This window comes from Zea mays, chromosome 5 (assembly GCF_902167145.1).
Source record: "Zea mays cultivar B73 chromosome 5, Zm-B73-REFERENCE-NAM-5.0, whole genome shotgun sequence".
NCBI classification, from domain to species: Eukaryota; Viridiplantae; Streptophyta; class Magnoliopsida; order Poales; family Poaceae; genus Zea; species Zea mays.
In genome coordinates, this window is record NC_050100.1 from 186,217,591 (window position 1) to 186,282,517 (window position 64,927).

At 45.7% G+C, this 64,927-nt stretch overlaps 2 protein-coding genes across 3 annotated transcripts; one reads left to right on the plus strand and one right to left on the minus strand.

Moving 5' to 3' along the window:
* The first annotated feature begins 20,558 nt into the window (after nt 1-20,558).
* Nucleotides 20,559-21,666, plus strand: LOC100284387 (endochitinase PR4). Its single transcript, NM_001157282.1, has 2 exons — nt 20,559-21,004; nt 21,073-21,666. The coding sequence occupies exons 1-2, from the start codon at nt 20,602-20,604 to the stop codon at nt 21,483-21,485; spliced, it is 816 nt and encodes a 271-aa protein (NP_001150754.1). The 5' UTR covers nt 20,559-20,601; the 3' UTR covers nt 21,486-21,666.
* Nucleotides 21,667-36,307: 14,641 nt separating this feature from the next.
* Nucleotides 36,308-42,677, minus strand: LOC100273852 (LUC7 related protein). Of its 2 annotated transcripts, none has more exons than XM_008683270.3 (13): nt 42,240-42,677; nt 42,048-42,100; nt 41,053-41,221; nt 40,890-40,953; nt 38,741-38,820; nt 38,483-38,639; nt 38,280-38,341; nt 38,139-38,180; nt 37,821-37,879; nt 37,432-37,513; nt 37,241-37,290; nt 36,898-37,119; nt 36,308-36,739 (listed from the first exon to the last, which is right to left on the minus strand). In XM_008683270.3, the coding sequence occupies exons 1-13, from the start codon at nt 42,384-42,386 to the stop codon at nt 36,712-36,714; spliced, it is 1,215 nt and encodes a 404-aa protein (XP_008681492.1). In that variant the 5' UTR covers nt 42,387-42,677; the 3' UTR covers nt 36,308-36,711. The 2 variants fall into 2 exon arrangements, with proteins under 2 accessions (XP_008681492.1, NP_001141721.1); NM_001148249.1 differs by having other exon boundaries at nt 36,327-36,739; nt 38,139-38,198; nt 42,240-42,533.
* Between the last annotated feature and the right edge of the window lie 22,250 nt (nt 42,678-64,927).

Genomic DNA, 64,927 nt, shown 5'->3' on the forward strand with positions numbered 1-64,927 from the left:
GCATTGGAGTTAAACGGAATATGAGAATAATCAAAAGAAAAGTTTGAGTTAACCTGTTTCTTTTTCTCGTCGTCGTCGTCTCTTGGGGAAGAGGAAGACTCGTCGTTGTCGTAGTAGACGATCTTCTTGATGCGCCTCTTCTAATTCCCGTCTCTTTTCTTATGACTTGAGCTAGAGTCCGAGGGCTTATCATCTCTTGGCTCGTTGACTATGGACTCCTTTGTCTTATCATTGACCACCATCCCTTTCCCTTAGGATCCATCTCTTCGGGCGATTAGTCCCTTGCGTGAAGAGAACAACTCCGATACCAATTGAGAGCACCTAGAGGGGGGGGGGTGAATAGGTGATCCTGTAAAAATCAAATACTTGTAGCCACAAAACTTGGTTAAGTGTTAGCACAATGGAATCAAGTGGCTAAGGACCGAGCTCTTGTGAAACACAATAGTCACAAAGAAAACAAGCACAAGAGACACAGTGATTTATCCTGTGGTTCGGCCAAGTATAACACTTGCCTACTCCACGTTGTGGCGTCCCAATGGACGAGGGTTGCACTCAACCCCTCTCAAGTGATCCAATGATCGACTTGAATACCACGATATTTATCTTTCTTATACTCTCTCCCATTTGCAAGGAATCTCCACAACTTGGAGCCTCTCGCCCTTACAATTGATGATCACAAAGAAGCACAAAAGTAAGGGTGGGAAGAGCAACACACACAAGACTCAAAGCATGAGCACAATCACGCACACAAAGCCACAACTTGAGCTCACAACACAACTCGAGGAGTTCTCTACTCAAATGGTGCTCAAGTCACTATCTCAAAGAATCAAATGAGCAAGAATGGAGTCTTGGTGCTTAGAGATGATCAAAGAATGCTTGGATACCTCCTCCATGCGCCTAGGCGTCCCTTTTATAGCCCCAAGGCAGCTAGGAGCCGTTGGAGGCATTCCTGGAAGGCAATTCTTGCCTTGTGTCGGGTGGCGCACCGGACAGTCCGGTGCACCACCGGACATCCATTGTTCATGGTCCGGTGCAAATCTCCTTCCTAAAATAGCGCAGCCGACCGTTGTAGAATTGTAGCCGTTGGCGCACCTGACACTGTCCGGTGCACACCAGACAGTCCGGTGCCCCCTGCCGACCGTTAGAGCGGGCCACGCGTCGCCTGCGGATTTGGCGGCCGACCATTGCGCTGGCGGCCATTGGCTCACCGGACAGTCCGGTGCACCATCAGACAGTCTAGTGAATTATAGCCGTACGCCGCCGCCGAATTCCCGAGAGTGGCCAGTTCACCAGAGCCCAGCCTGGCGCACCGGACACTGTCCGGTGCACCACCGGACAGTCCGGTGTGCCAGACTGCGCTGAGTCTTGGCTGCTCCAGCCAACTCTTTTCCTTTTTCTCTTTTCTCTGATTCTATCACTTAGACAAATAGATTAGTACACAAAAACCAATGTACTAAGTCTAGAAACATACCTTCTTGTTGATTTGTACTTCATTCATCATTTGGCACATAATTACTCACTCAATATGTGTTGGGCACTTAATCACCAAAATATACTAGAAAATGGCCCAAGGGCACATTTCCCTTTCACCAATCAAGGAAGAGGTCTATGTTGAGCAACCTCCCAGCTTTGAAGATAGTGAGTACCCTAACCATGTGTATAAACTCTCAAAGGCACTTTATGGGCTCAAGCAAGCCCCAAGAGCATGGTATGAATGCCTAAGAGATTTCCTTATCACTAATGGCTTCAAAGTTGGCAAAGCCGATCCTACACTCTTTACTAAAACCTTTGCAAATGATTTATTTGTATGCCAAATTTATGTTGATGATATCATATTTGGGTCTACTAACAAATCTACTTGTGAAAAGTTTAGTAGGATAATGATTCAAAAATTCGAGATGTCTATGATGGGGGAGTTGAAGTATTTCTTAGGATTTCAAGTGAAGCAACTCCAAGAGGGCACCTTCATCAGCCAAACCAAGTTCATTCAAGATATACTTACCAAGTTTGGAATGAAGGATGCCAAGCCCATCAAGACACCCATGGGAACCAATGGGCATCTCGACCTCGACACAGGAGGTAAATCCGTAGATCAAAAGGTATATCGGTCGATGATAGGATCTTTACTCTATTTATGTGCGTCTCGATCGGATATTATGCTTTCCATATGCATGTGTGCAAGATTCCAAGCCGATCCTAAGGAAATTCACCTTAGGGCCGTGAAAAGAATCTTGAGATATTTAGTTCACACACCTAAGTTTGGTCTTTGGTACCCCAAGGGATCCACTTTTGATTTAATAGGTTGTGCCGATGCTGATTGAGCAGGGTGTAAAATTGATAGAAAGAGCACATCAGAGACTTGTCAGTTCTTAGGAAGATCCCTGGTGTCTTGGGCTTCAAAGAAACAAAATTCAGTAGCTCTTTCTACCGCCGAAACCGAGTACATTGTCGCAGGACATTGTTGCGCGCAATTGCTTTGGATGAGGCAAACCCTTAGGGACTACGACTAATGTGTTTTCAAGTGTATTCCTATGCTAAGTCGTAAATTGAAAGGGAAATGGAGTCTTCGGCGAAGACAAAGCTTCCACTCCACTCTATCGGTATTATTTATCCTTCGTCGTCACTCCGCACCGCTCTCCACTTTGGTATAATCTTCACTCTTATTCCTAGTACCAATGGGGAGAAAGTAAAAAAAAGGGCTCTAAAGACTCATTTTTGGCGATTAATGCCAAAGGGGGAGAGAGTATTAGCCCAAAGCAAACGGACCGCACACCACCACCAATTTCAAAGTTTAAAAATGATGTTTTCAAATTAGTATCTTATGATGAAATATTTAAAGGAGGATTTTTCAATTGATTAGTATTTTTCAAATTGGTATAGTTAATCTTCTTTCAATTGGTAAAACTCTCTTGAGCACTAAGAGGAGAATTTCAATTCAGGGGGAGTTTTGTTTAAAGTCAAAGGAAAAGCATTTGAAACAGGGGGAGAAAAATTTCAAATCTTGAAAATGCTTCTTGCAATCTTATTCATATATCTTTGACTATTTGCAAATGGACTTTGAAAAGATTTTCCAAAAGAATTTGCAAAAACAAAACAAGTGGTGCAGATGTGGTCCAAAATGTTAAAAGAAAGAAAGCAATCCATGCATATCTAATAAAAAGTATAAATTGGTTTAATTCCAAGCAACCTTTGCACTCACCTTATGCAAACTAGTTCAATTATGTATTTATATATTTGCTTTGGTTTGTGTTGGCATCAATCACCAAAAAGGGGGAGATTGAAAGGGAAAGTCAAACCTTTTCCTAAATGATTTTGGTGGTTGAAATGCCCAACACAAACAATTGGACTAACTAGTTTGCTCTAGATTATATGTTCTACAGGTGCCAAAGGTTCAGCACAAACCAATAAAAAGATTAAAGTTAGGGTTCAAAAGAAAGGAGCAAAAGAAACCGAAGTGAACCCTGGTCTGGCGCACCGGACTGTCCGGTGTGCCAGGGTGGATTGCCTTGAAACTCTTCACCTTCGGGTTTCTGAGGCCGCGCTCCGCTATAATTCACCGGACTGTACGGTGTGCCAGCGGAGCAATGGCTCCCAAGTGCAACGGTCGACTCCAACGGTTGCCTACAACGTGAACAGTGCGTGGACAGTTTGCGCAGAGTCAGAGCAGCGCCAGAAGGCGCACCAGACAGTGAACAGTGACTGTCCGGTGCTACACCGGACTGTCCGGTGGCCCAGGCTGTCAGAGCTCCAACGGTCGAAACCGTCAGAACCCTAACGGTTGGGTGACGTGGCTGGCGCACCGGACAATGTCCGGTGGCGCACCGGACTATCTGGTGCGCCCATCGATAGCAGCCCTCCCCAACGGCTGTTTTGGTGGTTGGGGCTATAAATACCCCCAACCACCTCTATTCAAGGCATCCAAGTTTCCAGCATATTGCATTCAATACAAGAGCTCTAGACTTCACTCCAAGACACAAACAAGAGATCAAATCCTCTCCAAAGTCCAAAACCACTCCAAACACTTAGTGACTTGTGAGAGATTTTCGTGTTTATTTGAGTTCTTGTCTCTTGGATCGCTTTCTTCTTCCCCATTCTTGTTCTTCAAGCACCTGTAATCAAAGCAAGAGACACCAAGTTGTGGTGGTCCTTGTGAGGGGTCTAAGTGACCCGTTGATTAAGGAGAAAGCTCACTCGGTCTAAGCGACCGTTTGAGAGAGGGAAAGGGTTTAAAGAGACCCGGTCTTTGTGACCACCTCAACGGGGAGTAGGTTTGCAAGAACCGAACCTCGGTAAAACAAATCACCGTGTCATCCACTTTATTTCTTTGGTTGATTTGTTTTCACCCTCTCTTTCGGACTCGGTTTTATTTCTAACGCTAACCCCGGCTTGTAGTTGTGCTTAAAGTTTGTAAATTTCATATTTGCCGATTCACCCCCCCTCTAGTCGACTTTCACTTATGCTCATTGTTGGGGCGAAGGCGAAGACGCTACCCTTCGCTCCAGCCTTCGTCTATCTCGCTGCACCAACGGAAACAGAACGACCGGCGAGGTCCACCCTTCGTCTTCTACACTACAAGACGAAGGCCTACGACGACGTCGCCCCGTCCCACGTCCTCACCCGACCTGGAGGCCCACGTGGGATTTGGCCCATTGTAACAGGCCCCGCACGGAGAAGTGTGTTACAGGCCCGATTTGTAATGGCTTTTCTGTAATGATAGTCTGTAACCCTCCTTTATAGGAATATTCCGGGGATAGTCCAGGTGCCTGAGGGTACATGCGTCCTTACATAGAGACGTTGGGCACTCAGGCACTTATAAATACCCCCGTACAGTGCCCTTGAGAGGCTGGAATAATAGAGCAATTGTCATCTCGTGTTGAAACCTTGTTTACGTTGCTTTCACTCCTCCGTTGGATCAATTTGCCTAGGAGAGCAAGTTCCAACATTTGGCGCCCACCGTTCGTGCTACGAAAAAACCACCCGCGATGGCACCCAAGAGAGCTAGCCCGAAGGCAGCCCCATCTGTTGACGAAGCAGCGAAGGCAGCGCTGCTGGCCGAGAAAAAGGGCAAGGCCCTTGCAGACACCACCCACCAAGAAGCCTGCGAAGACAACACACTCAGCAAGAGACAGCGCAATGATCAACCAACTCCCGAAGGCACCCTCCACACCTGTAGCTCCGGAGGACAACCGCAAGCACCCCCAGGCTTCGCTCCACTAGAGGGCGAGGATGCCACAGAGGATGGCGAAGTCATCGGTGTTTCAGCAGAGGAACAGCTACAGCTGCGGGCTTTGCGCATCAAGAACCGTAACCTCCAGAAGCAGAAAGAGATCCTCGAGGCCAAGCACCAACGTGTCTTTGCGTAGGCCAAGGTGCGCCAGATGATACGAGACGAGGAGTAGAGGGCTCAGGAGCTCGAGCAAGAGATTGTGCTCATGCAGCGCGAAAGCCAACATGATCTGCAGCACGGTCCGCCCCTCCAACAACGCACGCCAATCGGAGACCTATTCATTCCTCAGCACTGACCCGTCATCCCACACGTCGCAGCATTCCAAGGCGTCAACTACCTTGATGAGCGGAGTCCCCTAGCACCGCAACTGCAAGTGTCACCATGGCCCGCCAACTTCAGGGCAGGGGCCTACCCCAAGTACAACGGTAGCACCGACCCAGCACAGTATATCATGAGCTATCAAGTCGTTGTTGCATCGTCCGGAGGGGACGACGCCATGATGGCCAAGTCCTTCATCATCGCCCTCGAAGGTCTGGTTCTAACCTGGTACACCAGGTTGCCCCTGTTGTCTATCGACTCCTGGAGAAGTCTCCGGGACAAATTTCTGCTCAACTTCTAAGGGTACCGCCCAGACACCGATGCCTTGGCTGAACTATCACTCTACAAGCAATTGGAGAAAGAAACTCTGCGGGAGTAATACCGCAAGTTCCTGACTCTCAAGTCACAACTGCCTTCGGTCGACGACCAAATTGCCATTCACTACACCATCAGTGGCCTTCGGGCTGGCGTCCTCTACAGCCACTGCATCAGGGACCCACCAAAGAACCTCCAGGAGCTCTATCAACTGTTTGAAAAATATGCTAGATCCGAAGAGCTCCACCAGCGCAAGGTCGAGTCCCAGAGGAAACCCAAGGACCCTCCGCAGTCCAGCCGAACGTGGACAAGACCTTTGCAGTCAGACTCCAGTCGGGACAGCCACAGTCAGCAGCAGGTGCATAACATTGTCAACCAGCACCCCGCTGGTGAGGCCCCTCGCCGTCAAGATTATCCCCCCTAGGGTCGTGGCAATGGCACTCGTGATCAGGACCGAGGACGGGCGCAGCAGCCGTGCAGATTTTACTACCTGTTTCATGGCGAAGACTGCGCGCACCCAACGAGGGACTGCCCGGAGACGAAAGCCACCAGGGACAGGATGTCTCGGGTGCAACCAGCCGACAACCCAAGAGTTGTCGCGCACACATATCAACACCACCTCCCACAACCATACAACCACGGCCCTGCTCAGCATCCACCTAACCACGCATACCAACACCACCAGGAGGTACAAATCGTACCACCTCCACTCCCGCCTCCGCACCCAAATCAGCCAAACATCCACCACCCAAATCACCCCCAAGCACCAAAGCAAGAAGACTTCGCTGATCAGCCGTATCGCGGAGTCATTCACATGATCACTGGGGGGGGTCCAGCGTCGACTTCGACACGAAGCGACAGAAGAGGGACCACTACCGAAGCATCAACCACGTCGCCGTCATCGGCCCAGTCGTGCAAACGAAGTGGTCCCACGTGCCGCTGACCTTCGACGCCAGAGATGTTGACCTGCGCAGCGCACCCCACATGGATGCCATGGTAATCAACTGCAGTGTGGCAGGTTGGGACCTGCACAAAGTCTTAGTTGACAACGGCAGCTAGGCGGACATCATTTTCCTCCACGCCTTCGACCGCATGGGCATCAGCCACAGCTTACTGAAGCCTTCGGACAACCCCCTATATGGCTTCGGCGGCAAGGGCACCTTTCCTGTGGGCAAGATAGAGTTACCCCTGTCCTTCGGTGTAGCACCCAATGCACGAAGTGAGCAGGTCACCTTCGACATCGTCGACATGGTATACCCGTACAACGCCATAATGGGTCAGGGCTCCATCAACAAGTTTGAAGCAGCCATTCACAGACTTTACATGTGCATGAAAATCCCGGGTCCGCAAGGCGTGATCACAGTCTATGGCAACCAGCAGACTGCGCGCAACATCGAAAGAGACTTCGTTCCAGGGCAACAGAACGTGCACTACCTTACGACACAGCGTGAAGTCCCCAATGCTACCCGTCCAACCGCCAACGAGCAGGAAAAGGCACAGCTGCAGAGCAATGATGGAACGAAGACAGTTCCCCTTGACCAAGCAACGCCAAAGCAAACGGTCATCATAAGCGAAGACCTGACTTCGCAAGACGAGGAGAGACTCATCTCATGTCTTTCCAGAAATAAGGACGTCTTCGCCTGGTCTGCCCTCGACCTGGTCGGAGTCAGTCGCGCTATCATCGAGCACAGTCTGGGCATCGACCCTTCGGTGCGGCCGAAGAAGCAGAGGCTGCGCAAAATGTCTGATGAGAAAACAGAAGTTGCCAAAGCCGAGGTACACTGCTTGCTTGAGGCCAATTTCATCGAACCAGTCGCCTACCCTACATGGCTCGCTAACATAGTCATGGTGCAAAAGAAGAGTGGCAAGTGGCAGATGTGCATCGATTTCACTAGCCTCAACAAGGCCTGCCCCAAGGATAATTTCCCGCTGCCTCGGATCGACAAGATCGTTGATAGTGCGGCCGGATGCGAAGTCATGTCACTCCTTGACTGCTTTTCTGGCTATCACCAAATACATATGAAGAAGAAAGACAAGGCCAGTACCAGTTTCATCACACCCTTCGGCACGTATTGCTTCGTTCGAATGTCGGAGGGACTAAAGAACGCTGGGTCCACCTTCTCTCGCCTCACCAAGACAGTGCTCGAGAGCCAAGTCGGCCGGAACATATTTACGTATGTGGACGACATCATCATCGCCGGCAAAAACAAAGAGGACCATCTGGCCGACCTCGCAGAAACATTCGCGAACATGCGGGACGCACAACTTCGCCTAAACCTCGAGAAGTGTGTCTTTGGCATTCGCCAGGGAAGATACTGGGCTACCTAGTGACGCACCACGAGATCAAAGCCAACCCGACCAAGATCCAGGCCATCATCAACATGACACCTCCGCAGTCAGCTAGAGACGTCCAACGTCTGACAGGCAAATTGGTCGCCCTCAATAGATTCATTTCCAAGTCCGCAGAGCGAAGCCTACCTTTCCTCAAAACGCTACGCAGCGCAAAAGACTTTGCATGGGGACCAGAGCAAGCGGCGGCCTTCGCATCACTAAAGCAGCACCTGTCAGAGTTGGCAACCCTTATAAGCCCCAACCCCTCTCTACCTATGTTGCTCTACGTCGCAGCTTCGCCACACGCAGTCAGCGCAGCATTGGTCCAAGAGCAGGACAGAGAGGGCACAACTCGGCAGTGTCCAGTTTATTACGTCTCTGAAGTCCTCACGACCTCCAAATGCAACATGACAGAGTTGGAAAAATTGCCTATGCAGTCGTTATGGCATCGCGCAAGTTGCGCCACTATTTCGAAGAGTTCAAGGTGCGGGTCACCTCGGACAGGGGACTCGGCGAATTATTCAGAAGTCCGGAGGCGTCTGTCCGGATCACCAAATGGGCAACCGAGCTCTCCGGTTACCATATCACCTTCGAGCCTAGGACAACCATCAAGTCACAAGTACTGGCAGACTTCATCGTTGACTGGATGGGGCCAATAACGCAGCCGGACGTGCCTGCAGAGAAGGTGTGGACCATCCACTACGACGGCGCATGGTGCCATGCGAGGGCAGGCACAGCTGCAGTCATCACATCACCCACAGGGGTCAAACACAGATACGCAACACGCCTCAGCTTTGCTTTGGAGTCCGACAGATGCACCAACAATGTAGCAGAGTACGAAGTTGTCATCATCGACCTTCGCAAGCTACGGGCACTCGGTGTCTCTACCTGCATAATCAAAACAGACTCCAAAGTGGTTGCCGGTCAGGTCGAAAAAGATTATGCAGCAAAAGACCCCGCACTCATGCAGTATCTCACGGCTGTCCGCAGTCTTGAGAGACAATTTAAGGGCTTTACCTTGCAGCACGTGGACTGAGCCAAAAACGAGGAGGCCGACGCATTGGCCAAAGCAGCCACTACAGGCGAGGCCTTGCCCTTCGACGTGTTCTACCATGTCATCGGCACGCCAGCTGTCCGCAGCCCAGAGGGCCTACAAATAACCAACAACACCGAAGGCCACTGCATAGTCAACCTCATCATGACCGAAGACTGGCGTGCACCAATCACCCTATTCCTGTAGGGATATTACCATCCAAGAGACATCAACGAGGCCAAGTGCCTCAAGCACCGAAGCCGGGACTTTTCACTCGTTGAGGGCCAGCTTTACAAGAAGGGGGTCAGCCAACCCATGCTTAAATGCGTCACCGAGACCAAAGGCGTCCAAATCCTGCGCGAAGTCCACAGCAGAACTTGCGGCTCTCACGCGGGGCCTAGGGCCCTCGCTGCTAAGGTGATCCATCAAGGCTTCTACTGGCCTACTATGATCTGCACCACGAACCGAGTCACGAGGTCGTGCGAAGCCTGCCAGAAGTTTTCCCCCGTTCGGGCAACCCTTCGCAATTCACAAAGCTGATCGCCCACATGTGGCCCCTTCAGCGCTGGGGCCTGGACATCGTCGGGCCACTACCCACGGCCCAAGGGAACCTCAAGTTCACCTTCGTCGCCGTCGAGTATTTTACCAAGTGGATCGAGGCAAGGGCAGTATTCGCAATAACATCGAAGACTGTCCAGAATTTCTTCTGGCAAAACATTGTTTGCCGATTCGGAGTCCCGTCCGAGCTCACAGTTGACAACGGCAAACAGTTTGACAGCCAGGACTTCAGGGACTTCTGCTTCTCCATTGGCACCAAGCTTGCCTTCGCCTCAGTATATCACCCACAATCCAACAGCATCGTGGAGCGCGCCAACGGCAAAATTTTCACGGCCATCAAGAAAATGCTTCTCGACGACAAGAAGGGTAAATGGGTCGACCTGCTACCTAAAGCAGTCTGGGCGCTGAACACGACCGAGTGCCGGGCGACTGGATTCACTCCCTTCCGCCTGCTATATGGATCGGAGGCCATGACCCCGCAGGAAATAAAACATGTGTCACCGCGGACAAGCACTTTAGCCGTCCCCGACGTAGACGAACCAACTTCCAAGGACCTCATCGACGGAGACCATGTCTTCGCCCTGCAGGCCATCAACAAATACCAAGCTCAAACAAAGGCATGGCGCGACCACATAGTCGTCCCAAGAGAATTCAACGAAGGGGACCTCGTACTCGTCTGGACAACTCGGACAGAGTCATGGGGCAAGCTGGAGCCAAAGTGGGAGGGTCCCTTCATCGTCAAGACGAAGGCGTCCCCCAGCGCGTACAGGCTAACAACGCCATTCGGCGAGGACCTAGAGCATTCCTGGAATATCGATAATCTCCATAAATTTTTTGTTTGAATCCTCAGGGCTAATGCGCCCTTGTAATTCACCAAATAGTATCATTCCGGCCCGCACTCTTTTCCTCCCGGGGGTGAGGTTTTTAATGAGGCGGAGCCATGTAATATACCCGCCAAAAATCCCCCGCAAAAACTAAGACACAACATGTCGAAAAAGACCGCATCGACGATCTTCGGCATTCAACCACACCGAAGTCACCGCGAGGGGCAGCACTGGCCACCCTCGTGTGCGATACTCTGCACAAAGGTCGCCTAAGGGTGCAGCCGGACTAAGCATAATAAGTGCGCAAAATCGAAGTCTTTTCCAGAAAAGACTCTCCGTGTAAAAGTCGCCTCAGGGTGCAGCCAGACTAAGCACAATAAGTGCGCAAAATCGAAGTCTTTTCCAAAAAGACTCTCCGTGCAAAAGTCGCCTCAGGGTGCAGCCGGACTAAGCACAATAAGTGCGCAAAATCGAAGTCTTTTCCAAAAAGACTCTCCGTGCAAAAGTCGCCTAAGGGTGCAGCCGGACTAAGCACAATAAGTGCGCAAAATCGAAGTCTTTTCCAAAAGACTCTCCGTGCAAAAGTCGCCTAAGGGTGCAGCCGGAATAATAAGTGTGCAAAATCAAAGTCTTTCTCAAAAGACTCTCCGTGCAAAAGTCGCCTAAGGGTGCAGCCGGAATAATAGGCGCGCAAAATTGAAGCCTTTTCCAAAAGACTCTCCGTGCAGAAGTCGCCCACGGGCGCGGTCAGATCAACGAAGGCGCGCAACCTTATCATACAAATAGCGGTTACATACACACAGCGAGGGCTTCATATATTACATTGGCTCAACCTTCGAGATGATACCCATCTCCCTGTAGTTGAACAACATTATCCTCAGTTCCTCACCCTCAAACAGATTTTGCAGCTCCCCCTCACCTACACTCACCCTTATCGGCGAGGACAACAATTCTCGCTTACCAGTCCTGTCCACGCGAAGAAGACCTCTCTCCACCTCGCTACGATAACGCCTACCACTTCGCGACAATTCACTCACTCTCCGCTTCGCCACCGCCCTTCGCCTCCTATACCCAGTACTCGCGCCCAGGAGTTCCTCGGAACCCTCCGCGCGCGGTGAAGGCTCCGCTGCAGCCACATCCAACGCCGCAAAATAATCTAAGTCCTCATCTAAAGACTCCTCCGTCCATGCAATCGAACTCCCAGAATCATCAGACTCAAAACACTTAGACACAGAGCCAAACGAATCGTCATCAGCAGCCACGGTCGAAGCCGCCACAAAAATATCATTGTCAGTAGCGGTTGCGTGTGCAGGCCCAGACCCAAGAACCTGTGCAGCAACCGAGGTTCAGTATCACACAGACAAAATTTACAAACTCCTCAACACCTATTCAGCCACCTGCGAAGGCCCAACCACGACTGTAGGGTATTCGGCCGTCGGCTCGGCCACCACCTTCGGGGCGGCTTCGCCCGTCGGCGCAGGGGTTGGTGCAAGGTCTTCGCCGGCCGTAGCGGGCGCAGGGATCGCCGAGGTGCCTTCACCGGCATCCGACGGCGGCACCGGACCGACCTCCGCAGCCTCGGGCAGCGCGCCGTCCAGACCAACAAGGTCCTCGACGTCTTCGGCATGAGCCATCTGTAGCAACAGTACACTCATTTAGTGAAACCACACATACCCACACATACAACCACACAAAAACAGCCTTTACCTGCTCTATCGCCCGGTTGGACCGATCCCTGACCGTTTCTCGGCCGTGCGGACCCCACATCTTATCAAAAAGTGCCCCCGCCGACTGCTTCACCATAGGGTCTTCGACCTTGAAGATTTCACGTTCAAAGTTTTCGTCCGCTTGGTCGAAGACCTCGTAATGCCTGTACCCCTCGCGGGACAAAGCATTCATGGCCCCCTCGTAGGTGACGAGGGAGGCGAAGGACATGAAGCCTGTCACAATGGTTGGGAGCACCAGCAGCTTCTCCTGCAACCATTCAAGGAAGCGAAGGCCCGCTTCTTGGCCAGGCACTTCGAAGTCAGCAGTCCGCGCACCCAGCTCGCGGTACGTGTCTACAAACTGCGCGTGTGTCCGCTTGACCTCCGCGCGCGTCGAGGACTCGGCCTTGTCCATGCGGCTGTGCAGGGTGTTGAACCTCGCATCTAGCTCCTCGGCGCGTTGGCGAGCGAGACTGCCCTCTGCCTGTGCCACTTTGGCTTCGGCCTGCGCAGCCTGCGCATCAACGATGGCCTTGTTCGCCTCCCTCCTCTCCTCTGCCAGCTGGCGCCGGAGACCCGTCTTCTCGGCCTCCATGGCGGCCACCTTCTCTGACAGCCTGCGGTTCTTGCTTTCCGCAGCCGACTTCTCCCGCATAGCATCCGCATGCTGTGCCCGCAGACGCTCGACCTCGGCAGCAACGTCCGCAGTCAAGGCACCCGACGCGACGAGATCGGCGAAGTCGGCCGCCTGACAAATAAACCCATGAGACCCGAACCCTCATAAAAAAACAAATATCGAAGTCCAACACAACTTACTTGCTTCAGCTGCTATGACAGCTGCTGCGATGCTTCCCTCAGTCGCTGAGACATGGAGCCCGCCACGTCCTTAGCGGCAACGGCCGACAGAATCTCGCCGCTCGTGCAGAAAGTGGCCCACGGGTCCCACGTGGCACTCTTCGCCCCACCACCGCAGTTGGCGAAGTAGTCGCCACCGAAGGCGGGACAACAGTCAGTTGCCCCTCACCCGAACCTGCACCATGATACGAGTTAAAGAGTTCGTCGAAAAAAAGTTTTAACTTACCGACAAGATAATCCTCGACACTGATGTCCGTGCTGAAGTCGGCAATATGTCGCCCCGGTGAAAGCGGCCTTCGTCCTTTCTCGAGCCCGCCCGGGGTGGCTTGCTCCCGCCAGGGGCGGTAGCCTTCGCACTCGCCGCCGCCTTGCTGTGCCCGGGGGCGGCCGGTTTCGCAGCCGCCACCGGTTTGCTACCGCCAGAGGCAGCAGCCTTCGTGCTTCCCCGTGCCCTTTTCGCCTCGTGCATAGGATCCATGCGAGACGTAGAAAAGTCTTCGCCAGCCGCATGGGGGATCAGAACATTCTTGGGCCATCGACCTTCGGTAACCTCCAGCATTCGCGCCGAAGACTCCCGAAGCTCGGGCGAAGACATCCTTCCCCCGAGGGCTGCGCACATCCCCATCAAATCCACAGCAAAACTTTCAGAGACCCCCCCCCACTACAATACCTAATTTTCTCTTCTTAGTGGCTGGGGCAGCCTCCTGCGAAGGCCCTTCCTCGGTCACGTCCACCGGTTTCTTCCTGCGGCGGTCGATAGTGTCCTCCTCGGGATAACCACCGTATGGCAAGCAGTTCAATTCGAAGACCCGATTCAATCTAACATTGGACCCACGGATATCCCAGCTCCGCAGACCCTCCGTCCTCGGCACATAGCGCCCCACAATCCTCGCCGCACCGTCTTCCGCTTCACGCACGAATGCGACGAGATCCCGGCCGTGCAGATCCAACGCGAAGGCTGAACTTCGCACCCGCTGCCCGCCCAGGGAGGGCATCTCGCGAGGGCATACTTTGCCCAACGCCTAGCCATGTGCCAAGGGCCATACCCCATACCCGATAAATTCCTCAACTAAATCGCGCCCGCTACTCATGCAGGCCGCGCACCGAAGGGCTCCTTCATCTTCACCATCCTCTGCCACCTCAAACTGCGGGTACGCCACATAATAATGGGAGCACATCACGGCCACGGGGAGCCTTGGGTGGTCTTCGACTTCGCCTTCGGAAACATAAAACCAGAAATCCCACCAGTTGCCCCACTTATTGCGGGCACGGGGAATTAACTCCATGACTTCGATCAAAGTCTTTTCGATCCTCGGAGTAAACATGCACGATCTGAACTGTGCAATCTTATGTCCAATTCTCCTTTTCTGCCAATGCAGACAGTAATGTTTGGCGAAGACCTCCACAGAAGGCTGACCACCATACGAGGTCGCCGCCCAGACATACTTCGCCAGGGCCACCACGGCATTCGGAGTCAATTGGTGGACCTAGACCTCAAATCTCTGCAGGACCTCCGCCACAAAGCGATGTGCAGGCAGACGAAGGCCAGCGGTGAAAAACGCCTCAAACACGACCAACTCGCCCTCGGGCTCGGGAACCTCCTCCGCCCCCGGGACACACCCTACTCCGCTGTCAAAATATCCAAGCTGCTACATGTCCTAAACACGGACCGATGAAATCCGTGAAACGCCGAACTCCACCATGTCACCCGGATGTAGCTCCTCCACCGCCATGTTGCTCAAGGTATCCTCGGACGATGCGTCGGCCGGCGGCGTATTTGCAGCAGATGAGGAAGAAGACGACATAGCTACGTACCGTCGGTGGCGGCGAGCGGTCTGCTTGACGCGGGCCAGATCTCCGACGAGCAGGAGCAAGGAGGGCAGGTGAGCGGGCGAATGGTTTCAAAAGGAGGCTAGGGTTTTGTGGCGCGCAGAAAGAGAACCTGACCCGCGCCGCCCCACCCCCCTTTTATACACAGGACGCGACGCTTCGGGAAACCCGTAGTCCAACAGTACCGCGTCCATCAACGGTCACATCAAAAACCCCCGCGGAACCACTTCGAGCGAGGGCAGCGTCTCCACCATCTAGCGACGTCTTCGGCACCAGATGACTTAGTCGAACTGGTCCCTCGGAGGGCAAATGTTGGGGTGAAGGTGAAGACGCTACCCTTCGCTCCAGCCTTCGTCTATCTCGCTGCACCAACGGAAGCAGAACGACCAGCGAGGTCCACCCTTCGTCTTCTACACTACAAGACGAAGGCCTACGACGACGTCGCCCCGTCCCACGTCCTCACCCGACCTGGAGGCCCACGTGGGATTCGGCCCATTGTAACAGGCCCCGCACGGAGAAGTGTGTTACGGGCCCGATTTGTAATGGCTTTTCTGTAATTACAGTCTGTAACCCTCCTTTATAGGAATATTCCGGGGATAGTCCAGGTGCCTGAGGGTACATGCGTCCTTACATCGAGATGTTGGGCACTCAGGCACCTATAAATACCCCCGTACAGTGCCCTTGAGAGGCTGGATTAACAGAGCAATTGTCATCTCGTGTTGAAACCTTGTTTACGTTGCTTTCACTCCCCCGTTGGATCAACTTGCCCAGGAGAGCAAGTTCCAACACTCATACAAAGAGTGTTACTCCAAAGTGGTGTGTTGGGCACTTACTATTGTTGCCAAGGGCACATTTTCCTTTAAATCTTCCCCTTTTTGGTGATTTATGCCAACACACCTAAAGCATCTAAAAATATATTAACTTAACCAAATATGAGCCAACTTTTGCAAATTGAAGTCAAACTAAAAACAATTGAAGATTCATAGGATTTGGCATATTTGGATCATTTAGCCACCACTCGTTTTGAATTTTGCAATCAAATTCATTTTCTCACTTCTAAGTAAAAACTCTTTAGTTTTGCAATTCAAATCATTTTTAGATACTAGTTTTGATGAAATACCAAAAACTCCCTCCTTTTTTCCTGTAAGAAAGATTTCTCCCCATAAGAGAATAGTTTTTTGCAATAAGAGAGCTCATCGTTGCAATCAAGAGGGTTTTGATCAAATGGACAAGTTTAGAACTCAAAAACTTTTAAAAACTCTAAGTGGTGGTTCATATAGTCGATTTGGCCTTAATTCTCTCCCTTTGGCATTAAGCATCGAAACGGAGAAACTAGTGGCCTCAAACCTCATTGCCCCACCAAAAATAGCAAATTAAGAGAAAAAGGCAATGAAACACTAAGAGCAACTTGGAACAAAATACAATGACACTGTTATGTAGTGGAAGCCTTTTTCTTTGTTCAACTCCACATTTTCCCTTTCAGACCACCTTTGAGACTACATCAACACAGCTCAAGCAAACATGTTAGTCTCAAAGGGTCAAGCTGTAGCATATCCTCCCCCTAAATATATGCATCAATGCACACGGACATGTGAGGTCCGGGGATGCCATTCTACAACTTGAGCACCAAGATAAGAAATAAAGTACAATAAAGCTTAAGAACATGATCAAAGGCATATAAACATGTGTATGCTATAAATCAATCTAAGTTCTGTGAATCTAAGACATTAAGCTCACTACACAACTCATAAAACCTTCTTTCATCTAAATGCTTGGTGAAGATATCGACTAGTTGGTGATCAGTGCTAACATGGAAAATATCAATATCTCTCCTTTGCTAGTGGTCTCTTAAAAAGTGATGGTAGATGTCTATGTGCTTTGTGTGGCTGTGTTCAACTGGATTATCCACCAAGCAGATTGCACTCTCATTATCACATAGGAGTGAGACTTTGCTCAGATTGTAGCCAAAGCCTTGGAGGGCTTACCTCATCCAAAGTAGTTGCACACAACACTGGCTTGCGGCAACGTACTCGACCTCGACGGTGGATAGGGCAACAGAATTTTGTTTCTTCGATTCCCAAGACACCAAGGATCTTCCTAGAAACTGACAAGTCCCTGATGTTCTCTTTGTATCAACCTTGGACCCGACATAATCGGAGTTTAAGTATTTAATCAAGTCAAAGGTAGACCCCTTAGGCCCTTAGAATACCAGAGCCTGAAGTGAGGCGTATGAACTAAATATCGAAGAATTCGCTTCACGGCCACAATATGACATTCATTGGGGTCGGACTGGAATATAACACACATGCAAATAGAAAGCATAATATCTGATCGACCTACATAAAGATAAAGTAAAGAACCTATCATAGACCGGTATACCTTTTGATCTACAGACTTATCTCCCGTGTTGAGGTAGTGTCTGTTTGTTCCCATAGACGTCTTGATGGGCTTTGCGTCCTTCATCTCAAACTTCTTGAGAAGATCTTACATATACTTCACTTGGGAGATGAAGATGTCATCCTTGAGTTGTTTTACTTGGAATCCTAGAAAGTATGTAAGCTTGCCCATCATAGACATCTTGAACTTTTGCATCATCAATTGCCAAAACTTCTCACAAGACTTTTGGTTAGTAGAACCAAATAATATGTCATTAACATATATTTGGCATATAAACAAATCTCCATCACACATGTTAGTGAAAAGAGTGGGATCAACTTTCCTGACCTTGAAAGCATTAGAAATAAGAAAATATCTAAGGCTTTGATTCTCAGCTCATAGATGTTGTATCAACTAGTTAGAGTCGTATTTATCGGCTCCCAAAACCCATAGTCATTTGAAGTCCACTACCAAAACTGCATAGGTTCCGGTCACACTAGACATGTTTGGTGGCACAACATATATGATATTGTTTTTCTACCCGATCAGTATCCGTTGGGTAAAGTTGTTACATTATCAGCTCGGTAGAGTGCATCGGACATGTCTAACGGCACACCGGACCTATCACGTCAGCACTATGTTGGATCTTCCCATTGTTGACAATTATGTTTATTATACATCTGGTGCTTCCACTTACCTTAGTCCGAATTACATGCTCTCTGCGTGCCCCGTCCAGTGAGACATCCGTTGGCACACCAGACAGCATCGGTGTGCCAAACTACAAAGTGCAGAAAAACGAGCTTTTTGAGTGCCTCGTCCGATGACACATCTGGTGTCACACCGGACAAGTCCGGTGCACTCAGTGTAGACTATTTTTTTTCTAACTTTGGCTCTATTTACGTGGCTTAATTTGGCTGGTGTCTTGGTAACTTCTATGGCTTAGATAAATGTATCTTGAGTCTATCCAAACACTCTAAGTCATATCTCTTGGCTCATTTGATCTTCTAAATCTATTTGCGCATTCTGCCGTGACTTGCTTCAAATGACCCTGAAACTTCAAATTCTAAATCCGAGCTCTCCAACTAGTCCAAATAGTCCTGGTATGTTGTTAGGGTCATTTAGAACATATCCAAGTGTTGAAATAGCCCAGAGTCCATTTATTTCTCAATGTGCACTTTTTCTCAAAGTCTAGGCTCCAATTCTGCATTTGGTCTTCTAAATTCATCATCTTAACTTTGTGACTAAACACTTAGTGAACTAGTTAGTTCAATAGATTGTGATGGCTATCAAACACTGAAAACAAGGGGTGAATCTAGCCTATATGATCGGGGTCGTGTGACCCTAACAAACTTTAGCACCTCATCATCATGTGGACTTTGTCGGATTGATGTAGTGACCCCAACAAGCTTCATGGGTGGATTTGCCACTACATCTTACACTTTTACATTTGTTTTTATTATATTTAAAAAGATTTTTAGTCATTCATTGAAGACCTTTATTCTTTGACATTTTCGGTCGGACAGTGGCTTTGCTGATATAAATTCTTTATTCTACGCTTCTCTATTAAGTCACATCGGTTAAAGGTTAATGGAGGCGGTCGACATAAGATGATTCAGTAATACATTAACAAAGCCATGCATATGATGACTCTTGCCTCCATTTGATTAGCTTCGGGAGCTTTAACGGGCATCACGATGAAGGCATGGTGTGCATGGCGAGGGAGGGAGTACTCCGCATGTTTCACCCGTTGATGTCTCTAGTCATGGTGGTCCATGCATTTGTGTTATATGTGTTATATCTATATGCTTCGAAGAAGCTCTGACCGGTTCAGTTCCACTACGGCGTGCGCTGAAACGATGAGTGATTGCCGTTGCAGCATAAACAACGCTCCTTGACTAAACTCGTACTACCGGACATAGTTGCTTTGCCGAGCGGCGAACTGTATATCGACAACGGCTTTTTGCCGAGTATTTTTTTTGTCGGACACTCGACTAACGCTTTGCCGAGTGTCATCTGGTATTCTGCAAAGAAAAGTCACTGTCACGTCCTACACGACACTCGGGAAAGGCTTCCTTTTTGCCGAGTGTCTGTTGGACTAGCGCTCGACAAAACCCCCTTGGTCCATTTGTCAGTCCCTTTGTCGAGTGCTCCAAGAGGCACTCAACAAAGGCTCTCTCTTTATCGAGTGACAGCTGGACTAGCTCTCGGCAACAGGAGCACCAGTGGACTTATTTGTGAGTCTCTTTGCCGAGTGTCTCAGCCACATCACTCGGCAAAGAAACTTTACCGATTCTCGGGTGTGTCTTCTTTGACGGGTGCTATGGTCACTGTACTCGGTAAAGTCACTCTTTACTGAGTTTGATATTCAGCAAAGTCTTCTTTACCGAGTGTCTTTCTACGTCGAGTGTTTCGCGTAAACGAAGTCTGTGTCGATTGTTTTATTTCGTCGAGAGTGGTGCTCGATAAAGCATCGATAAAATGCACTCGACAAATAGCCTAGTGTCGCGGCTCTACCGGTGCTTGTGCGTGTCAATGTCAAATACTCGGATCCGGCCATGACGATAAGAAATGTAATGGATACAGCTGGGCGCTGACTAATAGTTGGGGCCTCGGTTTGACTTTGACTCGCTGACGCAACTCCGGTTCTTGTTGTCAGCGCTGCACGAATAGTCTTCAGAGTAGTGATCTCTTTCCAGAACAAACGCCGACTGATTCCGTCCTTACGGTTGCAGAGGAACAGCTTGAACAATTATCGCGACGCCACACCTGACCTACTCCACGTACGGTAACCAAAACGCAGAACTGCTGTTTGGCTCGCCCGTCGGCCGCCAGGCAGACTTCACTTTGAGTAATAACAACAACGCTGTCATCCGCCGGCCGCCAAAGAACAAACGTGCAGCTGAGCACGGAAACTGCTTCACGTTTTCGTCGTCTCTGACGATCTGCGCGGCCGTTACGCCATGGTAGCCTAGCCGGATAGAAAGTGAGGCGACGGCGACGTGCTTCAGAGGTCGACGCGGTTCACACACACCGACGTGCAGATGCCGACCTGGGTTTGACTTGACTCGGCCCTCGCTTCATTTGGTTGGACGATCGCATGCTTCCTCTCCAAAAGTTAAGCCCAATCCTCTACTACTCTATAAAAGCCAATTAAGCCCCAGCCCACCGTGAAACTCACTCGCCATCGCCGGGCATCGCGGGCATCGCACACAAACGCAACCTGCAGCCATGGCACAGAAGCTCGCGCCACCGACGGCGGCGGTCGTCGTCGTCCTGCTGGCGCTCGCCTTGTCGGCCGCCGCGCAGAACTGCGGGTGCGCGTCGGGCCTGTGCTGCAGCCGGTTCGGGTACTGCGGGACGGGCGAGGACTACTGCGGCGCCGGGTGCCAGTCGGGCCCCTGCGACGTGCCGGAGACCAACAACGCGTCCGTGGCCAGCATCGTGACGCCGGCCTTCTTCGACGCGCTCCTCGCGCAGGCCGCCGCCTCGTGCGAGGCCAACGGCTTCTACACCCGCGACGCCTTCCTCGCCGCCGCCGGCTACTACCCGGCGTTCGGCCGCACCGGCACCGTCGACGACTCCAAGCGCGAGATCGCCGCCTTCTTCGGCAACGCCAACCACGAGACCATAAGTACGTGCGAACAAACCGAAGCTCGTCCAAGCTCTAGCTGCTACTAATCAAGTTTCGACTGCTCGCAGAGTTCTGCTACATCAACGAGATCGACGGGCCGAGCAAGAACTACTGCGACCGGAACAACACGCAGTGGCCGTGCCAGGCGGGGAAGGGGTACTACGGCCGCGGCCCGCTGCAGATCTCCTGGAACTTCAACTACGGGCCCGCGGGGCAGAGCATCGGCTTCGACGGGCTGGGCGACCCCGACGCGGTGGCGCGCAGCGCCGTGCTCGCGTTCCGCTCCGCGCTCTGGTACTGGATGAACAACGTGCACGGGGCCATCGTCTCCGGCCAGGGCTTCGGCGCCACCATCCGGGCCATCAACGGCGCGCTCGAGTGCGACGGCAAGAACCCCAACTCCGTCAACAACCGCGTCGCCTACTACAAGCAGTTCTGCCAGGATTTCGGCGTCGACCCGGGCAACAACCTCACCTGCTGAATGATCTCTCTCTCATTGGGTTGTTGTCCTGTACTTACACATGTGTTGGTTGATGGATAGATGGCGATTGCGTGGTGCGGATGTTTCGGTTTGGCGGTGTCAATTCTGATATGCGCGTCGGTGCTGTTCTGATACTGACTATATACGGAAATAAAAATCTGATTTGCATTAGCTTTCGTTTAAACACCCAGCAGGCCTTTGTCGGGCTATCCCTGAGGTTAAGTTGTTTGTCGTTAGCATACGTTCTCGTTATGACGGATTCAAACAAGGTGGTTCATGTCGTAAGTATCACACAGTCAAATCATGATTTCACTAAAGTTGCTCTTAGTGAATCTCTCATGAGAAAAGAGCACAAGACCCCTCACAATCAATGATTAAAGTCAACAACAATCTCTAATAGTTGTTCAATGATCCCACGAACCTTGGGTCATCTAGGTGATAACAATCACTAAGAGTAATAAGTGTAGAACCAACCCAATCCATTTAACTATAGCAACAACTGTATGTGATGCACTAGGAGCTCTCCAACCTCACACCCAAATGATGTTCTATAAGATGCAAGAGAGTGGAGTATATGTCCCTAGTCCCAAGAGGTGTTCTCAAGTGCAAGAAGTGAAGGGATGCTAGACAAGACTAGACAAGAGGTCTATTTATAGCCCTAACTTAAAATCCAATTGTTACCTCTTGGTGGATAGAAATCAAGGGCACTAGGCATATCTGGTGCAACATTGGATCTGAATCCTACACATGTGCACCAGACATGTTCGGTGCTTTTCCATTGGTTATAATACCTACGGCTATAAAGTAGTTGTTACCCTTTTTAGGTGTCGGGTGCATGTCGGGTTGAAGTGTACATTTAACATAGTCTCTAAGTACCCAGTCCAATATGGTATTTGGTGCCACACTCGACATGTCTGATGCACTGTAGAGCTAAAGTGTGTGTTCCATATGCTCTTTGAATGCCCTGTCAAGTAGGTCATCTGGTGCCTCACAGGACACATCCAGATCCGGCTTACCATATTCGATGCACATTGAGCACCATTGTGCTTGACTAAAAAACTATACATCAAATACAAGCCAACATTGTATGTGGTGATCATGTCTGGTGTACCATACATGTATGGTGCCTTATGAGAAACTGCATCTAAAGTTTTTTCTCATGTCTTGTCAAGTTTGTTAACTCTCAAATATTTTGCGAAATATATTAGATCATAGTTACATTTGTAAGTGCAATAAAGCCCTAATTGTGGGTTTTGGTGATAGTGACATCACAATTAGAGAACTATCACTATTTATCGAGCATTATGAATAGGGCAACCATAAACAGAAGATTACATAAGACAGTGGTGGACACCCCAAGCTTATACGGACTCATTTTTACATTTATAATATTAATTAGTATAGGATCATTGACTAATAAGGGGAACATGAGATTGTCAGTACGTTAAGGTCTATCAATGCTCAAACTCCACCAACCACTCCTATTTAGGTCCGAGAACATTGTGCCAAAGTTTTAACTCATTTGAGTTTCTCTAACATGTGTGAACTTTAATATGATCTTTAGACAGGGGAACTTTGAATATTCCATTCTTGGTCATTCCAATAGTCACCTACTGCGATTTCTGACGGTATGATATGGAACATGGGTCATATCCCTCTCCTTGTCCCCTAGGATTCACTTCCTTCCTCACTACCTCAACCAAACCAGCTCAAGAACTCTACAGTTTCAAATCAGGAAATAACACAACAAGAACTCTCTCTCTCTCTTTCTCTCTCTTCCTCTTGAGCATTGAAGTCCTTATGTCTAATAATCTTCACTCCACCCTTGGAGCTTACTCTAGCTGGCAAGAACTTCGTCCATGAGCTGCAGGAACTTGTTGCAGCCTTAGAAATTTATAAGTAATCTTAAAATTAATAGAATGCCCTCGTCTCAAGAGCTTGAGCTCTTGGCTTGTGATAGTCGCCTAGAGGGGGGGTGAATAGGGCGAAACTGAAATTTACAAATATAAACACAACTACAAGCCGGGTTAGCGTTAGAAATATAAATGAGTCCGAGAGAGAGGGCGCAAAACAAATCCCAAGCGAATAAGCAAGAGAGACACGGAGATTTGTTTTACCGAGGTTCGGTTCTTGCAAACCTACTCCCCGTTGAGGAGGCCACAAAGGTCGGGTCTCTTTCAACCCTTCCCTCTCTCAAACGGTCCCTCGGACCGAGTGAGCTTCTCTTCTCTAATCAAAGCCGGGAACAAAACTTCCCCGCAAGGGCCACCACACAATTGGTGCCTCTTGCCTTGATTACAATGGAGTGTGATCTCAAGAACAAGTGAGAAAGAAAAGAAGCAATCCAAGCGCAAGAGCTCAAATGAACACGGCAAATCACTCTCACTAGTCACTAGGGCTTTGTGTGGAATTGGAGAGGATTTGATCTCTTTAGTGTGTCTAGAATTGAATGCTAGAGCTCTTGTAGTAGTTGAGAAGTGGAAAACTTGGATGCAATGAATGGTGGGGTGGTTGGGGTATTTATAGCCCCAACCACCAAAAGTGACCGTTGCTGGCAGCCTCTGTTCGATGGCGCACCGGACAGTCCGGTGCACACCGGACAGTCCGGTGCCTCTGCCACGTCACCATTGCCGTTGGATTCTGACCGTTGAAGCTTCTGACTTGTGGGCCTGCCGAGGTGTCCGGTGCACACCGGACATGCACTGTTTGATGTCCGGTGCACCGGTATGGGCAGCCCTGACGTCTGCGCGCGCTGCGCGCGCATTTAATGCTGCGCAGGGAGCCGTTGGCGCCGCAGAGAGCCGTTGCTCCGCTGGCACACCGGACAGTCCGGTGCACACCGGACAGTCCGGTGAATTATAGCGGAGCGGCTGTCGTGAAAACCCGAGGATGACGAGTTCCGGAGGCCGCGGTTCGTTGGCGCACCGGACATGTCCGGTGCACACCGGACAGTCCGGTGAATTATAGCGCGCCGGCCTCCGCGAATTCCCGAGGGCGAAGGGTTGAAGTCGAAGTCCTCTGGCGAAGGGTAGAAAACGAAGTCTACGGGCGCACCGGACACTGTCCGGTGCACACCGGACAGTCCGGTGCCTCCAGCCAGAGGTGCCCTCGGTTGCCTTATTGCTCCTTTGTTGAATCCAACACTTGGTCTTTTTATTGGCTAGATGTGAACCTTTTGCACCTGTATAACTTATACACTAGAGCAAACTAGTCAGTCCAATATTTGTGTTGGGCAATTCAACCACCAAAATTATTTAGGAACTAGGTGTAAGCCTAATTCCCTTTCAATCTCCCCCTTTTTGGTGATTGATGCCAACACAACCAAAGCAAATATAGAAGTGCATAATTGAACTAGTTTACATAATGTAAGTGCAAAGGTTACTTGGAATTGAGCCAATATAACTACTTACAAGATATGCAAGGAATGTTTCTTTCTTATATAACATTTTGGACCACGTTTGCACCACATGTTTTGTTTTTGCAAATTCTTTTTGTAAATCCATTTCAAAGATCTTTTGCAAATAGTCAAAGGTTCATGAATAAGAGTTTGCAAAGCATTTTCAAGATTTGAAATTGTCTCCCCCTATTTCAAATGCTTTTCCTTTGACTAAACAAAACTCCCCCTAAAAGAGATCCACCTCTTAGTGTTCAAGAGGGTTTTGATATACCATTTTTGAAATACTACTTTCTCCCCCTTTTGAACACAATAGGATACCAAATGATAAAGACTTTTGGAAAGCACTAAGTTTTTGAATATGGTGGTGGTGGTGCGGTCCTTTTGCTTTGGGCTCATTTCTCCCCCTTTTTGGCATGAATCGCCAAAAACGGAATCATTAGAGCCCTTTAAGTGCAATCTTCCCCTTTGGTCATAAATAAATGAGTTAAGATTATACCAAAGACGAAGTCCTTTTGCGTTTGAGCTTTTACTCTCTCCCCCAAGGATGAAGTCCTTTTCCTTGATGCTCATTTCTCCCCCAAAGAAGAGAGAGTTGCTCGGAGTGATGGCGAAGCATGAGTTACGGAGTGGAAGTCTTTGTCTTCGCCGAAGACTCCAATTCCCTTTCAATATACCTATGACTTGGTTTGAAATCGACTTGAAAATACATTAGTCATAGCATATAAAAGAGATATGATCAAAGGTATTTAAATGAGCTATGTGTGCAAGCTAGCAAAAGAAATTTCTAGAATCAAGAATATTGAGCTCATGCCTAAGTCTGGTAAAAGATTGTTCATCAAGTGGCTTGGTAAAGATATCGGCTAATTGATCTTTAGTATTAATGTAAGAAATCTCGATATCCCCCTTTTGTTGGTGATCCCTAAGAAAATGATACCGAATGGCTATGTGCTTAGTGCGGCTATGCTCGACGGGATTGTCGGCCATTTTGATTGCACTCTCATTATCACATAGCAAAGGGACTTTGGTTAATTTGTAACCGTAGTCCCGCAGGGTTTGCCTCATCCAAAGCAATTGCGCGCAACAATGTCCTGCGGCAATGTACTCGGCTTCAGCGGTGGAAAGAGCGACCGAATTTTGCTTCTTTGAAGCCCAAGACACCAAGGATCTTCCCAAGAACTGGCAAGTCCCTGATGTGCTCTTCCTATTAATTTTGCACCCCGCCCAATCGGCATCCGAATAACCAATCAAATCAAATGTGGATCCCCGAGGGTACCAAAGCCCAAACTTAGGGGTATAAGCCAAATATCTCAAGATTCGTTTTACGGCCGTAAGGTGGGATTCCTTAGGGTCGGATTGGAATCTTGCACACATGCAAACGGAAAGCATAATGTCCGGTCGAGATGCACATAAATAAAGCAATGAACCAATCATCGACCGGTATACCTTTTGATCCACGGACTTACCTCCCGTGTCGAGGTCGAGATGCCCATTTGTTCCCATGGGTGTCTTGATGGGCTTGGCATCCTTCATCCCAAACTTAGCAAGAATGTCTTGAGTGTACTTCGTTTGGCTAATGAAGGTGCCCTCTTGGAGTTGCTTGACTTGGAATCCTAGAAAATACTTCAACTCCCCCATCATCGACATCTCGAATTTCTGTGTCATGATCCTACTAAACTCTTCACATGTAGACTCGTTAGTAGACCCAAATATAATATCATCAACATAAATTTGGCATACAAACAAGTCATTCTCAAGAGTTTTAGTAAAGAGTGTAGGATCGGCCTTGCCAACTTTGAAGCCATTAGCAATAAGGAAATCTCTTAGGCATTCATACCATGCTCTTGGGGCTTGCTTGAGCCCATAAAGCGCCTTAGAGAGCCTATAGACATGGTTAGGGTACTTACTGTCTTCAAAGCCGGGAGGTTGCTCAACATAGACCTCTTCCTTGATTGGTCCATTGAGGAAGGCACTCTTCACGTCCATTTGATAAAGCTTGAAGCCATGGTAAGTAGCATAGGCTAATAATATGCGAATTGACTCAAGCCTAGCTACGGGTGCATAGGTTTCACCGAAATCCAAACCTTCGACTTGTGAATACCCCTTGGCCACGAGTCGAGCTTTGTTCCTTGTCACCGCACCATGCTCATCTTGCTTGTTGCGGAAGACCCACTTGGTTCCTACAACATTTTGATTAGGACGTGAAACCAAATGCCATACCTCATTCCTTGTGAAATTGTTGAGCTCCTCTTGCATCGCCATCACCCAATCCGAATCTTGAAGTGCTTCCTCTACCCTGTGTGGCTCAATAGAGGAAACAAACGAGTAATGTTCACAAAAATGTGCAACCCGAGATCGAGTAGTTACCCCCTTATGAATGTCGCCGAGGATGGTGTCGACGGGGTGATCTCGTTGTATTGCTTGGTGGACTCTTGGGTGTGGCGGTCTTGGTTCTTCCTCATCCTCCTTTTCTTGATCATTTGCATCTCCCCCTTGATCATTGCCATTATCTTGAGGTGGCTCATCTTCTTGATTTTGCCCTTCATCAACTTGAGCCTCATCCTCATTTTGAGTTGGTGGAGATGCTTGCATGGAGGATGATGGTTGATCTTGTGCATTTGGAGGCTCTTCGGATTCCCTAGGACACACATCCCCAATGGACATGTTCCTAAGCGCTATGCATGGAGCCTGTTCTTCACCTACTTCATCAAGATCAACTTGCTCTACTTGAGAGCCGTTAGTTTCATCAAACACAACGTCACATGAGACTTCAACTAGTCCAGTGGACTTGTTAAAGACCCTATATGCCCTTGTGTTTGAGTCATAACCAAGTAAAAAGCCTTCTACAGTTTTAGGAGCAAATTTAGATTTTCTACCTCTTTTAATAAGAATGAAGCATTTGCTACCAAAAACTCTAAAATATGAAATGTTGGGCTTTTTACCGGTTAGGAGTTCATATGATGTCTTCTTGAGGATTCGGTGAAGATATAACCGGTTGATGGCGTAGCAGGCGGTGTTGACCGCTTCGGCCCAAAACCGGTCCGGTGTCTTGTACTCATCAAGCATGGTTCTTGCCATGTCCAATAGAGTTCGATTCTTCCTCTCCACTACACCATTTTGTTGTGGCGTGTAGGGAGAGGAGAACTCATGCTTGATGCCCTCCTCCTCAAGGAAGCCTTCAATTTGAGAGTTCTTGAACTCCGTCCCGTTGTCGCTTCTTATTTTCTTGATCCTTAAGCCGAACTCATTTTGAGCTCGTCTCAAGAATCCCTTTAAGGTCTCTTGGGTTTGAGATTTTTCCTGTAAAAAGAATACCCAAGTGAAGCGAGAATAATCATCCACAATAACAAGACAATACTTACTCCCGCCGATGCTTATGTAAGCAATCGGGCCGAATAGATCCATGTGGAGTAGCTCAAGCGGCCTGTCGGTCGTCATGATGTTCTTGTGTGGGTGATGGACTCCAACTTGCTTCCCCGCCTGGCATGCGCTACAAATCCTGTCTTTCTCAAAATGAACATTTGTTAATCCTAAAATGTGCTCTCCCTTTAGAAGCTTGTGAAGATTCTTCATCCCAACATGGGCTAGTCGGCGATGCCAGAGCCAACCCATGTTAGTCTTAGCAATTAAGCATGTGTCGAGTTCAGCTCTATTAAAATCCACTAAGTATAGCTGACCCTCTAACACACCCTTAAATGCTATTGAATCATCACTTCTTCTAAAGACAGTGACACCTATATCAGTAAAAAGACAGCTGTAGCCCATTTGACATAATTGGGAAACAGAAAGCAAGTTGTAATCTAATGAATCAACAAGAAAAACATTGGAAATGGAATGGTCAGGTGAAATAGCAATTTTACCCAAACCTTTGACCAACCCTTGATTTCCATCCCCGAATGTGATAGCTCGTTGGGGATCTTTATTTTTCTCATATGAGGAGAACATCCTTTTCTCCCCGGTCATGTGGTTTGTGCACCCGCTGTCGAGTATCCAACTTGAGCCCCCGGATGCATAAACCTACAAAACAAATTTAGTTCTTGACTTTAGGTACCCAAACTGTTTTGGGTCCTTTGGCATTAGATACAAGAACTTTGGGTACCCAAACACAAGCCTTGGAGCCCTTGTGTTTGCCCCCAACAAACTTGGCAACGACCTTGCCGGATTTGTTAGTCAAAACATATGATGCATCAAAAGTCTTAAATGAAATGCTATGTTCATTTGATGCATTAGGAATTTTCTTCTTAGGCAACTTGGCACGGGTTGGTTGCCTAGAACTAGATGTCTCACCCTTATACATGAAAGCATGATTGGGGCCAGAGTGAGACTTCCTAGAATGAATCTTTCTAATTTTGCTCTCAGGATAGCCGGCAGGGTACAAAATGTAACCCTCGTTATCCTGAGGCATGGGAGCCTTGCCCTTAACAAAGTTAGATAAGTTCTTTGGAGGAGCATTAAGTTTGACATTGTCTCCCCTTTGGAAGCCAATGCCATCCTTAATGCCAGGGCGTCTCCCATTATAAAGCATGCTACGAGCAAATTTAAATTTCTCATTTTCTAGATTGTGCTCGGCAATTTTAGCATCTAATTTTGCTATATGATCATTTTGTTGTTTAATTAAAGCCATATGATCAAGAATAGCATTAACATCAATATCTCTACATCTAGTGCAAATAGAAACATGCTCAAGATTAGATGTAGAGGGTTTGCAAGATTTAAGTTCTACAACCTTAGCATGCAACATTTCATTCTTAGTTCTAAGGTCGGAAATAGTAGCATTGCAAACATTAAAATCTTTAGCCTTAGCAATTAAATTTTCATTCTCTAATCTAAGGCTAGCAAGAGATGCATTCAATTCATCAATCTTAGCAAGCAAGTCAATGTTATCATCTCTAAGATTGGGAATTGAAACGTTACAAACCTGTGAATCAACCTTAGCATTTAAAATAGCATTTTCATTTCTAAGGTTGTTAATCATCTCACGGCAAGTGCTTAGCTCACTAGACAATTTTTCACATTTTTCTACTTCTAGAGCATAAGCCTTTTTAACCTTAACATGTTTCTTGTTTTCTTTAATTAGACAATCCTCTTGGGAGTCCAAAAGGTCATCCTTTTCATGAATAGCACTAACTAATTCATTTAACTTTTCTTTTTGAGCTATGTTAAGGTTGGCAAAAAGGGAACGCAAATTATCCTCCTCATCACTAGCATTATCATCACTAGAAGATTCATATTTAGTGGAGGAGTTGGATTTAACCTTCTTCTTTTTGCCGTCCTTTGCCATGAGGCACTTGTGGCCGACGTTGGGGAAGAGGAGTCCCTTGGTGACGGCGATGTTGGCGGCGTCCTCGTCGTCGGAGGAGTCGCTTGAGCTTTCGTCGGAATCCCATTCCCGACAAACATGGGCATCGCCGCCCTTCTTCTTGTAGTACCTTTTCTTCTCCTTTCTTCTCCCCTTCTTGTCGTCGCCTCGGTCACTGTCACTAGATATAGGACATTTAGCAATAAAATGACCGGGCTTACCACACTTGTAGCAAACCTTCTTGGAGCGGGACTTGTAGTCCTTCCCCCTCCTTTGCTTGAGGATTTGACGGAAGCTCTTGATGACGAGCGCCATTTCCTCATTGTCGAGCTTGGAGGCGTCTATTGGTTGTCTACTTGGTGTAGACTCCTCCTTCTTCTCCTCCGTTGCCTTGAATGCAACGGGTTGGGCTTCGGATGGGTCGCCAAGCTCGTTGATTTTCCTCGAGCCTTCTATCATGCATTCAAAACTTACAAAATGCCCGATAACTTCCTCGGGGGTCATTTTAGTATATCTAGGATTACCACGAATCAATTGAACTTGAGTGGGATTAAGAAAAATGAGAGATCTTAAAATAACATTTACCACTTCGTGGTCATCCCACTTCTTGCTCCCGAGGTTGCGCACTTGGTTCACCAAAGTCTTGAGCCGGTTGTACATGTGTTGTGGCTCCTCCCCTTTTTGAAGCCGGAACCGACCGAGCTCCCCCTCGATCGTTTCCCGCTTGGTGATCTTGGTGAGCTCATCTCCCTCGTGCGCAGTTTTGAGCACATCCCAAATCTCCTTTGCATTTTTCAACCCTTGCACTTTGTTGTATTCTTCCTTGCTTAGAGAGGCAAGGAGTATGGTTGTGGCTTGAGAGTTGAAGTGCTCGATTTGGGCCACCTCATCCTCATCATAGTTTTCATCCCCTACGGATGGTACCTGCGCACCAAACTCAACAACATCCCATATGCTTTTGTGGAGCGAGATTAGATGAAATCGCATTAAATCGCTCCACCTAGCGTAATCTTCACCATCAAAAGTTGGTGGTTTGCCTAGTGGGACGGAAAGTAAAGGTGTATGTTTGGAAATGCGAGGGTAGCGTAGAGGGATCTTACTATACTTCTTGCGCTCTTGGCGCTTAGAAGTGACGGAGGGCGCATCGGAGTCGGAGGTCGATGTTGATGAAGTGTCGGTCTCGTAGTAGACCACCTTCCTCATCCTCTTGTGCTTGTCGCCTTTCCGATGCGGCTTGTGGGAAGAAGATTTTTCCTTCTTCTCTTTGTGGTGAGAAGAAGATTTCTTCTCCTTCCCTTTGTTGGAGGAGCTCTTCTTCTTCTCCCTCCTTTTGGTGCGGGACTCTTCCGATGAAGTGCTCCCGTAGCTTGTAGTGGGCTTTTCGCCGGTCTCCATCTCCTTCTTGGCGTGATCTCCCGACATCACTTCGAGCGGTTAGGCTCTAATGAAGAACCGGGCTCTGATACCAATTGATAGTCGCCTAGAGGGGGGGTGAATAGGGCGAAACTGAAATTTACAAATATAAACACAACTACAAGCCGGGTTAGCGTTAGAAATATAAATGAGTCCGAGAGAGAGGGCGCAAAACAAATCCCAAGCGAATAAGCAAGAGAGACACGGAGATTTGTTTTACCGAGGTTCGGTTCTTGCAAACCTACTCCCCGTTGAGGAGGCCACAAAGGCCGGGTCTCTTTCAACCCTTCCCTCTCTCAAACGGTCCCTCGGACCGAGTGAGCTTCTCTTCTCTAATCAAAGCCGGGAACAAAACTTCCCCGCAAGGGCCACCACACAATTGGTGCCTCTTGCCTTGATTACAATGGAGTGTGATCTCAAGAACAAGTGAGAAAGAAAAGAAGCAATCCAAGCGCAAGAGCTCAAATGAACACGGCAAATCACTCTCACTAGTCACTAGGGCTTTGTGTGGAATTGGAGAGGATTTGATCTCTTTAGTGTGTCTAGAATTGAATGCTAGAGCTCTTGTAGTAGTTGAGAAGTGGAAAACTTGGATGCAATGAATGGTGGGGTGGTTGGGGTATTTATAGCCCCAACCACCAAAAGTGACCGTTGCTGGCAGCCTCTGTTCGATGGCGCACCGGACAGTCCGGTGCACACCGGACAGTCCGGTGCCTCTGCCACGTCACCATTGCCGTTGGATTCTGACCGTTGAAGCTTCTGACTTGTGGGCCTGCCGAGGTGTCCGGTGCACACCGGACATGCACTGTTTGATGTCCGGTGCACCGGTATGGGCAGCCCTGACGTCTGCGCGCGCTGCGCGCGCATTTAATGCTGCGCAGGGAGCCGTTGGCGCCGCAGAGAGCCGTTGCTCCGCTGGCACACCGGACAGTCCGGTGCACACCGGACAGTCCGGTGAATTATAGCGGAGCGGCTGTCGTGAAAACCCGAGGATGACGAGTTCCGGAGGCCGCGGTTCGTTGGCGCACCGGACATGTCCGGTGCACACCGGACAGTCCGGTGAATTATAGCGCGCCGGCCTCCGCGAATTCCCGAGGGCGAAGGGTTGAAGTCGAAGTCCTCTGGCGAAGGGTAGAAAACGAAGTCTACGGGCGCACCGGACACTGTCCGGTGCACACCGGACAGTCCGGTGCCTCCAGCCAGAGGTGCCCTCGGTTGCCTTATTGCTCCTTTGTTGAATCCAACACTTGGTCTTTTTATTGGCTAGATGTGAACCTTTTGCACCTGTATAACTTATACACTAGAGCAAACTAGTCAGTCCAATATTTGTGTTGGGCAATTCAACCACCAAAATTATTTAGGAACTAGGTGTAAGCCTAATTCCCTTTCAGCTTGAGATCGAGGAAGTGTGTGAGACCTTTATCTTTTGTGACGTACCTAAAAAATGTGGACGTAGACAACCCTTTGTGGCGAGCTGAACTATAGGACAAATTATTATGTCATGTGTGCTTGTTGTGTGATGCTCAGTTTGATTAGCTAGGGTCTGTGTTATTGTGCTCAATGTTTATATGAACCCTAGTTTTCTTGTTTCTATTGAGTTGCTCATCTTAGTCCCAGGTAGTAGGACTGTAGGAGTCACTTAGTAATATGAAGGAATAGACAAGGTAAAATCTCGTAAGATTTTGTGAAGATTTGGTTACGCGATAGTGTTGGACAACCCCATGGCAGTGCCACATGCTTAAGGTTCTTATTGTTTTCGGAGTTGAGTTCTTGCAGGTACCCTATTCATCCCCTCTAGGCATACCAGATTCTTACATATTTTTCAAAGTATTTTAATAAACATTTTTATTTGGTCCTATCTTAATAGTATGACATATTAAATTACATGCACCAACCAATCCAATTCAAAAGCTTAAGCAAGTAGGAAGAGATGGACAATTTACTAATGATATTCCAACACCCCTTCATGTTGAACCTATTTTTGGTCTCAGGCGTGGAATATGAGCAAGAAACAATTATTTTATATTTTAATCGTGTTAACTAAGATTCGAATTCATGACGTCTGGATTTGATACCATATTAAATTGCATCCACCAACCATTCCAACCTAAAAAGCTTAAGTTGATAGAAAGAGATGGACAATCCACTTGTATTATATTTTAACACGGCCATCTTTTCTAAATCCGATCGATCACACACTCTATTGCGTCTTAGCCGACAAAATAAAATACCCTAACTTATATTGTTGCCTTGATCCTTGCATTTTGTTTTTCTTCTTCCTCTTTTTCCACATTGAGCACATGATAATCCTTTGTGGCTTTCACCATTTTTTTATGATTGCCAATCTTTCTCAAACTTGAATGTGAACTAAACATGTCTCAAATGCAACGCTAGAGTAGATGCTACTACACTAGTTGTATTAATTACAAAAAACACACATGAAGATTTCAAAGGGGCTTAGAGATATATCTCTCCTATTATGTAGGAGAGACATTTCATCTTGATACACTCACATCATACCCTATGTTTCATGGTACATCCAAAATTACTTTTATAACTACCCTATTGCGAAGTACCATTTGATAGCCCCAAAATACATCACTACACATAATGACAACCTCAAATCTAAGGATTAACAGATATACCACTCAAGAATGTTTGCTGGCACACTATTTAACATAACAATTCTAGCAAGGTCTTAGAGTTTAGTCACTTTAAGATCTGCCTTTTCGCTTTAGTTAAGATGTCCTTACTGAACAAAGGGCTTGTTTAGATCTCAGAAGCTTGAACAAAAGTGTCTAAAATTTAGTCAGTCCAGTCTAGGAGCTAAAGGTCCTAATGTAATGTAAAGAGCTAAAGATGACTAAAATAATAAGAATTATCCTTTTAGTCCCTTTTAGCTTCTAAAGAGGAGCTAGGCCCTTTTGGCAGGGCTCTGGCTTCTCCAAAAACGGCTTTGGCTCTGGCTCACGAGGTGAAGCCACTTCTTTAGATGAGCCAAAACCATTCTGAAAAATCATTTGGCAAAACGGCTTATAGGTTGTTTTTCAGAAAGACCCTTGTATAGTTTTTCTGAAAAATCTCTCCTGTACGTGGCTAGGGATTGAGGGCAGGACCAAAAAAATTAATTTGGACTGGTGGGAGGGCTATTGTGCAAAAATTACGTGAGCTGAAGCCGGGTGAGCCACTTTTTTGGCTCATGCCCTCTAGTTCATTTTGGAAAAGCACTTCACTAGTGAAGCCATTTGAAAAAGAGGTGTTTGGCACAACTTTTGCATGAGCCAGAGCCGAAGCTGAAAAATAAGCCCTACCAAAGGGCCCTTAGGGCCCTTTTGGCAGGGCTCTGGCTTCTCCAAAAACGGCTTTGGCTCTGGCTCACGAGGTGAAGCCACTTCTTTAGATGAGCCAAAACCATTCTGAAAAATCATTTGGCAAAACGGCTTATAGGTTGTTTTTCAGAAAGACCCTTGTATAGTTTTTCTGAAAAATCTCTCCTGTACGTGGCTAGGGATTGAGGGCAGGACCAAAAAAATAATTTGGACTGGTGGGAGGGCTATTGTGCAAAAATTACGTGAGCTGAAGCCGGGTGAGCCACTTTTTTGGCTCATGCCCTCTAGTTCATTTTGGAAAAGCACTTCACTGGTGAAGCCATTTGAAAAAGAGGTGTTTGGCACAACTTTTGCATGAGCCAGAGCCGAAGCTGAAAAATAAGCCCTACCAAAGGGCCCTTAGGGCCCTTTTGGCAGGGCTCTGGCTTCTCCAAAAACGGCTTTGGCTCTGGCTCACGAGGTGAAGCCACTTCTTTAGATGAGCTAAAACCATTCTGAAAAATCATTTGGCAAAACGGCTTATAGGTTGTTTTTCAGAAAGACCCTTGTATAGTTTTTCTGAAAAATCTCTCCTGTACGTGGCTAGGGATTGAGGGCAGGACCAAAAAAATAATTTGGACTGGTGGGAGGGCTATTGTGCAAAAAATACGTGAGCTGAAGCCGGGTGAGCCACTTTTTTTGGCTCATGCCCTCTAGTTCATTTTGGAAAAGCACTTCACTGGTGAAGCCATTTGAAAAAAAGGTGTTTGGCACAACTTTTGCATGAGCCAGAGCCGAAGCTGAAAAATAAGCCCTACCAAAGGGGCCCTTAGTCAGTTTACTTTAGCTCCTCCTCGATCCAAAAAGGACAAAAGTGACTAAATTTCAATCACTTTAGAGCTAAAGTTTCAAAAGAAAAAGTTAAAAGTGATTAAAATAATAAAAAGATATATTTAAGGATATGTTTGGACCTCACGAGCTAAAGCTAAAGCGACTAAAATTTAGTTACTCTAGAAGACAAAGATCCAAATAAAAAGAAATAAATGTGACTAAAAGGCTATTTTTATTATTTTAGTCAATTTTAGCTCTTCTTCTTGTTTGGATCTTTAGCTTCTAAATAACTGAACTTTAATCTCTTTGTTTTTAGCTCTTCTTGTTTGGATCTTTAGCTTCTAAATAACTGAACTTTAATCTCTTTGTTTTAACTCATAGGATCCAAAAACGAGCTAAAATTGAGTCAGTTTGCTTTAGCTCATATATCCAATCTGACCCTGAATTATAGTAATCTAACATGTCCAAGAGTTTGAATTCCACCTCTAGAACCGCCTTGACTAGAAAATATCACATGCATCGCTTTCACACAGCATCAGAGTTCGTACGAGTACAAACTTATTACCAGAATAAAAGACACATGGCAAGGGCAGATTAACTTAATTCAAATGCATATAAGCGTATTAAAGCATGACACGTCGCCACCACATTGTGTTTACACGATGAACACCAGCTAACACAACAATATGATACGCATAGATTACGTCAGATCCTATCCCTTAGTTATAATGCAAAGAGCTGATGCCTTTCTCCAGTTGGACCTAAGCCCCCTCTTAGAATTCCCGAACAACACTTAGGCTAGTTTGGCACCTCCATTTCCCCAAGGTATTCCCTCCCAGGGGAAAATGAACTAATTTTTCTTAGGAAAATAGAAATCCCTTAAAAAAATAAGGTTGTCAATCCTTGGAAAAATGAGGTGGCCAAACTAGCCCTGAGGCAACGCAATCTAGTACCCTAAATTTCAAGGAGGCTTCCTTGCTCCTAGTACCGATCACGGCGTTCATGACGCCTGCAGAAAGATGCAAAACAAAACAAAGTCAGATAAACCTTGCAACATTCTATCATTGTTTAAAGACAACAATCAGTGTTACCACAATAGCAAGAGATAACAAAGCAGCTCTTTGGAGTTCCATTAATACATGCTAACTGAAGTATAAGTAAACATACCCAGATCGATCATAATCCCTAGAACTTCCCCTTGGTGAATATGACCTGCGGTGGCTTCTGGAATCATAACTACGAGACTGCCTGGAATCTCTCTCTCTTTCCCTGTCATGGTAGCGATCATGGCTTCTTCTGCGGTCATACTCCCTGTCACGGCTGCTGCTGCGGTCTATGTAGCGATCCCTGCTCGAATCCCTGGCACGTTCCCCGCTCCTTTCCCTGGACCTGGTGTTAGAGTATTACTAGATCAAGCTTTGAAGACTACTCGCCCTTCTAGCACTATCATAAATAGAAATACTAAATTGATACTAGCAAGGCATCAAAAGGTCAGGGAAAAAGTCATCACCTTCTGTCATACTCAGCTCGGTCTAGCTTCCGTTTTTTGTTCTTCTCTTCCTGTACATACAAAAGGAACAGAAACAAGATCATGGCACACTCTCACATAAAAACAACCAAGCAGTGATAAAACTGATCAAGCTCTGTAAAAGAAATCCAGTAAGTTTCATTCAGAAGATCACATGGTTTACAAAAACAAACCTGCAGTTCAGACAATCTCTCACGTATAAGCATATAACCCATATGAAGTTTCCCTCCAAAATGATCTGCCAAGCGACGGTCACTGTGGATCAAAAGGGAAATTAGCTATGCTGGTAAACTGTGAACTATACATATAACAAAGTTTATGATAAGTTATTAAAGCCTTAAAAACTATCCTTCACATGATAATAGTACATGTACATGTATAATAAACACGCACATTCTTTAGCTGCAAAAGTAATCCTCATAAAAGTGGGCCCAAAAGCCTGCCGGTGAAAAAGGAAGTACATATGTCCGTCAAAAGCTGAAGAACTGTAAAACAAACCAAACACTGCGATATCCATGGTCCTAGTAGTATAAATCTATCCAGCAGCTAAACAAGAATTTACCTGTCATATACGCTCAAGAATGCTCCACATATGTCACACAGGCGCAGCTTTTGGTCAGTCTAAACAAAAATAGAAAAAAAGAGGACATTACATTGAAATAATACCGCAAAATACTAACTCTACAACTCTATCTGTACTAAGATTCCCAACAAGAATATGTGAAAAGAGATTTTAATCAAATAAATAGTAAACAATAGCATACTAAAAATAGAAGTGCCATGATATTCATGAAAAAGTATACAAGGATTTTGGACAGAACTAAAAGGAAATAATGACTTTTTTCACATGGAATGAGCAAGGGCAGTTCACCAAACTTACTATCTGGACATGAGCGCTCATTTTTGTAGAGTCTGGAACAGCCTGTGGTCGGGTGGCCAGCTGGTTAGATATGACAAGACAATCCTGTCAGGTAAGCTGATAGAATTCTGCCAAAGCTAAATATTAAAAGAAAACACCAACCTTCTTCAGAGCTTCCGCCTCATCCAACAATTTTTGGGCTTCATCAACCATCCCATTCTCACCTATTCAACATAAATTGAGAGATCATTAAGCACCTCATGATATATGTAAGGAGAGTATAACAAGCATGTCAATGGAGATTTGCATTTAGCAGTTAAGGGGGTAAAAGTATTGGGGGTAACAGAAGAGCAAAAGGTAGATACCTAGTTCTTCTGCCTTTTTCAGTTTCTCGTTTATCATTTCTTGTGTCCGTGCATCCGGAGCAGCAGGGGGGACAGGTGTAGTTGTTTGAGTGGCATTTTGAAGAGAGTTTATTAAAGAAGCACGGTCTTTGTTGAAAGCTTCAAGTAACATCTTTGCCTGGAATGATATAACAAAAAACTTATAAATGTGTGACCTAGAAATTGTAAAGAATTATTATACAATAAGAGGATGATTAGAAATTCAGCTATATCAAATACCTGCTCTTCTGCCCTTTGTTCTTTTAGCTTGTCAAGTTCTTCAGTGGCCCGAATTTTCCCCTCGGTGTTACCCTCAAGATCTAGAGTACAAGTTAGACCATATGCCATGATGGTGGATTTAAAGTACTGACTACTGAATGTACCAGGAAAAAGGCTTCAAAAAAATTGCTTTGGCATAAAGTAAACACAAATAGAAACCAATATGTCACTACCAGATTAAAAAATATTCCAAAACAAGGATGGGCTTTAGTCCATTGCTTTCAAATCGGACGACTTGCTGGTCGTTCTAGCTGACCAACTTGGGCGATTAATCACGATTAGTCGGACGACTTGGACGATTAATCGGACGACTTGAAAAGAGTGCTTTAGTCTATTATTACCTAACCATTATAGGCACGATGACAAGACCATAGTTATTAAGGCAATAAGACGAGTTAAGGCGAACGACCCCCTTTTTACCTTTTAAGCGGAAAGGCGTAAGGCGAGGCGACGCCTTACTCCTATATAAAATATATAAAGATAGAAAAATAAAGAGAGTTAAGCGAGGTGTTTATAGAAATATATAATATAATATAATATACTTGCACACAAAATTTAGGTTCTGAACGTCCATCTAGAAGCCCATTAATTCATAAACTGTGAAAAAAGAAAGAAATAGAAAACAGAAGGAAAAAAGAACGGTATGGACTTCTATTTGGTGGCCCATCTAGAAGCACATTAACCACAGACACATGTGCCCTAACCTTTTCACTACTCCCGCATAGGCACAGCCGCCGCCGAGTCCTGCTCCCTCCCCACAGCACTCGGCACGCAAGCACGGCCTGCGCGCCACCAGTCCTCCGCACACAGGCCGGCGTGCCCCAAGCGCGGCCCGCGCGCCTGCGACCTCCCCCGTCGCGCCTTACGTCTGTGGGCAAGGCGAGCAGGACGCCTTGCCATCCAAGCGCGCTTTAACGCTTTAGCGTCGCTTCAGCGACGCTTCAACGACGCCTTAATAAGCATGGACAAGACCATTACTAGATAGGTCAATATAGTAGGTCAAAGCATTTCAGGAAGGTTTGTTCAGAACAAATTTCCATGGGGCCATGCCTTCGGCCCTCAGTGACTTCATATATTTGAGAAAACACTACATTTTCTAAGGATCTTTTTTATATACATTGTCCTGCTATTTCATTTATCATATGAATATTATTGTTAGAGGAGGTAAAGCAAAAAGGCATTTTGTAGCCATGTGGGCATGCATTAAAACAATACTGATTATTAGGTTATTGGTGTACTATACATAATTGTGATCAAATATGCAAAATACTAAAAGAAATAAATCACACATTTCAAGAAAAAATAATTTCTTGTCACCACAGTACCCATCTGAAAGGTTTAAATAGACCAGGCTAACTCAAGGCAAAAGAACAAAAAATATGCTACTATCAAGCTGACATAAACATGTCAATCTCCAAATAGCATTAAGCATATAATATAGTGAGCAAATCATGTGTGGTCACAAACTTCTTTAGTGTTGCAATTGCAGCCAGCTACATGAACCATTGCTACTTTTATTTTGGTCCTGAAATATCTATTGATTATGATGATCCATCAACGAATATAGTAGACCGCTAGCAAGAGTGTTAAAGCCTACATCCAAACAAGGAGATAGGCAACCCGCTTCGCTGAACAGGTAACTCATCATTCAGAGCACTCACTGCACCCAATAGCATAGGCAAGCAATACAGCTCATTGACGGGAAAATAAGAACGATTCCGATTTGCTGCTAGTAACTTGTCATTGAGCATTGAAAGAAGAACGTCGGATTGAGACGAGAAAGCAAGTGAAAGGCATTCAATAAGGTAACATAGGGTTGGCAGAGAAGAAGGATAGAGAATAAAATAGAAAGAATCAAATACAAAACAAGTCTGTTGATTGAATGTCAAAGTCTTTGGCCCTTCTTCTTTCTTAGCTCTAAAGCTCTTGTTTAATCCATTCACGGTCTGTAGGACCAATGCAATTCGAAGGTTGATGCCCACCCCACGTAGAATAGGAATCTTTGACTGGTCTTACACACATTCGCTCACTTACGCTGTCCCAATTTTGACTTAGTACTAGTACTGTCAAATATGATGGGAGGCATAAAAAACACGACGACCAAACTTACCAAAAGCATCAATATCCTTCATCTTCTGCCTAATTTGTTTGGATAACTCCATTACTTCTTTAGTCTGCATTAAGCACACAAAAACTTCATTATTCAGTTTATCCAAATAACTAAACAATCAAATTTAGTTAGGTGGGAACAGAAGTAGAATACCAGAATGTACCTGTGTAACCTCAGTAACAGAAATAGCAATAGCTGCCTTAGCATCCTCTTCCTCCAACCGCTTAAGGGCTCTCTGAATCTTCCTTTCACACTCAACAATTAGTCTTTCAATGGTTTCTTCCAATTCACGGTCATAGTTATCAGTACCTTTGGCTTTGGCTTCTTCATATCTATTGACACACTCAGGAAGACATAGAACTGGGTAATTTCAACCAATTGCCAACATACAATTAAGACAAGAATTGTAATAAGGGTGGGGGTGTAAGCCAACAACTCTGCAATATTGAACAGCAATTCAGCAAATCCTGAACCTCCAGGAGCTCCCAGTTTCCCTCAAAACCACAATAATCCACAAACAGAGGCACACCTAGTTATCCAGTAGATTCTTTGATCACCAATTCAAACCATTTGAAGTTCTAACCTAATGTGTGCACAATGCCACAAATGATGAAAATTAAGACAAAACTTGGGAAGTCATTGATTAGAAAAATAGACAAATTGCATGGGTGCCTCAGAGTTCACTGCTGGCCCTAGCCTTGGTGAATGCATCGAAACTACCCTGAGTCCAAGTCACTAATGTTGGTTCACATTGCTTAGCAAGAGGAAACTTGATTCTGACGCATCCAAATATGAAGCTACAACACAATGCTAACCTAGCAAAAGATTTTATGCTTCATCTTAAATCTTAATCATCACGAAAGTCACAAGATAAAAACAGCTGTGCAGTAGCATCACATGTGCAGTCACTCAGGCCACAAATTCCGAACTATTATCGTAACATCGAACCCGCTAGGCATGTCCAATTCATTTCACCATCACCTCAGAAATACCAACCGAATCTACACCGTGACTTCCTACCGAACCATTAAGCAGACAAAAAAATCAAATGTAATGTTATGAATCGTTGAATTGGCTTTTACACATTAAGCCTGACTCAAAAACTAACCCCCACAAACAAATACACAAGATAAAGTAACTGTTCACTTGGAAGGATACTCTTTGCGCAGTTGCAGCGAGTGCAGCTTCGGGCACGGGCCCATGTCCATCTTCTGCAAAACACACAGGTAAAAGTAAAAAATCTCCACAAAAACACAGGAACCGCGCGACAAACCAACCCCCAGATCTACTCGAACGTTCTAGATTAGGGAGGTAATGGAATCAGGGAAAGCAGGGCAACAGGGCACGTACGGTAAGCTGGAAGAGGTCGTGGGGGCAGAGGCCGGCGAGGTAGAGGCGGCAGACGTCGCGATCATAGTACTTGCGGCTGACCTCCCGTACATCGCCGTTGCGGTTGGCCCCCATGAGCTGGTCGAGCTGCTTGCGGATGGCGTCCATGTTGCCGTGCGTGGATTGCGCTCCCGTCCCCTAGACTAGGGTTTTCGCTGGCGAAGAGGACGAGACGGGGCAGCGGCAGTGAATCGGGGGTTCGGGACTGTTCGGCGAACCAGACTTCCGAGACGAGGGAGAGGAATACAAAGATAGGATTGGGCTGGAATACTGGATGCCTCTAGAATGGCGGTGGTTCTGTTCGAGTGTTCGACACGAGCCCCTGCCCATCCACCACGGCGCAATAAGTGACGACTTCTATGTAAAAACTCCACAGGATGCGAGTTTGAGTGTGGTATGAGGGTGGGTTTGATTCTCAATCTAATGAATTTTTTTTATACTTATAAGGCCCTATTCCAATCTCGCGAGATAAAATTTAGCAGCTTTTTTTAGCTACTTTTAGCCATTTGTAATCTAAACAGGAAAGCTAATGGTGGTAATTGAAGCTAAACTTTAGCACATGAGATAAATCTACGGAGTTAGAGAGGGCTGACTTCCCAGTGACGAGTGGTAGAGACAATACAAGCTTCTTTTTTTCATTTTAGGCAACTAAAAAGAATGATAATTAACCAAAAACACTTCAGGTTAGGTATGAGCACATGTCATATTTGTTTCCCATAAATTATTGCTGCATAATCGAAGTCATGCCCATTCGCAGTATCATGAGAATTGAGAAGCCATGAGTATTATGATACCTTTGGATAGATGCCATGTTTGTTTTCAGGGCAGTTCTTGCTCAATGCCCTTACTGATTGCAGATAAAGCAGCTTGCAAAATTCGTAACCCTGCACGTAGAAACCACATAAGCAATGATAACACGACTAGTAGGCATAGAGCACCCGGAATATCTACAATAAGTGTGTGAGAATTACCATTCTCAATGGGTGTCCAGATTCACCACAGTTATAGCAAAATGTCTTCAAATTTTCCTCGCTTTTGTCAAGACAGTTCTTCAGACTATGACCCCGCTCCCTGCAAAGCAAGCAAATCTGGAAAAAAAACTTGCATTAATATATTTTTCAAGGAAACCGAAAGAAAACTCTTCAAATGGAGCTATCAGTTATGAAACCAACAGACATAAAAAATTAGAAACACCACTAATTAACACTCAATGCAGTCAATTACAAGAGCATGTGAGTAGCATGAAGCTTCCAGTTCACCATATAATCACTAATCAACATGGCACATGTTTGCACCAAAAGTTCAACTCGGAGTCAGAGTTTACAGTTTACATCTAGCAAATATGTGTTAGCAGTTGCCCAACAGCGGTCGCCTGCTCAGATCCGCGCGCAGGACACTTGGACGAGCCGCGAGCGGCTGGGCGAGGCGGTGACTGGACCTAGATTGGGCGAGCGGCGGCGGCAGCGGCTGGTCAAGCGACGGTGGGCAGGCAGCGACTCTGCGGCTGGGCCTGGGCGAGCGACGGCGGGCACGGGGCAGGCAGTGGCGGGGCGAGCGGCGGCCGGCTGGACGAGTAGGGCGAGCGAGAACGACTGGGCTGGACGCTTGGGCCTTTTCCCTCATTCCCTGTAGCATATTTACTGGGCCGCGACCGAGGCTGCAGCCCAGGCAGCCTCGGCCGCAGATCCGCCCCTGAACCCACGTACTCGTAATGTACTCGTAATATATGTATAATTATAAGTATATACTCATGGGTACCCATCAGTTTGTGGCACCCGCGGGTGGTAGGTTTAGGTAGTATATTGTACTGTCGCAGGTAACGAGTAAGAGTGTGAGTTTAATATTAACCTTGTGGATGTGGGTTTAAAATCTCTCTACCCATGGGTTTTAAACCTGTTGTCATCTCTACTTCGAGGTGGTATGAGTAATTTTTTTCTCCAAAATGACATCAATTTTACAAGCCTTGTGACATAAAAATCTTAGGATGTTGCATAGAGATAGGAGGGTTGAGAAGACTAAATCTTTTTTATTTAATTTTAACTTGCAACGCAAAGGATCTTTATCTCAATCCCTCGAACTAAAGTTTAGTCCGAGTTTTAGATACCAATAGGTATTTTTCGGTTATTTCTATGTCTCATGGAATATAAAAGATTAGGAAAATTTATAAAGATTTTTTACTTTCTATGGTTTGAAACCCATCAAATTCCCTCCAATCCATATGGATTTTGATAAAACCGACCAAGTTCTACTAAAAATATGGTAATTATAGAACTAATTACATAAGTCATAGCTAATTCGCGAGACAAATTTATTAAGCCTAAATAACTCATAACTAGTCATATTTCGCTAATGCAAAAATGCATTAATCATGGATTAGTAATGACTTATGCAATTGGTTTTATAATTAACACATGTTTACTCCTCTTAATTGACATTCAAAACACTAAATTTTAATCTGGAGAATCAAACACCCTTTAATTAGTGCATCTTCCAAAATTTTACATCAAAATATCGCTTCATTTAAAAGACACGCTTTACTTAGACTATAATTTCATAAGAAACTTATAAAAAACATTAATGCTAAAATCTAGATCCTAGGCTGGCTCATACCTTATAAACATGTCATCGCCGACCATACTCGTACGTTTCTGCTATCTTAGCCTATCCAGTAGAAACGATGTTTGTTGGGACGTAGAAATACATATGCTACTAATACAATGTTCGGTAGTAGTTACAACGACATACATTATATTCAATGAGTGATCTAGATAATTTATTTTGGCGAAGAACTTAAAACAACCGATTATCGATCTAGTGGGATGTCAATTGAATATCGATCCATAGTTAGTGCAGCAATCCATCATAGATTCAAAGTATTCAAACATGCCTTCCACTATTCGTTGCTCGGTCCGACGGTCTCCTCGGTGCTACGGTGGATTAGTGTAGCACCGTAGTTTGGCCACACCGGCCTCTAGCCCAGAACTACTACCGAGGGCCATAGGATGTGTTTGGTTGTCTGGCTCAGTGAAAGGATTAGGCTCAAGGGAGCCCGCATGTACAGAGCCAACAAAGAATGTTTGATTGCTTGGTTAAAATGAACAAGACTCATATGATACATTGTTTGGTTCTCATTTTTTAGCTTGGCCCAATTGGGTTGCCGCCAATTTTGTTGTGTAAAATGAAGCTCCCGCCAAATTTTCAAAATGTTAAGCGCTATTAAACAAATTACAACAGATTTGAACTAAAAATATGATTTACAATAATTTGAATTAAACATATCCTCCTGCTAGTAATTTTTCTCCTTGGACTAATTACAATCATTTAAATTACAATCATATGAACTATAATAGCAACTTAAAATATGGATAACAAAAACAGAAACTATGATTGTAATTACAATCATATGAATTTTAATTAAATAGAAACTATGATTGTAATTAAACAGAAACTATAATCATATTAATTAAACAGAAACTGCTATAACTCATGAGAAGAAAAGAGGTACTAGCAGCAGATGGCATACGTTGACTGACTATGAGTGACTGCTACTAATTGTTAATCCAGCAGGATATTACAATATACAAAATCAGGAAGAAGAAGAAAAGAGGAAAATATCACAAATTATCAACCCTCTCAGCGTGTGAATGTCTCTCTCTAAGCTCATCCACTGACTGACCTCGTGTTGCTTCTCTCAGACCGGACTCACGTGTAGTAGCTAGCCACTCTTTTGTACAGATTCTCCATGAAATTTCTTGGTTGCATGGACGGACGAACAACAAAGAAAAAACAACTCCCCATCAAAAACTAAAAAAGAAAGTGAAAGGGAATTAGGCTTACACCTAGTTCCTAAATAATTTTGGTGGTTGAATTGACCAACACAAATAATTGGACTAACTAGTTTGCTCTAATGTATAAGTTATACAGGTGTAAAAGGTTCACACTTAGCCAATAAAAAGATCAAATATTGGATTCAACAAAGGAGCGAAGGGACAACCGAAGGCACCTCTGGTCTGGGGCACCGGACTGTCCGGTGCACACCGGACAGTGTCCGGTGCACCAGAGGACTCCAACACAAACTTGCAACCTTCGAGAATTTCCAGAGGAACTCCACTATAATTCACCGGACTGTCCGGTGCTCTAAGAAAGGGTGGCCTCCGGAACTCGCCAGCCTCGGGAATTCACTTCAGCTGCTCCGCTATAATTCACCGGACTGTCCGGTGTACACCGAACTGTCCGGTGTAACAGCGGGGCAACGGCTATTTCGGCGCCAACGGCTACCTGTGACGCATTAAATGCATGCGCTGCGCGCGCAGAAGTCAGGCACGCCCATACTGGCGCACCGGACATTGAACAGTACATGTCCGGTGTGCACCGGACATCCAGGCGGGCCCAGAAGACAGAAGCTCCAACGGTCGGAATCCAACGACATTGGTGACGTGGCTGGCGCACCGGACATGTCCGGTGTGCACCGGACTGTCCGGTGCACCATACGACAGACAGCCTTCACCAACGGTTAAGTTTGGTGGTTGGGGCTATAAATACCCCAACCACCCCCACATTCAAAGCATCCAAGTTTTCCAGCTTCCAACCAATATACAAGAGCTAGCATTCATTGCAAAGCACACAAAAGAGATCAAATCCTCTCCCAACTCTATAAAAAGCCTTAGTGACTAGAGAGAGTGATTTGTAGTGTTCATTTGAGCTCTTGCGCTTGGATCGCTTCTTTTCTTTCGCATTCTTTCTTGTGATCAAACACTCACTTGTAATTGAGGCAAGAGACACCAATTGTGTGGTGGTCCTTGCGGGAAGTTTGATTCCCAAGTGATTTGAGAAGAGAAGCCCACTCGGTCCGAGGGACCGTTTGAGAGAGGGAAGGGTTGAAAGAGACCCGACCTTTGTGGCCTCCTCAACGGGGAGTAGGTTTGCGAGAACCGAACCTCGGTAAAACAAATCCGCGTGTCATACTCTTCATTTGCTTGCGATTTGTTTTGCACCCTCTCTCGCGGACTCGTTTTCTATTTCTAACGCTAACCCGGCTTGTAGTTGTGTTTATATTTGTAAATTTCAGTTTCGCCCTATTCACCCCCTCTAGGCGACTATCAATTGGTATCAAAGATCGGTGCTTCATTAGAGCCTAACCGCTCGAAGTGATGTCGGGAGATCACGCCAAGAAGGAGATGGAGACCGGCGAAAAGCCCACTACAAGCCACGGGAGCACTTCATCGGAAGAGTCCCGCACCAAGAGGAAGGAGAAGAAGAAGGACTCCTCCAAAGGGAAGGAGAAGAAATCTTCTTCACACAAAGAAAAGAAGGAGAAGTCTTCCTCCCACAAGCCGCAACGGAGTGGGGACAAGAAAAAGAGGATGAGGAAAGTGGTCTACTACGATACCGATTCCTCATCAACATCCACCTCCGGCTCCAACGCGGCGTCCGTCACTTCTAAACGCCAAGAGCGTAAGAAGTATAATAAGATTCTCCTACGCTACCCTCGCATTTCTAAACATACACCTTTACTTTCCGTCCCATTAGGCAAACCACCAACTTTTGATGGTGAAGATTATGCGAGGTGGAGTGATTTAATGCGATTTCATCTAACCTCACTCCACAAAAGTATATGGGATGTTGTTGAGTTTGGTACACAGGTACCATCCGTAGGGGATGAAGACTATGATGAGGATGAGGTGGCCCAAATCGAGCACTTCAACTCTCAAGCAACAACAATACTCCTCGCCTCTCTAAGTAGAGAGGAGTATAACAAAGTGCAAGGGTTGAAGAGCGCCAAGCCGCCAAGGAGGTTTGGGATGTGCTCAAAACCGCACACGAAGGAGATGAGCTCACAAAGATCACCAAGCGGGAGACGATCGAGGGGGAGCTCGGTCGGTTCCGGCTTCGCAAAGGGGAGGAGCCACAAAACATGTACAACCGGCTCAAGACCTTGGTGAATCAAGTGTGCAACCTCGGGAGCAAAAAGTGGGATGACCACGAGGTGGTTAAGGTTATTCTAAGATCTCTTATTTTTGTTAACCCCACTCAAGTTCAATTAATTCGTGGCAACCCAAGATACACACTAATGACTCCCGAGGAAGTAATCGGGAATTTTGTAAGTTTTGAGTGCATGATCGAAGGCTCGAGGAAGATCAACGAGCTTGATGATCCCTCCACATCCGAAGCTCAACCCGTCGCATTGAAGGCGGCGGAGGAAAAGAAGGAGGAGTCTACACCAAGTAGACAACCAATCGATGCCTCCAAGCTCGACAATGAGGAAATGGCGCTCGTCATCAAGAGCTTCCACCAAATCCTCAAACAAAGGAGAGGGAAAGACTACAAGTCCCGCTCCAAGAAGGTTTGCTACAAATGTGGTAAGCCCGGTCACTTTATAGCTAAATGTCCATTATCAAGTGATAGTGACAGGGGCGACGACAAGAAGGGGAGAAGAAAGGAGAAGAAAAGATACTACAAGAAGAAGGGCGGCAATGCCCACGTATGCCGAGAATGGGACTCCGATGAGAGCTCCACCGACTCCTCCGACGACGAGGACGCCGCCAACATCGCCGTCACCAAGAGACTCCTCTTCCCCAACGTCGGCCACAAGTGCCTCATGGCAAAGGACGGCAAAAAGAAGAAGGTTAAATCTAAATCCTCCACTAGATATGAATCCTCTAGTGATGAAAATGTTAGTGATGAGGAAGATAACTTGCGATCTCTTTTTGCCAACCTCAACATGCAACAAAAAGAGAAACTTAATGAATTGATTAGTGCCATTCATGAAAAGGATGATCTCTTGGACACCCAAGAGGACTTCCTTATTAAAGAAAATAAGAAGCATGTTAAGGTTAAAAATGCTTATGCTCTAGAAGTAGAAAAATGTGAAAAATTGTCCAGTGAGCTAAGCACTTGCCATGAGACTATAGACAACCTTAGAAATGAGAATTCTAATTTATTAGCTAAGGTTGATTCTATTGCTTGTAATGTTTCAACTTCCAATCCTAGAGATATTAATGATGATCTGCTTGCTAGGATAGAAGAATTGAACATTTCTCTTGCTAGCCTTAGAGATGAAAATGAAAAATTGCTTGCTAAAGCTAAAGATTTTGATGTTTGCAATGATACTATTTCCAACCTTAGAAGTAAAAATGAAATATTGCATGCTAAGGTTGTAGAACTAAAATCTTGCAAACCCTCTACATCTATTGTTGAGCATGTATCTATTTGTACTAGATGTAGAGATGTTAACATTGATGCTATACATGATCACATGACTTTAATTAAACAACAAAATGGTCATATAGCAAAATTAGATGCTAAAATTGCCGAGCATAACTTAGAGAATGAAAAAATTAAATTTGCTAGAAGTATGCTCTATAATGGGAGAAGCCCTGGTATCAAGGATGGTATTGGCTTCCAAAGGGGAGACAATGTCAAACTTAATGCCCCTCCTAAAATATTGTCTAACTTTGTTAAGGGCAAGGCTCCCATGCCTCAGGATAACGAGGGCTACATTTTATACCCTGCCGGTTATCCCGAGGACAAAATTAGAAGAATTCATTCTAGGAAGTCTCACTCTGGCCCTAACCATGCTTTTATGTATAAGGGTGAGACATCTAGCTCTAGGCAACCAACCCGTGCTAAGTTGCCTAAGAAGAAAACTTCTAGTGCATCAAATGAACATAGTCTTTCATTTAAAACTTTTGATGCATCTTATGTTTTGACTAACAAATCCGGCAAAGTAGTTGCCAAATATGTTGGGGGCAAGCACAAGGGGTCAAAGACTTGTGTTTGGGTACCCAAAGTTCTTGTGTCTAATGCCAAAGGACCCAAAACCATTTGGGTGCCTAAAGTCAAGAACTAAACTTGTTTTGTAGGTTTATGCATCCGGGGGCTCAAGTTGGATACTCGACAGCGGGTACACAAACCACATGACAGGGGAGAAGAAAATGTTCTCCTCCTATGAGAAAAACCAAGATCCCCAACGAGCTATCACATTCGGGGATGGAAATCAAGGTTTGGTCAAAGGTCTTGGTAAAATAGCTATATCTGCTGACCATTCTATTTCCAATGTTTTTCTTGTAGATTCATTAGATTACAATTTGCTTTCTGTATCTCAATTATGCAAAATGGGCTACAACTGTCTTTTCACTAATGTAGGTGTCACTGTCTTTAGAAGAAGTGATGATTCAATAGCATTTAAGGGAGTGTTAGAGGGTCAACTATACTTAGTAGATTTTGATAGAGCTGAACTCGACACATGCTTAATTGCTAAGACTAACATGGGTTGGCTCTGGCACCGCCGACTAGCCCATGTTGGGATGAAGAATCTTCATAAGCTTCTAAAGGGAGAACACATTTTAGGACTAACAAATGTTCATTTTGAGAAAGACAGGGTTTGTAGCGCATGTCAAGCAGGAAAGCAAGTTGGTACCCATCATCCACACAAGAACATCATGACGACCGACAGGCCGCTTGAACTACTCCACATGGATCTATTCGGCCCAATTGCTTACATAAGCATCGGCAGAAGTAAGTATTGTCTTGTAATAGTGGATGATTATTCTCGCTTCACTTGGGTGTTCTTTTTGCAGGAAAAATCTCAAACCCAAGAAACCTTAAAGGGATTTTTAAGACGAGCTCAAAACGAGTTCGTCTTAAGGATCAAGAAAATTAGAAGCGACAACGGGACGGAGTTCAAGAACTCTCAAATCGAAGGCTTTCTTGAGGAGGAGGGCATCAAGCATGAGTTCTCCTCTCCCTACACGCCACAACAAAATGGTGTAGTGGAGAGAAAGAATCGAACTCTATTGGACATGGCAAGGACCATGCTTGATGAGTACAAGACTTCGGATCGGTTTTGGGCTGAGGCAGTCAACACCGCTTGCTACGCCATCAACCGGTTATATCTTCACCGAATCCTCAAGAAGACATCCTATGAACTCCTAACCGGTAAAAAGCCCAACATTTCATATTTTAGAGTCTTTGGTAGCAAATGTTTTATTCTTGTTAAAAGAGGTAGAAAATCTAAATTTGCTCCTAAGACTGTAGAAGGCTTTTTACTAGGATATGATTCAAACACAAGGGCATATAGAGTCTTTAACAAGTCCTCTGGACAAGTTGAAGTTTCTTGTGACGTTGTGTTTGATGAGACTAACGGCTCTCAAGTAGAGCAAGTTGATCTTGATGAGATAGGTATTGAAGAGGCTCCGTGCATCGCGCTAAGGAACATGTCCATTGGGGATGTGTGTCCTAAGGAATCCGAAGAGCCTCCAAATGCACAAGATCAACCATCCTCCTCCACGCAAGCATCTCCACCGACTCAAAATGAGGATGAAGCTCAAGTTGATGAAGTAGAAGATCAATCAAACAAGCCACCTCAAGATGACGGCAATGATCAAGGGGGAGATGCAAATGATCAAGATAAGGAGGATGAGGAACAAAGGCCGCCACACCCAAGAGTCCATCAAGCAATCCAACGAGATCACCCCGTCGACACCATCCTCGGCGACATTCATAAGGGGGTAACTACTAGATCTCGTGTTGCACATTTTTGTGAGCATTACTCTTTTGTTTCCTCTATTGAGCCACATAGGATAGAGGAAGCACTCCAAGATTCGGATTGGGTGGTGGCGATGCAATAGGAGCTCAACAACTTCACTAGGAATGAGGTATGGCATTTAGTTCCACGTCCTAACCAAAATGTTGTAGGAACCAAATGGGTCTTCCGCAACAAGCAAGATGAGCATGGTGTGGTGACAAGGAACAAAGCTCGACTTGTGGCCAAGGGATACTCCAAAGTCGAAGGTTTGGATTTCGGTGAAACCTATGCACCCGTAGCTAGGCTTGAGTCAATTCGCATATTATTGGCCTATGCTACTTACCATGGCTTTAAGCTTTATCAAATGGACGTGAAAAGTGCCTTCCTCAATGGACCGATCAAGGAAGAGGTCTATGTTGAGCAACCTCCCGGCTTTGAAGATAGTGAGTACCCTAACCATGTTTATAAACTCTCTAAGGCGCTTTATGGGCTCAAGCAAGCCCCAAGAGCATGGTATGAATGCCTTAGGGATTTTCTTATCACTAATGGATTCAAAGTCGGAAAGGCCGATCCTACACTCTTTACTAAAACTCTTGAAAATGACTTGTTTGTATGCCAAATTTATGTTGATGATATTATATTTGGGTCTACTAACGAGTCTACGTGTGAAGAGTTTAGTAGGATCATGACACAAAAGTTCGAGATGTCAATGATGGGGGAGTTGAAGTATTTCTTAGGATTTCAAGTGAAGCAACTCCAAGAAGGCACCTTCCTAAGCCAAACGAAGTACACTCAAGACATTATAAACAAGTTTGGGATGAAGGATGCCAAGCCCATCAAAACACCCATGGGAACCAATGGGCATCTCGACCTCGACACGGGAGGTAAGTCCGTGGATCAAAAGGTATACCGGTCGATGATAGGTTCTTTACTCTATTTATGTGCATCTCGACCGGATATTATGCTTTCCGTATGTATGTGTGCAAGATTCCAAGCCGACCCTAAGGAAGCTCACCTTACGGCCGTAAAACGAATCTTGAGATATTTGGCTTATACTCCTAAGTTTGGGCTTTGGTATCCTCGGGGATCCACATTTGATTTGTTTGGTTATTCGGATGCCGATTGGGCAGGGTGTAAAATCAATAGGAAGAGCACATCGGGGACTTGCCAGTTCTTGGAAAGATCCTTGGTGTCTTGGGCTTCAAAGAAGCAAAATTCGGTTGCTCTTTCCACCGCCGAAGCCGAGTACATTGCCGCAGGCCATTGTTGCGCGCAATTGCTTTGGATGAGGCAAACCCTGCGGGACTACGGTTACAAATTAACCAAAGTCCCTTTGCTATGTGATAATGAGAGTGCAATCAAGATGACAGATAATCCCGTCGAGCATAGCCGCACTAAGCACATAGCCATTCAGTATCACTTTTTAAGGGATCACCAACAAAAGGGAGATATCGAGATTTCTTACATCAATACTAAAGATCAATTAGCCGATATCTTTACCAAGCCACTTGATGAACAAACTTTTAACAAACTTAGGCATGAGCTCAATATTCTTGATTCGCGGAATTTCTTTTTCTAATTTGCACACATAGCTCATTTTGTATACCTTTGATCATATCTCCTTCATATACTATGACTAATATGTTTTCAAGTCTATTTAAAACCAAGTCATAGGTGTATTGAAAGGGAATTGGAGTCTTCGGCGAAGACAAAGGCTTCCACTCCGTAACTCATTCTTCGCCATCACTCCAAGCAACTCTCCATTTTTGGGGGAGAAACCATGAGCACAAAGACAAAGGACTCCACCTTTGGTATAATATTCACTTATTTATTTATGTCCAAAGGGGGAGAAAGTTCTAATGAGGGCTCTAATGATTCCGTTTTTGGCGATTCATGCCAAAGGGGGAGAAAGTATGAGCCCAAAGCAAAAGGACCGCACCACCACCAATTTCAAAAACTTAGTTTTTCAAAGAGTATTTTCAATTGGTATCCTATTGTGTTCAAAAGGGGAGAAAGTAGTATTTCAAAAATGATATATCAAAACCCTCTTGAACACTAAGAGGAGGATCTCATTTAGGGGGAGTTTTGTTTAGTCAAAGGAAAAGCATTTGAAACAGGGGGAGAATATTTCAAATCTTGAAAATACTTTGCAAAATCTTATTCATTTACCTTTAACTATTTGCAAAAGAACTTTGAAAAGGATTTACAAAAGAGTTTGCAAAAACAAAACATGTGGTGCAAGCGTGGCCCAAAATATTAAGAATGAAAGAAACGATCCATGCATATCTTGTAAGTATTTATATTGGCTCAATTCCAAGCAACCTTTGCACTTACATTATGCAAACTAGTTCAATTATGCACTTCTATATTTGCTTTGGTTTGTGTTGGCATCAATCACCAAAAAGGGGGAGATTGAAAGGGAATTAGGCTTACACCTAGTTCCTAAATAATTTTGGTGGTTGAATTGACCAACACAAATAATTGGACTAACTAGTTTGCTCTAGTGTATAAGTTATACAGGTGTAAAAGGTTCACACTTAGCCAATAAAAAGATCAAATATTGGATTCAACAAAGGAGCGAAGGGACAACCGAAGGCACCTCTGGTCTGGGGCACCGGACTGTCCGGTGTACACCGGACAGTGTCCGGTGCACCAGAGGACTCCAACACAAACTTGCCACCTTCGGGAATTTCCAGAGGCACTCCACTATAATTCACCGGACTGTCCGGTGTACACCGGACAGTGTCCGGTGCTCTAAGAAAGGGTGGCCTCCGGAACTCGCCAGCCTCGGGAATTCACTTCAGCTGCTCCGCTATAATTCACCGGACTGTCCGGTGTACACCGAACTGTCCGGTGTAACAGCGGGGCAACGACTATTTCGGTGCCAACGACTACCTGTGACGCATTAAATGCATGCGCTGCGCGCGCAGAAGTCAGGCACGCCCATACTGGCGCACCGGACATTGAACAGTACATGTCCGGTGTGCACCGGACATCCAGGCGGGCCCAGAAGACAGAAGCTCCAACGGTCGGAATCCAACGACATTGGTGACGTGGCTGGCGCACCGGACATGTCCGGTGTGTACCGGACTGTCCGGTGCACCATACGACAGACAGCCTCCACCAACGGTCAAGTTTGGTGGTTGGGGCTATAAATACCCCAACCACCCCCACATTCAAAGCATCCAAGTTTTCCAGCTTCCAACCAATATACAAGAGCTAGCATTCATTGCAAAGCACACAAAAGAGATCAAATCCTCTCCCAACTCTATAAAAAGCCTTAGTGACTAGAGAGAGTGATTTGTAGTGTTCATTTGAGCTCTTGCGCTTGGATCGCTTCTTTTCTTTCGCATTCTTTCTTGTGATCAAACACTCACTTGTAATTGAGGCAAGAGACACCAATTGTGTGGTGGTCCTTGCAGGAAGTTTGATTCCCAAGTGATTTGAGAAGAGAAGCTCACTCGGTCCGAGGGACCGTTTGAGAGAGGGAAGGGTTGAAAGAGACCCGACCTTTGTGGCCTCCTCAACGGGGAGTAGGTTTGCGAGAACCGAACCTCGGTAAAACAAATCCGCGTGTCATACTCTTCATTTGCTTGCGATTTGTTTTGCACCCTCTCTCGCGGACTCGTTTTCTATTTCTAACGCTAACCCGGCTTGTAGTTGTGTTTATATTTGTAAATTTCAGTTTCGCCCTATTCACCCCCCTCTAGGCGACTATCAGAAAGCATCATTAATTGACAAACTAGGACATACTACCTAACTATTCCCGAACTCCCTCCCTTCCTCCCTTCCACCAAACCCAATGGCTAATTAATCCTTCCAGAGGAGGGGCAGTGACACATGAGAGAGGAAACTCTGATTAATCATCCCTTCTCTGCTTTTTGTAAGCCCTTTTGTCCCTGCTCCTCATCCTCTCTACATTTTTCTACATAATTTCTGAACCTCGAACTTTATCTACATACAAAAAGGATCTGTGATAAAAATTACCTAAACTCGTTGTAATTGTTGGGGGTGGAAGGATGGGACGGGTTTATATAAAAGTACTAGTTTTTTTACTTTTTAGTGGGGGTTAAGATTGTCACACCCGGGTTTTGGGGCACCAAGACCCGGGCGCGAACATAAACACCAGGTGTGCTGGGACCAAGTCTCACACATATGATGCATCATGGCACAGGATCGAATGTCACATTTTTGCTATATAACAGGAGTTCTGTACAAAATAATTAAATAATTACATCATATGAGGAAACGATCCAGCAACCCCAAGTTGACTGGGAGACGACGGCCTAGACCACTCACGAACTCATCACAGCATCCTCCATGCGCCTCATCCTGTGGTACCTGCTCTTGACCTGTGGGGGGGTGTGAGACAGCAAGAGTGAGCTCACATACGTTCATCGCTCAGCAAGTTGTGGGGAATAATGTGCATGAACTCGCCAAAGGTGGGAGCTCATGTGAAGTGTAAGGCTTACCAAAGAGGATGGCTGAAGCTGAGCATTGCTTTTAAAGTTGGTCAAAATTTTATTAGCCATTACTAAGTATAAGTAAATACCAACCCAATTAAATAGTAGAACAGAAGTAACAACATCACCTGCGATGCAATGCATATGACAAATTTAATTTAAGTTCCATAGATTAATCATGTGAGGGTCCGAGCTGCTCATGACCGTGAGCACGGCTAGTATACCAGTTTTACACTCTGCAGAGGTTGCGCATCTTTACCCACAAGTCATGTTACCCATCTGCCAAGGGATCGCGACTTCCCATACACCTCTACCGAGGAGGCGAGGCAGGGTAACACTACGAGGCCTTTACAAAGTTCCACTAGCTTCAGAAAACCCGCTACAGTTTATAGGAAGCTCCAATGCAGGAATCCCTTGCAGGACCGCCATCGCAGCAAAATCCTCCCGAGGGCCTCCCTACACTGACCACTCCCCTACTGCCCTTGCCCCTTTCGGGTAAGGTAGTCCTCCACTAGCTTTCCTAATTAATCAGCCAAGGGCGTCCCATTAAACCCTTGTGGTAGCACTGTTTTCCCGGGTGGTCGCTCCATGTTCCAATTAACATAATGATCTTATCATGAACAGAAATAATAAACTGATAATAAAAGTGTAATCATGAATAATGTATCTTCATACCCAAAACCATATAAAGCACTAGCAAGTACTACCCAAAAAGTTCAGTGGTAAACAAGGTATAAAGATAATCAAACTAGGGTAACCTATTGGGTCCCATCAAAATTAACCTATGCAGATCATTATGATTAATTAGAACATGAGTGGGTAAAAAGAAGTGATCAAGGGCACAACTTGCCTGGGACTTGAGATTCCAGGTACCAGGATGATCTTCAGAGGAGACGTGACCTCGCGCTAGTCGTAGCAATACAAACAAACAGTGTATAGGCAAAATTAACATTACACCAAACATAATAATAAACTGTGTGATAATAATCTACGCACTTCTACGAGACTAACGCAACTTGAACGGATCAAATCGGAGTTAAAACGAAGAAGATACGAATTTCCTAAGGTTTTATGTATTTGATACAAGATTACTTAGGCAATAAATTTTAAAGTGGCTTTCATGTCAAATCAGTGGTACTAGATGATGAACAATAATATTACAAAACTATAGAAATTGGAATGGATTTATTTAGAATTATTATGAATTTTCTATGAATTACTCAAGTTCTAGGAATTGTTTTCACATTAAAAATCCATTTTCTAAATTATTTTATAAGTTTTTCTCACTGTCTGGACTGGGTGCCAATTAAGCAGAAACACAGGGGCGATGGCGCAAGAAACCCGAGACACAGGCTGACAGCCGGATGGACAGCGGGTTGATTCCTTAAAACTACAGGGTCTCTTTTGCAAAGATGCACCGCCGAAGAGGTACGGATGGATTCTGGCCATTGGATCTCATTCCGATGGCCACGATTAGATAACGCTTTGGTGAACCGGTACGCCGCTATCCGCCATTGATTCAGAGATCTGTGGTGAGGATTTAATTAAAGCGAGATCTAACCGTGCCCGCACGATGTGGATCCAACGGTCAAGACTCCAAGCCGCAAGGGGTATGCCATGATCTATTCTACACCGACCATTTCCAGATCACCGGTCTAAGAAGCGTCTCCTTCCTTGAGTCACGCCGCGGCCTAGCGAGCACCCGGTAGGGGCGTTCAACACCGCCGGCGCGCCCGATCGCTGCATCTGCGCCCACGGACTCAATTGCGCAGCCCGCAAATGGATCGAGAACTTGACTACCCTAATTTCGACCGCCCTCTTCCCCCGCGATGATCCTGCCCCCAAGCCTGATGGCACATGCTACGCGCGGTAAGGGCGGAGGTTCAGAGGGTCACATACCAGAAGACGTCGCACGAGCCCGACGGTGTACGCGGAGGACGATGATGGCCGCCGGTGGTCTGACACGTCGAGATCCGTTCGTCCATGGTTGCTACGGCGGAGGCGAGAAGGGCCAGTGCGTCGAGTACTAATGGAAAGGACCTGGGCACCGCTTGCTGGAGATCGGAATCCACGACCATGGCGTGGATGGTCCGGGTTTGTGCGCTGACCTGATGGGAGAAGGGGTCTAGGGGGGTGCTTATATGCACGGATGAAGCCGCGAGGGCGGCGGGCGGAACAGCCCAGGAATCCGGCAAGCGCGCAGCTAGCACGCGGTAGTTTCGCCGCCGAAGTCGCGCAGGAAGCGGAATCCACCGCGCAATCCCCGGTGTTCAGTTTGATCCACACTGGCCAACGAACCGTGCGTAGCTACTATGACCCGGCCAATTCGTGGAGGTTTGTTACGAACAGAATCCGGTTTGCGGCAAAGTAGGAGCTCCGGTCGCGGCGACCCCAACAAACTGCGCGCATTTTGCTCAGGTGGTTGAAGAAGACGGTGGAGCTGACCAGCGGGTCCCCGAGCGCAGCGAGACCGAGTCCCACGCGACGCGAGCAACCCGGCTGACCAGGTGTCCCCACATGTCGGCGCCAGGCATTAAAGTGGCCGCGCGCAGGGGTGGGTTAGGTGGGCCGCGCGGTTTGTTTCTGTGGTTGGGCCGAAAGCATGGTCCTGGCCCATTCAAGCGTTTCCCCCCCTTTTCTTTTATGTTTTGTTTTTTTTTCTGTTTTCTTTTATTTACAATTCTTTTGAATCCCAATTTTGAATGCAATCTCAAATGCAAATTTAAACTCCTTTGAATTAAGCATATTGGTCATACCAAATTATGAGGGTTTTATTTAATTATAATATTATTTTATATTAGATATTACTTCCTTCTTTCCTCTAATCCTCTTCTCGTTATTATTTTATTTTTGTTCATATTATTATTGTTTTAAATACACACACAAAAATCCAAGGTTATGCCATGGTTTATTTCTTTTGTCTTAGTGGAGTTTTACTCATTTTTAATCATGATCAGACACATGTGATGATAGATAGAGATGCACACACATACATGATTGTAATTTCTCCTTTTTGATTTTCTTACAAAGTGGGTATTACAAATCCTACCCCCTTAAAAATAATCTCGTCCCCGAGATTTGTAAGAAAAGAGATATAGAAGGATTGGTTTGTAGTTTGTTTTTTTAATTGCTTCAAAAACCCAGAGTCTCGTTCTTTTTTTAGTCATTAGTGGGTAATTAGGAGTGCATAGGTATCCAGCTACTTATTATGTAGGATATAAGAGATGGATAGGTTAGGGCAAGAATAGCCTAGGGTAAGCAAGTTTATGATGGGAAAGAATTCCGTGTTAAGTGGTAATGCATCTGTAGGTTGAGTTTGACTTCTCTCCTTCCTTGACGAGGTTGATCTTGTCCTTTTCCAGTCTTGCTCTTTGGTGTCTCCATCCTGGTTTGGGACAAGAGGCTAAGATAGATCTGTTATGTAGGTCAAGTTGTTGGGTATGGCCGAGTTGATCTAGGTCACCAGTTTAAGCTTAAGTGGATTTGGAGTATGGTTTAATCCTTTGTACCAACATTAAGTAACTTACTCTACATTAGATCATAATAGATTAGATAGAATCTAGATTAGGTTGGTACGACTAGTTTGACTAGATAAGATCTAATTAATTTGCATTAGATCATGGTTGTTAAACTAGGGTGGATAAGTATGCTTATTAGGATAAGATGGATCCATAAACATAAGATAGAATCTTTTGAGGTCAGTTAGATCTATTAAGGTGAGATAAAGTCTTTTCAAGATAAGATGAGTCTACTAAAGTAATATAGTATCTTTTAAGATAAGGTAGATCTATTAAGCTTAACATATTTTAGTGGGGGATAATCCAAGTTGGCTAGTTATTTTATCAACATTTTTTTACTATATGTATATACAGATGTAATTGTGGACATTACTCCACAACTCATCACACTCAATCAAAGATCCAAATCAAACAAGTATCATAAGAACAAACATTCAGGCATACAAATACTTACGAAAATAGTTTTGATTTTGTTCCTAAGAGTAGGTCTCCTATTCCTAAAGGTCACCATAGGTACAGGATTTCAAAGTGTGAAATCCACATTTGTCTTTAGAATGAAAAAGGTAAGAATAATCAGAGTAAGCGGAAATAGATGAGAAAAGATTAAGAAAAGTTTAGGAAGAATCAGAGTAGTAAAGGTAAGTAGACAATGGTTGTCCAGTTCTATCTAGGTTTCGTCCTATAATCAACATTCCTCTGATACCACTTCTGTCACACCCGGGTTTTGGGGCACCAAGACCCGGGCGCGAACATAAACACCAGGTGTGCTGGGACCAAGTCTCACACATATGATGCATCATGGCACAGGATCGAATGTCACATTTTTGCTATATAACAGGAGTTCTGTACAAAATAATTAAATAATTACATCATATGAGGAAACGATCCAGCAACCCCAAGTTGACTGGGAGACGACGGCCTAGACCACTCACGAACTCATCACAGCATCCTCCATGCGCCTCATCCTGTGGTACCTGCTCTTGACCTGTGGGGGGGTGTGAGACAGCAAGAGTGAGCTCACATACGTTCATCGCTCAGCAAGTTGTGGGGAATAATGTGCATGAACTCGCCAAAGGTGGGAGCTCATGTGAAGTGTAAGGCTTACCAAAGAGGATGGCTGAAGCTGAGCATTGCTTTTAAAGTTGGTCAAAATTTTATTAGCCATTACTAAGTATAAGTAAATACCAACCCAATTAAATAGTAGAACAGAAGTAACAACATCACCTGCGATGCAATGCATATGACAAATTGAATTTAAGTTCCATAGATTAATCATGTGAGGGTCCGAGCTGCTCATGACCGTGAGCACGGCTAGTATACCAGTTTTACACTCTGCAGAGGTTGCGCATCTTTACCCACAAGTCATGTTACCCATCTGCCAAGGGATCGCGACTTCCCATACACCTCTACCGAGGAGGCGAGGCAGGGTAACACTACGAGGCCTTTACAAAGTTCCACTAGCTTCAGAAAACCCGCTACAGTTTATAGGAAGCTCCAATGCAGGAATCCCTTGCAGGACCGCCATCGCAGCAAAATCCTCCCGAGGGCCTCCCTACACTGACCACTCCCCTACTGCCCTTGCCCCTTTCGGGTAAGGTAGTCCTCCACTAGCTTTCCTAATTAATCAGCCAAGGGCGTCCCATTAAACCCTTGTGGTAGCACTGTTTTCCCGGGTGGTCGCTCCATGTTCCAATTAACATAATGATCTTATCATGAACAGAAATAATAAACTGATAATAAAAGTGTAATCATGAATAATGTATCTTCATACCCAAAACCATATAAAGCACTAGCAAGTACTACCCAAAAAGTTCAGTGGTAAACAAGGTATAAAGATAATCAAACTAGGGTAACCTATTGGGTCCCATCAAAATTAACCTATGCAGATCATTATGATTAATTAGAACATGAGTGGGTAAAAAGAAGTGATCAAGGGCACAACTTGCCTGGGACTTGAGATTCCAGGTACCAGGATGATCTTCAGAGGAGACGTGACCTCGCGCTAGTCGTAGCAATACAAACAAACAGTGTATAGGCAAAATTAACATTACACCAAACATAATAATAAACTGTGTGATAATAATCTACGCACTTCTACGAGACTAACGCAACTTGAACGGATCAAATCGGAGTTAAAACGAAGAAGATACGAATTTCCTAAGGTTTTATGTATTTGATACAAGATTACTTAGGCAATAAATTTTAAAGTGGCTTTCATGTCAAATCAGTGGTACTAGATGATGAACAATAATATTACAAAACTATAGAAATTGGAATGGATTTATTTAGAATTATTATGAATTTTCTATGAATTACTCAAGTTCTAGGAATTGTTTTCACATTAAAAATCCATTTTCTAAATTATTTTATAAGTTTTTCTCACTGTCTGGACTGGGTGCCAATTAAGCAGAAACACAGGGGCGATGGCGCAAGAAACCCGAGACACAGGCTGACAGCCGGATGGACAGCGGGTTGATTCCTTAAAACTACAGGGTCTCTTTTGCAAAGATGCACCGCCGAAGAGGTACGGATGGATTCTGGCCATTGGATCTCATTCCGATGGCCACGATTAGATAACGCTTTGGTGAACCGGTACGCCGCTATCCGCCATTGATTCAGAGATCTGTGGTGAGGATTTAATTAAAGCGAGATCTAACCGTGCCCGCACGATGTGGATCCAACGGTCAAGACTCCAAGCCGCAAGGGGTATGCCATGATCTATTCTACACCGACCATTTCCAGATCACCGGTCTAAGAAGCGTCTCCTTCCTTGAGTCACGCCGCGGCCTAGCGAGCACCCGGTAGGGGCGTTCAACACCGCCGGCGCGCCCGATCGCTGCATCTGCGCCCACGGACTCAATTGCGCAGCCCGCAAATGGATCGAGAACTTGACTACCCTGATTTCGACCGCCCTCTTCCCCCGCGATGATCCTGCCCCCAAGCCTGATGGCACATGCTACGCGCGGTAAGGGCGGAGGTTCAGAGGGTCACATACCAGAAGACGCCGCACGAGCCCGACGGTGTACGCGGAGGACGATGATGGCCGCCGGTGGTCTGACACGTCGAGATCCGTTCGTCCATGGTTGCTACGGCGGAGGCGAGAAGGGCCAGTGCGTCGAGTACTAATGGAAAGGACCTGGGCACCGCTTGCTGGAGATCGGAATCCACAACCATGGCGTGGATGGTCCGGGTTTGTGCGCTGACCTGATGGGAGAAGGGGTCTAGGGGGGTGCTTATATGCACGGATGAAGCCGCGAGGGCGGCGGGCGGAACAGCCCAGGAATCCGGCAAGCGCGCAGCTAGCACGCGGTAGTTTCGCCGCCGAAGTCGCGCAGGAAGCGGAATCCACCGCGCAATCCCCGGTGTTCAGTTTGATCCACACTGGCCAACGAACCGTGCGTAGCTACTATGACCCGGCCAATTCGTGGAGGTTTGTTACGAACGGAATCCGATTTGCGGCAGAGTAGGAGCTCCGGTCGCGGCGACCCCAACAAACTGCGCGCATTTTGCTCAGGTGGTTGAAGAAGACGGTGGAGCTGACCAGCGGGTCCCCGAGCGCAGCGAGACCGAGTCCCACGCGACGCGAGCAACCCGGCTGACCAGGTGTCCCCACATGTCGGCGCCAGGCATTAAAGTGGCCGCGCGCAGGGGTGGGTTAGGTGGGCCGCGCGGTTTGTTTCTGTGGTTGGGCCGAAAGCATGGTCCTGGCCCATTCAAGCGTTTCCCCCCCTTTTCTTTTATGTTTTGTTTTTTTTCTGTTTTCTTTTATTTACAATTCTTTTGAATCCCAATTTTGAATGCAATCTCAAATGCAAATTTAAACTCCTTTGAATTAAGCATATTGGTCATACCAAATTATGAGGGTTTTATTTAATTATAATATTATTTTATATTAGATATTACTTCCTTCTTTCCTCTAATCCTCTTCTCGTTATTATTTTATTTTTGTTCATATTATTATTGTTTTAAATACACACACAAAAATCCAAGGTTATGCCATGGTTTATTTCTTTTGTCTTAGTGGAGTTTTACTCATTTTTAATCATGATCAGACACATGTGATGATAGATAGAGATGCACACACATACATGATTGTAATTTCTCCTTTTTGATTTTCTTACAAAGTGGGTATTACAAATCCTACCCCCTTAAAAATAATCTCGTCCCCGAGATTTGTAAGAAAAGAGATATAGAAGGATTGGTTTGTAGTTTGTTTTTTTAATTGCTTCAAAAACCCAGAGTCTCGTTCTTTTTTTTAGTCATTAGTGGGTAATTAGGAGTGCATAGGTATCCAGCTACTTATTATGTAGGATATAAGAGATGGATAGGTTAGGGCAAGAATAGCCTAGGGTAAGCAAGTTTATGATGGGAAAGAATTCTGTGTTAAGTGGTAATGCATCTGTAGGTTGAGTTTGACTTCTCTCCTTCCTTGACGAGGTTGATCTTGTCCTTTTCCAGTCTTGCTCTTTGGTGTCTCCATCCTGGTTTGGGACAAGAGGCTAAGATAGATCTGTTATGTAGGTCAAGTTGTTGGGTATGGCCGAGTTGATCTAGGTCACCAGTTTAAGCTTAAGTGGATTTGGAGTATGGTTTAATCCTTTGTACCAACATTAAGTAACTTACTCTACATTAGATCATAATAGATTAGATAGAATCTAGATTAGGTTGGTACGACTAGTTTGACTAGATAAGATCTAATTAATTTGCATTAGATCATGGTTGTTAAACTAGGGTGGATAAGTATGCTTATTAGGATAAGATGGATCCATAAACATAAGATAGAATCTTTTGAGGTCAGTTAGATCTATTAAGGTGAGATAAAGTCTTTTCAAGATAAGATGAGTCTACTAAAGTAATATAGTATCTTTTAAGATAAGGTAGATCTATTAAGCTTAACATATTTTAGTGGGGGATAATCCAAGTTGGCTAGTTATTTTATCAACATTTTTTTACTATATGTATATACAGATGTAATTGTGGACATTACTCCACAACTCATCACACTCAATCAAAGATCCAAATCAAACAAGTATCATAAGAACAAACATTCAGGCATACAAATACTTACGAAAATAGTTTTGATTTTGTTCCTAAGAGTAGGTCTCCTATTCCTAAAGGTCACCATAGGTACAGGATTTCAAA

What these genes read in the sequence shown, in the direction of transcription:
- LOC100273852 (NM_001148249.1), bottom strand. Translation starts at nt 42,386, where the DNA reads ATGGACGCCATCCGCAAGCAGCTCGACCAGCTCATGGGGGCCAACCGC. An exon ending in GAAAAAGGCAGAAGAACTAG is followed by an intron (nt 38,342 to 38,482) that starts GTATCTACCTTT and finishes TATGTTGAATAG; the next exon opens with GTGAGAATGGGATGGTTGAT. An exon ending in TTCTTGAGCGTATATGACAG is followed by an intron (nt 37,514 to 37,820) that starts GTAAATTCTTGT and finishes TTTGATCCACAG; the next exon opens with TGACCGTCGCTTGGCAGATC.
- LOC100284387 (NM_001157282.1), top strand. Translation starts at nt 20,602, where the DNA reads ATGGCACAGAAGCTCGCGCCACCGACGGCGGCGGTCGTCGTCGTCCTG. An exon ending in CGCCAACCACGAGACCATAA is followed by an intron (nt 21,005 to 21,072) that starts GTACGTGCGAAC and finishes GACTGCTCGCAG; the next exon opens with AGTTCTGCTACATCAACGAG.